The 72,089-nt window shown below is 45.0% G+C and overlaps 1 protein-coding gene across 1 annotated transcript; it reads left to right on the forward strand.

The window, feature by feature from the left end:
• The first annotated feature begins 912 nt into the window (after positions 1-912).
• On the forward strand, positions 913-35,858 carry LOC140588977 (polymeric immunoglobulin receptor-like). Its single transcript, XM_072711634.1, has 5 exons — positions 913-1,156; positions 15,958-16,281; positions 17,348-17,662; positions 25,215-25,535; positions 35,799-35,858. Exons 1-5 carry the CDS (start codon positions 913-915, stop codon positions 35,843-35,845), a joined length of 1,251 nt encoding a protein of 416 aa, XP_072567735.1. The 3' UTR covers positions 35,846-35,858.
• The last annotated feature ends 36,231 nt before the right edge of the window (positions 35,859-72,089 follow it).

The raw sequence follows: 72,089 nt of genomic DNA on the forward strand, positions 1-72,089 counted from the left end.
CTGGCTCTATACCAACCATTGGCCCACTTGGAGAGACCATCAGCAGGACCTGGGATGAGTTTCCCAGCAGCTGGAACTGAGGAGGACGGTGGGGAACCTGGGGCCCTGTGGCCATAGGGGGCTCAGCGCTGTCTGGAGCGCTACCAGGACTTTGTGGGGATACCAGGTTGGGTCACCCTCCCAGAAGGGGGGCAGTGTAGCACTGGGGATTCCTGGCAGGCAGCGCAGTGGCCTGCTGGACCGGTGCCAGCTGTGTAAATAGTGTGAATAATGTAAATAGCTCTGTGTATTTATCATTGTGTTGTTATTGTGCCGTATGTTAATGTCATGTGTAGTGTTAATGGTAATTGTTGGTATTATCGTTGTGTGAGCCACCATGTGTAGTTGGGACGCTCTGCACAGTGGGCAGTGTCTGTGTGTTGTGAGTATTACTGGCATAAATCAGTACCCGTCTGTGACTCTTATCGCTGCGATCACCATGTCTGGTGTCCGTGCCAGAAAATTGTAATATTCTGCTGAATGAAGTACTGTAACCTACAGTTGAAAAATATGCTTCTAGGAGCCTGATATGAACTGAAAAATTAAATAACAATAATCCCACAAAGCAGTTTTTGCACCTAATTTTACTCTGAATAATTAGCAGTTCATTCATTACACTGTTTTGTTTTTGCATATATGATGCTTGTAAATACAACATTTATTCAAAACAAATTTGAATATTCTGCAGAGTAAAGTACTGCAGCCTACAGTAGACTGGCACTGACTTTATGAATATGTGTATAAATGGTGTAAGAGGGAGTGAGAGTTAATCAGCTGGGTAATTTTCATACTGTCCCTGCAGGTGTGTCCACAGTGAGCAGAGTGACTGTACAGAGAGGAGGATCTGTCACCATCCTGTGTTCCTATGACAACATGTATCAACATCAGGAGAAGTACTGGTGCAAAGGGAGTGACTGGAGTTCATGTACTCCCATAGTACACACTAATTCTCCAAAGAAATGCGGTGAAGTGTCAATCAGCGATGATCCCACTAAGCCAGTCTTCACTGTGACCATCAACAATCTGAAAAGTGAGGACTCTGGTTCCTACTGGTGTGGTGTGGAGATCAGCAGAGGTTCAGCTGTTGGAACACCGGTCTCCCTGTCAGTCACTCAGGGTAAGATGTCTGTACTTCAGACTGTAGCCAATGAGATGCACAGTATGTAACATGTAATTCAGGCAGAAAGGAAGGACAAAGGAGAAAATATTTTAGAAAATATTCCATTTCAATATTTTAAAACTTCATTGGGAACTTCCAGGTTGAGCATGAAGTGAGCTGGCATAGTTTTTAATGGTTTGCTTGACCTTTGTTATCTTTGGCCTGGAAATACCCTAAAGGTGGAACAGATGAACACAGAAATTTCAAGGAAAGGAGTCGTCCTCAATTTGATTTGTGTTCATTGAAGTTTTACTTGTATGAGGAATCATATAAGTTTTTCATTATGTAATGATTACGATTTATGTCATTTGGGGAAGAAGATACAGCTTTTGGGGTTAAATGTTTTTTCTTGTTCTTATAAGGAGATGGGAGAATGTTCTGGGTATTACCATGACAGTGTCTCCTTTTCAGTGTTTTGAATGGACCAAACTTATTTTTCATTGCATGTGCTGACATGCAGCTTGTACACTCAGAGTGTTTCGGGTCACAGGCTGCGAATGTATTTTATTATGGCCCCATGGCTGTTGCTATAGGAGGCCATCCTGTGAGGTTTATATCTTGGAAAGTAAAGGGGCTTAATGGACCTGGTACTAGGGATGGGAATTGAGAACCGGTTCCAAATTCTCCAAAGCATCGGATTCGTATGTCTCTGAGCTTATCAATTCCTTTATCAATGCCAGTGTTACACCATATTTTGTGACTGTCATGATGAGTGACTCCAGGGGGCGCTGTTTCACATATTACTGGGAATGAACGTAAAGTTCCTGTTCATGTGCACGAGCCCTTTGTGCAAAATAAATTAACACGTCAAATAAAAAATCGTAAATAAGACAAGAAGATTGAAAAGAATAACTATCATGTCGTTTTAACACATTAATTTATTTGAAATATGCATTTACATACATGAATACAGTCTTATGCAAAACTTTGGGCACCCCTCAATAAATAACATATTTTAGTCATTTTTTCATGGAAAAGATGTAAACACAGTCTCTATAGGAAATGGAAAAAATGCACAATATTTTCACCAAACATTGATCTATAGTTACTTTTTCTGTCATAAATTCAACAAAGAGGAAAACTAAAAACATTTTTGTGGCACTCTACACCCTCTTACACCCTAAGAGTTCCAAAGCCTCAGATTCTTTTTACAAGGTTTCAGACCTTAATCAGCTTGTTAGATCTGATGCATGGCAACAGCTGTCATTAGTAAATGTCAGCTGGTGCCAATTTCAAAGCTTTACAAATACCCTGACTCTTCAATCCTTGTGCACACACTTGTGGACACTCAACAACCATGGGTTCTTCTAGGCAGCGGTCTAAGACTCTGAAAATGAAAGTTATTGATGCCCACAATGGAGGAGAAGGCTACAAGAAGATAGCAAAGCATTGTCAGCTTGCAGTTTCCACAGTGAGAAATGTAATTAAGAGATGGCAGTTCAGGGGAACTGTAGAGGTCAAGATGAGATCTGGAAGACCAAGAAAACTCTGAGAGAACTACTCGTATGCTGGTCAGAAAGACAAATCAAAACCCCAATTTGACTGCAAAAAATCTGCAAGAACATTTAGCAGACTCAGGAGTGGTGGTGCACCGTTCCACAAGACCTTCATGAAAGAGTCAGCAGAAGAAAACCTTACCTGCATTCCCATCATAAAATCCAACGTCAGAAGTATGCAACAGAACATCTACAGAAGCCTGATGCGTTTTTGAAACAAGTGCTGTGGACTGATGAAGTTAAAATAGAACTCTTTGGCCACAATCAGCAAAGGCATGTTTGGAGAAAAAAAGGAGCAGCATTTCATGAAAAGAACACCTTGGCAACTATTAAGCATATGGGGGTGGATCTATCATGCTTTGGGGTTGTGTTGCAGCCAGTGGCACAGGAAACATTGCACGGGTGGAGGGAAGAACGGATTCCACTAAATACCAGCAAATTCTGGAAGCAAACATCACACCATCTGTAAAAAAGCTGAAGCTGAAAAGAGGATGGCTTCTACAACAGGACAATGACCCTAAACATACCTCGAAATCCACCATGGACTACCTCAAGAGACGCAAGCTGAAGGTCTTGGAATGGCCATCACAGTCCCCTGATTTAAACATCATTGAAAATTGTGGGTAGATCTTTAAAGAGCTGTGCATGCAAGACGACCAAAGACTATTACAGAACTAGAAGCCTTTTGCAAGGAAGAATGGGAGAAAATCCCAAGTACAAGAACTGAAAGACTTTTAGCTGGCTATAAAAAGCGTTTGCAAGCTGTGCTATCTGCCAGAGGAGGTGTTACTAAGTACTGATTGTGTAGGGTGCCCAAACTTTTGCAGAGTGCCACAATAATGTTTTTATCTTTTATCTTTGTTCAATTTATGAAATAAACAGTAACTATGCATCAATTTTGTGCATTTTTTCTATTTCCTACAGAGACTGTGTTTACATCTTTTCAATAAAAAAATGACCAAAATATGTTATTTATCGAGGGGTGCCCAAACTTTTGCAAAAGACTGTATATTGTAGCGCTGAAGGTACCGTGGGGCAGAGCGGAATATTTGACTGGCGCCAACCTTGTACATAGTTCTTAGTGATTTCCAGGCATCGTAATGTCTTGTGCTGTACTGTAGTGTCATGTGTAATGTTAAATGTTAAAGTGGTACATAGTACTGTGTGTGTGTGTGTGTGTGTGTGTGTGTGTGTGTGTGTGTGTGTGTGTGTGTGTGTGTGTATGTGTATACGCACCCAACGTGTGGGTTGGGAGTAAGTGGGTGATGGGCATGGTGGGCAGTGTGGGTCTGTTGTTAGAGTGACTGGCACAGGTGAAATAAATGCCACCTAGCGGTTGAATCCCATTGTTTCCAGTTGCTTATTACGGTTTCCACACCATGGCTATACGATACGCTACATTGGTGTCAGAGCTGGGGGTGATAATTGAGGAGCTTGAGAGGGAGCAAGAGGAGCTCCAAGAAGCTGACACCATAAGGGGAGCAGCCAGCTTGAGCAGACCTCCAGGAACTGAGTGTTTTGCCTTCCTGGACCAACCTGATGGCCCCAGCGCCCCCCCACCTGCCCAGGCGACAGTGGTGCAGCACGGGGATACAACCGGTCGCAGTCAAGATCCTCCTCAAGCTGCCCCGCTATGACAGAAAAGGCCCCTTGGAGCCCTACCTGACCCAGGTCCGGCTGGCGGCGCGGCTCAGTGGCCAGTGACCCAGCAAAACTGCGGGTCAACTGGCAATGTCACTGGAGGGGGAGGCGCTGAAGGCTCATCTAAGCCTCTCTCCAGAAGAACAGGAGTACTGTGGGGCACTAATTAACACACTGGTTTGGCCAGTAACAGTCAGAGGGGAAGATGAGGGAGCAGCTGGACAGCCAGTGATGGTACACCAGTGAAAGGTTGGGGCCATTCGCAGCTGAGCTCAAGAGCTGTACCCAGTGGGGCTACCCTCACTTCCCCTGGGTAGCGCAGGATGAGCGTTGGTCCTCTGGGCACAGTGCCCCGCCCACCACATAGTGAAGCCTGCATTGCGGAGAGTTCAGAGGGAACAGAGCTGGTTGGAGATCTGCATGCTGCTGCTGCTGGTCCTGCTCCTGCGCCTCACCAGAAGCCCCACCGCCGCATGATTTTTTTCCGCTGTGGAGAGCTGGGACACATTGCCCACAGCTGGCCTGCATCAGCACCTTGCTGTTGCCCTGAACATCCAGGAAATGTTGGGCGGGTTGCATCTTAAGGGGGGCGTCACCTGCAATGCACACCAGTCTAACCCCTACGCAAGGCTAGACACCTCTATGTCGACTGCCTGTTGGATGGAACTCCTTGCCAAGCCCAGGTGGACACGGGATCCACCATCACTCTGATCTGTCTGGGCAAACTGCCAGGCACCAATGGGGCTGCGCCAGCCGGTTAGGAACCCATGGGCATCCAGCTGGTGTCAGTGACTGTCAGGTTGTTTTTGCTTCAACTATCAACCATTGAATGCAGTGACAAGGAATGACTCCTATTTGCTTCGATGCATCACTTGGTCAACATGATTCTGCTCCTTAGACCTCTGGAGTGTCTACTGGCAGGTCAAACTGTCCCCAGAAACCCACCCCAAGACCACCATCGGTCACAGGCTATGACACTTCTGGTCAATTTCATTCAGCCTGTGTAACAGCCTGGCCACCTTCGAGAGGCTAAGGGAGCATGTCCCAGCTCACCTGGACCTAGTGCATCATCAGTATTGATGATCTGCTGCTCTACACCGCTGATTTTCCCGGGACATTGTGGAACTTAAAGACAGTGTTTGCAGGGATCCTCTGGGCAGGGTTGTGGCTGAACCCCTGGAAGTCCTCCCTCCTCCAATGCATGATGCACTTCCAGGGCCACGTCATCAGGGGGAGGGTGTGGCCACCGACCCGCAGAAGAGGCAGCTGTGTGAGACTGGCCCCCTGCACAGACTGTAGCAGAGCTGCACAGCTTCCTGGGGATAGTGTCATATTACCAACACTCTGTTAAGGACTTTGCCAGCATGACAGACACAATGCACCATCTTACAGAGAAGGGAGGTGGTTTTGCGTGGATGGATGCCTGAGCTGCGGCTTTTAACCAGCTCCGCGCGGCGCTCACCGATGTTCCCATGCTAGAGTACCTGGACCCTGCTTTTCATTCTGGATGCAGAAGCCAGCAACAAGGGGCCGGGTACTGTGCTAGTACAGGCAGGACCCGAAGGGGAGCGTGTAGTAGTATATTTCAGCTAAATGCTAAACAGGCAGGAGTGCAAGTACCACGTCACTTGACAGGAGCTGCTATCTGTGGAGCAGGCTGGCAAGAACTTCCATCCATACCTCTGTAGCCAGTGGTTCGGGTTGTGGAAGGACCACAAATCGCTTGGTTGGCTCATAAGTTTCTGGCACTCAGAAGGACAGCTGGTCCACTGGTTGGAGGTAATGACAGAGTTTGACTTTGTGGTCCAACATCACCCTGGGAAGCTGCATGGAAACGTGGACACTCTGTCTCACCGACCCTGCAGCAGCTCACAGTGCAGGACAACCAGGCCACCACCAAGACTTCATTTGCCAGCAGATCATCACAGAGCAGCACAGCAACCCCATGCTGGCCGCTGGCCAGGGTGAGGGAGTAGCTGGATGAAGGAGGGTGACTGGGTTGGGAGGCGATCTCAGCCTCCTGCCGAGAGACCAAGACCTACCACACCCAGTGGGGCACCCTGGAGGAACACGAGGGTCTGCTGTTAAGCTGCAGGTGATCACTGGATGGCGCTGGGGAGCTGCTGCAGCTGCTGGTGCCCAGGAGCCTGTATAACCCAGTGTCTAGTTCTTTTGTTTTGGTAAATTGTGATTAATCTGGTTTATATAATGTTGGGGAGGATGTGCTGAGCTGACACATATTCCGTATAATTTATGTTTTATGTTCTTTTCTTTGTTTGTGAAATATAATTTAATGAGTTATTCATTTGATATCTGCCAATGAGAGCAATCCCATGAATTCCCGTAACGGGGGAAAGAAACGCAGGAGAAGAGACAAAAGAGAGTTGGACATGGGAGAAGAAAGATGACCAAACGTCTTTTTTCCACACCCTCGGCAAGTTTACTAGCAAAGCTACTAAATTTCAGAGTACATCTGCTAGTAGAGAGAGAGCTATTCGATTCACGGTGGCAAAGGACAGAGTGCCCCGACTGCAGGACAAGTGAGAAAGCGGCAGATCAGGCCTGCTATGATTTTTCTTTGGTTTAATTATTTGCTGGCTTAGGTTTCTGAGTGGGAAATAACAGAGTGGGAGCTATTGTAAATACTGTTTACACTGTATATATGGTGTCTTGTACATATTAGCATTTATGAAGTAAAGTTCTTAAATTTAACTGCGTCATTTTATATTGCATAGATGTTAAATAAGGTGGTGAAAGTATTTAGGGTGGGCATGTTAGCCTGGGTTAGTTTTGAAGGGAACATATAGCCTACAGACAGACGCCATAGTGAACTCAGGGCCCCCGTCTAGTGTTTGTTAACTTGGGCCCAGCAAAGGCCTGAAGGGGGCGCTATACCTGTGCTCTCTCATGCTGAGGTCGGTGCACGGAGCCGTCGGGTCGGGCAGTACGGGGTAGAGAAGATGCTGAGGAAGCTGTGGCAGCGCTTCACCTGGCCGGGCTGCCAGCAGGACACCGATACAGTTGAAACCTGAAGTTTACATACATTTCAGAGAAAGACACAAAAAACGTTTTTTTTCTCACTGTCGAACATTAAATCAGAGTAAACATTTTCTGTTTTAGGTAATTTAGGATCACCAATTTTTAAATTTTTTTTGTTAAATGTCAAAATAAAGAGAGAGAATTTTATTTTTTATTTTAATTATTTTCATCAAAGTCAGAAGTTTACATACACTAAGTTTATTATGTCTTTAAACAACATAGAAAATTCCAGATGATTCCAGTCTGAGCTCCAGAAGCTTCTGATAGGTTAATTGACACCATGTGAGTTAACTGGTGACATTGCTGTGGATGTATTTTAAGGATCACCTCAAACACAGAGCCTCATTCTGTGACATCATGGGAAAATCAAGAGAAACCAACCAACACATCAGGAAAAGAATCGTGGACCTCCACAAGTCTGGCTCATCCTTAGGTACAATTTCCAGATGCCTGAAGGTCCCATGTCCATCCGTTCACACAATAATGCACAAGAATAAAAGCCATGGGAGTATACAGCCATTGTACTGCTCAGGAAGGAGACGGATTCGGAGTCGCAGAGATGAACGTTTTTGGGGTAAAATGTGCAAATCAAACCCAGGACAACAGCAAAAGACCTTGTGAAAATGCTGCCTGAAACTGGTAAGATAGTATCATTATCCACAGTAAAAGGAGTCCTGTACCGAAATGAGCTGGAAGGCCACTCAGCGAGGAGAAGCCATTGCTTCAAAACCACCATAAAAAAGAGAGACAACAGTTTGTGCACAAAGATCTTAATTTTTGGAGACATGTCCTGTGCTCTGATGAAACTAAAATTGAGCTGTTTGGCCATAATGATCAACAGTATATTTGGAGGAAATAGGGGGAAGCTTGCAGGCCTCAGAACAGCATCCCACCTGTGAGGTATGGGGGTGGCAGCATCATGTGGGGCTGCTTTGCTGCAGGGGGGGCTGGTGCACTTCACAAAATAGATGGCGTCATGAGAAAAGAAACTTATGTGGATGTATTGAAGCAACATCTGAAGACATCAGCCAGGAAGTTGAAGCTTGGGTGCAAATGGGTCTTCCAAAGGGTCAATGACCCCAAGCATCCCTCCAAATTAGTTACTAAGTCAATGTATTGGAGTGGCCGTCACACAGCCCTGACCTCAATGCTATAGAAAATTTGTGGGCGGTACTGAAAAGGGGAGTGTGAGCAAGAAGGCCTACAAACCTGATCCAGTTACACCAGTTCTGTCAAGAGGAATGGGCCAAAATTCCAGCAAACTATTGTGAGAAGTTTGAGGAGGAAACCAAAAACATTTGGCCCAAGTGAAAGTGTTTCAAGGCAATGCTACCAAATAGTATGGAAGTATATGTAAACTTCTGCCTTTGATGAAAGTAATAAAAATAAAAAATAAAATTCTCTCTCTATATATTCTGATATTTAACAAATACAAAAAAAAATGGTGATCCTAACTAACTGAAACAGAAAAAGTTTACTCTGATTTAATGTTCAGCAGTGAGAAAAAAAAGTTTTTGTGTTTTTTTCTGAAGTGTATGTAAACTTCTGGTTTCAACTGTATAAGAGGGACCAAATTTAATTTTTGATCAACACCATGAATGAGACTTGGGAGATAAAACAGTTAATGGGCTACTTCAGGGGGTTAGATATGAGAAGTAACATTCTTTGGTTTAGTTTTAAGAGAATTTAAATAAATTCATAAAAGCATAAATATAATGATCAACACCATAAATGAGACCAGGGAGAAGTAACAGTGTCAGTTTTAATGGGCTACTTCAGGGGGTTAAATATGATAATATGTTAATAAATGTCCTTTGGTTTCACTTCATAGGGGTATGAAATATATGTGTATAATATTAATATAACTGGCTCATATTCTTGATTATTTTATTGTAATGTAAATATCACAGTGTTTTTTCCTAATCTGTGTGTTCAGGTTCCCCATGGCTGTCTGTGGACAAACAGGAGATGACAGGTGTGGAAGGAGACAGTGTTAGTGTTCAGTGTCGATATGAATACTATTACAGGGAATTGTCATGGTGTAGAATGGGGGGCTCCTGTATAACAAGGTCTTTGGGTTTGGATGGGAGGCCTGTCCTGATCAGGGTTGACAGAATAAAGAAAGTCATCATTGTGACAATGAGGGGACTGGAGAGGAAGGACACAGGCTGGTATTGGTGTGATAATGGAATCCAGCAGATCCCAGTTCATATTACTGTCAGTCAGAGAACTGCAACCACAACCAGCGCTGAACGTAAGTATTGACCTAAAATCTACTTATCTATCTGCTTAGATAAATACTAAATGAGCCCAACAGTTTTACTCATGAAGGCAGTCTGTGTGTTTTGTGGGATAATTGGGGGGGGGGGGGGGTGTTTTCCAGGGTATTACCAGGGATGATCCAACCGCTGACTAGCACCCAGTCAGCACAAGGCTCTATATTATACAGCTCTGGAAAAAATTAAGATATCACTCTATATTTTTAAACCAATCAGCTTTTTTTAAATCCTGGTTTAATCCGGGTTCTGCTGGCAGAGGCTACACTGCACTGCAGGCTGCTTCCAGGCTCAAAGTTTCTAAGACAGCAGTATACATGAACAAAATAAACCAGGAGACACTGGGAATATCCAGAAACCAGCCATGTAGAGGGCAGAAGCAACATTTTAATGCCAGAGATGACTGTCAATTTATACGGCTGTGCCTCATAAATCAGAGGATGACCTCATCTGACCTTAAAGAACATCAAATGGTGTGAAGTTCTGCTAGGACAGTTCATTACAGGATCCTAGAAGCAGGACTGAAACAAGGAATAAAGGAAGTAAGAGGCCTTTCATTAATGAGAAACAGGGAAGAGCCAGGTTGGAGTTTGCAAAAAATGTATATTATACACAGACACATTCCCATAAACTGAGAAATAAGTCAAACCAAATGTAAAGAGGGGAGAAGGATTTAGATACTGGAGATGCTGATTTATTCTCAGAGATGATCTCAGCAGAGCCCTGATTAGAGCACACAGGTGGATGTTAACCATGTTAACCACACTGACCTTGGTGTTTGAGGATCCATAATTATAACCTCAGTCCCAACATCCAGTTTAGCTGCGTCCATCTGCCACTTCTGCCTGGTCTGGAGGGTTAGTGGATAATCGCTGATGAAGCTCCTCCTGAGCTGGTCAGCCAGCTCCTGGCTATGCATCCATCTCCTTCAGCTTAGTCCCTCTGATGTGGGGTAGATCACCTGAGGAAGGGCTGAATCTGGCTGCCCCATCAGGAGAGTATTGGGTGTGATGGGATCAGGATCAGCTACATCCAAGGACACTTAACCCAGGGGCTTCGAATTTAAAATCCCTTCTACCTCAACCAGCACAGTCCACAGTATGTGGGCCTAGGGTGGTGTACAAGGCTGCCTTCACTTAGCCTGCAGAGCACTAGGTGGATTAAAGCGGGAGGTGATTGGCTGGGCTGCCAGTTGCTCCTTTATAGAGGATCCTAAAGCATTAAGGGCCTCTCAGCTCAGTACCAGCTCACTTAAAATTGGTGCCCTGGCTTCCCTCTCCATGCAGTACAGTTACGTAATGATGAGGAATGAGTCTGTGTCAAGGCTAAGCATGAGCTCTAGGTACAATGCTATTGTAGCGGCACAGTTATAAATGATACCTCAGTGTTTCTCCTGTCTCCTACCGATCTTCACTAAGAAAGGACCAAATCAGTTCACACCTGTGGAGTAAAATGCTGGACAATGCATTGTAATAGTAGAGGGGGGCAAATCCATCTGAGGGATTTACCACGTTATCTGTGACACAACATACATGCAAACTGTTTCTCCAGACTGTTGCCCTTCCCCAGAGAACCAAACAGCACCTACTCTGTGTCTCATACTCTGATCCTTGAAGATGCAGATGCTCATCATAACACTTAATCAGCAAGGAGGTGATCCTTTGGATCGGATCTAGCACCAGGTTATGCTGCATCCTGGGCTATGCCATAGCATGTGCGTAGGTGGCTTCCTACCCTGATTAGGCTTGTCTCAAACTCAGGTGTGAGCTACACCAACCTACTGTACAGGCACAGCTTCAAGACATGCATAGTCTTCAGGGACAGCCCTGTCAGACTGTTGAGCAATTGATTTCACTGGGTCAGTGAAGGATTGTTAAAGACTGATATCTGGAACCTCGCTGTTCAACCCTGCTGACGCTAAACCGCAGAAGGTGACCCTTTATGCTCCTCAGTCATCCACCTGAAACACCGTGGGTCCTGGGAGCCAGTGTGTCTGAGGCCTCTGTAGAAACTCAGGACCTCGGCTCCACTTGCTGATTCCAGCTATCTGAGATAGTGTCAGTCCCCTGGTGATGTCATCAGCTGGCTTGTCGTCAGCGACATATCGCCATGACTGACAATCTGTCAGCTACTTTATCTCCACAATCCTAGTCCCTACAAATACTTTAAAATGACAGGATTGGGACTGATGCCAAGTAAGAACAGTCATAGAGTCCATCCAGTAGCTGACGTCATGGATCTCTACAGTACGCTCCTTCTGTAGTACTGCCACTAACTGGGCTCCAGTCAGAGCTGCACAGAGCTCCAGTCTACAGATTGACTGCTTGGCTTTGATGCAACTCTGGACCTCGGAGCTAAGAAGCCAGTCTCTACTGTTCCATCCACACCTTTACTACGCAGCTATGCTACAGCACCATAGGCCTGCTCTGAGCCATTAGTGAAGATATGAATGCTCCTGGTAGCCAGTGGACACAAACCATCACTATTCAAACATCTGAGTAAATTAATTTGGGGTCACTGGGTAAATTCTCTCTCCTAATTAAACCATTCTTGGATAAGCTCACTAGGTAAGTTGGGGTCATCCCGCTCCCTTTTCTTGGTCTAGAGATTCTAAACCAGGACCTTGTTTCAGGTGGTATATGGGACTATGAACGCGAGTGGGTCATACTGGCTGGCGAGGACTTGGTAAATCCCCCACGTTCTAGGTTCAGCTCTCTCTACCTGGCTGTATTTGCATCCCAAGATAAGCACTGCCAGCGTAACCTGAGGATGTGCTCCTGTGGGTCAGAGCTTGGCTGCATGAGCCAGACCTTAGCTCTCTGCTTTGGACTCTAGATGGAGATTTTGGGTGACCTCTGGGTAGTTGCATGCCCATTGACATTAGCTAAATCCTCCTACAGCTAGAAGGTGTCGCAACTTACTGTAGAGTTCCTTAGCCTCCCCCGGAGTAGTTGTCCACATAAAAACAATATTCAACTGAGGAACGTTTATCTTCTCCTGGCTCACTCTGGTCCATCACATGCTTCTGAAATGTGAAAGTGGCGCAGCAGGTACTGCAGGTGGACCCAAAGCGTAGAACCTGCCACTGATAAACATCAGGTAGGAGTTTTCCTGTTCAGATTGTGCCACAGGAACCTGAGAAAGGTCTGGTCCTCCTTAAGCATTCACGCCTGGTGATGGCCTGGGAAGATATTAATTTAGGCTCATACCCCTGTAGGTGAAAGAGCAATTAAAGACATGTCCGTTCTTGCATTTATGCTGAACTAAGTGGGGTGGGATGAACCACCCAGGACTGCCCTCAGTGGTGTCTGGTGGAACCTTACACACATAGTCAGCTTCAAATAATTTAGTGAATTTCCTACAATAAACTGCAGCTGTATCAGGATCTCTAGCTAGATGCTTCTCAGTTCTTCTAAGATGAGCAAGAGCAGCTTCCATAGGGGCAGCTAAAGGAGGACGACTGGTTTTCCAAGAAGTGGAGCCGCATATCAGTCAACGTCTTTGACTGAAACTTTATAAACTGTACAGTCCTTGAGTCTCTTAACTGCCTCAGTATCCTGTCTGTACTGTGTGATGAGCCTCTCATTGTGATACGGTATGGTGTCAAACTGCCAAAGCCTCTCTACATGGTTAAATAGATCAGAGGCTGGAGGGGCAGCATGTGTCAGGAGACGATGAATAGTCTTGAGACTGGTGGCCAGCAAGTGTGATGGATCCTGTAGGGTCCAGCCTAGGCAGGTCTTTATAGCTGCTGGTCCACCAGGGGCTCCTAGTCTCACTGGCTATATCTGGGTTATCAGATGGAGAGAGTCCAACCCAGATAGCAGGAGTGGATACGGATCCTTAATTGGAGCGAGAGGGAGGTGTTTCAGGTGTTTATGCTTCCTCTGAAGAGCTACCACTGGGTAAGTATGTGGGGCAAGACATACAACAGCTCCTTAGCAATGAAAGTATTGTGTATATGGAAGGTCTAACCAGCATGGCTTCCAGGCGACACCGAGAAAGACACCATGGCCCCCTTGATAGGTCATAGGTCATGCCTAACTGTGTGAAGTGTCAAGTCTTCTGGCCATCCCAGGAGGCCTAGCTTCTGAGCGGCTTCAAGCAGCAAGATCATCCAGCCATAACCAGGAGAGCATACTAGTCTAGGGTATTCTCTCCATGGTGTAGCACAACCTGGCTTACCTACAGTATTAAATTCCTATGTACTGTAGGCCTGTCTACATAAAATGTCTCAGCTATGGAGGTACTGGGACACATCTACTCTGGCATGGTGGAGCTGTTACTACTTGCCTTGCCTTCACCACGAGTGTTAACCTCATGCAGGACGTCAAGGTGCTTTCTCCCACACCTCTTGCACTTAGCCTTCAAGGGACACTGAATATCTTAATGACTGATCCAGGTCTCCTGGCGTGCAGGCTCCCAGCTGGAGCGGTCAGTGTGTGAGCTGCAGTGGTGTGCAGTCTTGGCTTTGTGCTGTGGTTTGTCTCAAGTTATAATTTGGCATGAGAGTAATGTGGGATGAGTGCGGCTCAGCTCTCTTTTCACCACGACAAATCAGAACAACGCCTAACTGCTGATGCCATGCTGATCCGACTGCCAATCTCCTGCTCCATACTTCCCTCACATGTAAACAAGACCCTAAGATACTTGAACTCCTCCACTTGAAGCAGTAACTCATCCACCACCCTGAGGGAGCAGTCCACCTTTATCCGGCTGAGAACCATGACCTCCGACTTAGAGGTTCTGATCCTCATCACAGCTGCTTCATATTTGGCAAACTCCCATGTTCGCTCCAGTATTTTTGTGAGGGTGAAGAGCTGCTTCACTGTTCCATTAGCAAGACAAAATCTGCATCATTCTTCCGAGATCCAAGGTCAAACCCTTGGATGAATCCTCCCCTCCATGAATCGCCTCCTCATCGTGGTGGAGGGGTTTGTGTGCCTCTGTGATCCTAGGATCTATGATGTCATGGGCAGCTACCCCTATTGTAAAATCAAATCTTCTTTTTATTCCATAATCATGAATAAGCTGAACAGAGAGATGTTTATTGAATGATTTAAAAAACAATAATAATGTTGGTCAGGTGGGCTATGGGGCAAAGAGGTGGCTCTGAGGCTGGGGTTCTCTGCCAGTAAATCGAAAGTTGCTGGTTCGAATCCTTTGAATGCCAGGAGTGACCCTGCTCCATTGGGCTGTTGAGCAAGACCCTTAACCTGCAATTGCTTTGTCCTGGTTATGACATTAACCTACATCCAGGCCTGCAAGCAGGTCTCCCAACATTCAGAGAATATCTGTAGGTTGGCGGCAGGATTGGCCCTCCAGCCACTGGGAAAAAAAACTTTACACTGTTCCACTCCATCCAAGCCAGTGTGGTGCTGAGGTAATGCACTGTATCAGCACACACTCCTTACCACTCTCTCTGGTTTCATTACATGCAGAACACTGGATCACCTATTATGGTTTTGTCACTTCCTGTTTGCACTGCAGAGGTTAAATGTAGACTGACTGGATGATTTCAGAACTGACTGCAGTCTTCTTTTTGTTCACTATGTGGCAGTATTATAAAGGAATGGTCTTATTCTGTCTCATGGTTGTTGTGTGTATAAATTCATTTACCCTGATACCACGGAATTCTGCATCCAACTTTGTCTTAGGGATTTAGGTAGGAGTGAATTACATGCAAACAACAGTACTGCCTCAGATCAGCTCCACGCTCCCTGTACTGTACTGACCCTGTACTGGATAAGCATGTAGAAGATGGACGACGGAGCTAAAATACATTTCAGTACTTACTGTATGCCATTCAAAAGACAAAAATGACTGAATTGAATGTGTTTACAAATATAGCCCTAGTGTTAAAGGGGTGTGATCACCACAAAGTGATGAGCCCATTCATTCTCCTCACTGTGCCTTATTACCAGTGACTTAAGGTCCTGGTTTTCCTCTCCAACCCTAGAACAGTGCTGCCCAAATGGCAAACTCTGGACTGAAACACAATTAAATCCAGTCCCCCCCATCCCTGGTCAGTAAATGATGTGGACCTTGGCTCTCTGCCCCTGATGGGAATGATAGCTGAGTGCCCCTCCCCTACAACACACCTGCTTTGTTCTCCTGTGTCTTTCCCTTGTTCTTATGGTAAAATGACAGTCTTGCTGTTTTACCTCCTCACTGTCCTCTTAAACCCATCTCTCTGTGCCATAACCCCTGGTACAAGTGTTACACAAACTGATAATACAGTATATAATATTAACCAGAGATACTGTGATGCTGAAAATGTGAATTCAGTTGGTTGTTTTCCCCACAGGTGCTGACAGTGTGTCCTCAGTGGGATGGGTGTCTGTACTGAGAGGAGGATCTGTCACCATCCCATGTCACTATGATGACAGATATAAACCACATGTGAAATACTGGTGCAGAGGGAGTGACTGTAGTTCATGTACAACCATAGTACGCACTGACTTTCCACGGAAGAAGGATGAAATGTCAATCAGAGATGATCCTGACCAGCGAGTCTTCACTGTGACTATGAACAACTTGCAAACTGCGGTCTCTGATTACTACTGGTGCTGTGTGGAGATCAGCAGAGGTTCAGCTGTGGGAACACGGGTTTACCTGTCAGTCACTGAGGGTAAGATGTCTGTACTGCAGACTGTAGCCAATGAGATGCACAGTATGTAACATGTAATTCAGTCAGAAAGGAAGGACATTAACACAAACACAGGAGAAAATATTTTAATATATATGAGGGACCAAATTTTAGTTTTGATGAGCACCATTAATGAGACCAGGGAGAAGTAACATTAAATGTGCTACTTCAGGGGGTTAGATATGAGAAGCAATATGTCAAAAAATGTCAGTTGGTTTGAATTTTAAGCAGAAATCTTATAGAAAAGGAAAAATACAAATAAACATACTGTAAAAGAATAAAAGTTTGGCTGTCATTTACTGATATTTGTGCTATACAGTATATGTAAATTTAAATAACTATAATGTATGCAAATGAATGTTGCATTTATATAGCGCTTTTCAAGACACCCAAAGCACTTTATGGAAGCAATGGGGAGCCGCTTCAAACACCACCACTGTGTCACCCCCACCTGGGTGATGTAATGGCAGCCATTCTGCTCACCACACAGTAGCTAAGGTGGTGAAGGAACAGGAGAGAATTCACTAATTTGATATAGAGGATGATTAGGAGGCCAGATTTGAAAGGGCCACAGTGGGCAGTTTAGCCAGAGCATCGGGTACCACTCCTACTCTATTGAAAGATGCCCAGGAATCGCTCATGACATCCGAATTACAGGACCTGGGTGTTACATCACATCTGAAAGACGGCACCATCCAGCAGTTACCTACTTTTTAAACTTGGTCTCCTATCCAAGTACTGGCCAGGTCCTAACCTGCTTGGCTCCAGGTGGATTAGCTGGTCTGACCTGCAGGTGCTTTGGCTGCTGACATGAAGAAGCAACTATAAGCCGAAAAAGGAGGTTTTTTTTGCAGGATGATTTTATTTTATCTGATCAGTTTTCATATTTTTGCAAATACAACATTTACTGAAAACAAATTTTAATATTCTGCAGAGTAAAGTACTGCAGCCTACAGTAGACTGGTACTGACTTTATGAATATGTGTATAAATGGTGTAAGAGGGAGTGAGAGTTAATCAGCTGGGTAATTTTCATACTGTCCCTGCAGGTGTGTCCACAGTGAGGTGGGTGACAGTACAGAGTGGAGGATCTGTCACCATCCCATGTTTCTATGACAACATATATCAAAAACATGATAAATACTGGTGCAATGGGAGTGACTGGAGTTCATGTACTCCCATAGTACGCACTGATTCTCCACAGAAGAAGAATGAAGTGTCAATCAGAGATGATCCTGACCAGCGAGTCTTCACTGTCACTATGAACAACTTGCAAACTGGGGTCTCTGATTACTACTGGTGTGGTGTGGAGATCAGCGGAGGTTCACCTGTGGGAACACCGGTTTACCTGTCAGTCACTGAGGGTAAGATGTCTGTACTGCAGACTGTAGCCAATGAGATGCACAGTATGTAACATGTAATTCAGGCAGAAAGGAAGGACAAAGGTGAAAATATTTTAGAAAATTTTCCATTTCACTATTTTAAAACTTCATTGGGAACTTCCAGGTTGAGCATGAAGTGAGCTGGCATAGTTTTTAATGGTTTGCTTGACCTTTGTTATCTTTGGCCTGGAAATACCCTAAAGGTGGAACAGATAAACACAGAAATTTCAAGGAAGGGAGTCGTCCTCAATTTGATTGGTATTCATTGAAGTTTTACTTGTATGAGGAATCATACAAGTTTTTCATTATGTAATAACTACGATTTACGTCAATTGGGGAAGAAAATACAGCTTTTGGGGTTAAATGTTATTTCTTGTTCTTATAAGGAGATGGGGGAATGTTCTGGGTATTACCATGACAGTGTCTCCTTTTCAGTGTTTTGAATGGACCAAACTTATTTTTCATTGCATGTGCTGACATGCAGCTTGTACCCTCAGAGTGTTTCGGGTCACAGGCTGTGAATGTATTTTATTATGGCTAACATGGCTGTTGCTATAGGAGGCCATCCTGTGAGGTTTATATCTTGGAAAGCAGAGGGGCTTAATGGACCTGGTACTAGGGATGGGAATTGAGAACCGGTTCCAAATTTTCCAAAGCATCGGATTCGTATGTCTCTGAGCTTATCAATTCCTTTATCAATGCCAGTGTTACACCATATTTTATGACTGTCATGATGAGTGACTCCAGGGGGCGCTGTTTCACATATTACTGGGAATGAACATAAAGTTCCTGTTCATGTGCACGAGCCCTTTGTGCAAAATAAATTAACACGTCAAATAAAAAATCAGAAATAAGACAAGAAGATTGAAAAGAATAACTATCATGTCATTTTAACACATTAATTTATTTGAAATATGCATTTACATACATGAATACAGTCTTATGCAAAAGTGTGGGGACCCCTCAATAAATAACATATTTTGGTCATTTTTTAATTGAAAAGATGTAAACACAATCTCTATAGGAAATGGAAAAAATGCACAATATTTTCACCAAACATTGATGTATAATGTAATTAAGAGATGGCAGTTCAGTTGAACTGTAGAGGTCAAGATGAGATCTGGAAGACCAAGAAAACTCTGAGAGAACTGCTCGTATGCTGGTCAGAAAGACAAATCGAAAACCCCAATTTGACTGCAAAAAATCTGCAGGAACATTTAGCAGACTCAGGAGTGGTGGTGCACCGTTCCACAAGACCTTCATGAAAGAGTCAGCAGAAGAAAACCTTACCTGCATCCCCATCATGAAATCCAACATCAGAAGTATGCAACAGAACATCTACAGAAGCCTGATGCGTTTTGGAAACAAGTGCTGTGGACTGATGAAGTTAAAATAGAACTCTTTGGCCACAATCAGCAAAGGCATGTTTGGAGAAAAAAAAGGAGCAGCATTTCATGAAAAGAACACCTTGAAACCTATTAAGCATATGGGGGTGGATCTATTATGCTTTGGGGTTGTGTTGCAGCCAGTGGCACAGGAAACATTGCACGGGTGGAGGGAAGAACGGATTCCACTAAATACCAGCAAATTCTGGAAGCAAACATCACACCATCTGTAAAAAAGCTGAAGTTGAAAAGAGGATGGCTTCTACAACAGGACAATGACCCTAAACATACCTCGAAATCCACCATGGACTACCTCAAGAGACACAAGCTGAAGGTCTTGGAATGGCCATCACAGTCCCCTGATTTAAACATCATTGAAAATTTGTGGATAGATCTTTAAAGAGCTGTGCATGCAAGACGACCAAAGAATATTACAGAACTAGAAGCCTTTTGCTAGGAAGAATGGGAGAAAATCCCAAGTACAAGAACTGAAAGACTTTTAGCTGGCTATAAAAAGCGTTTGCAAGCTGTTATATCTGCCAGAGGAGGTGTTACTAAGTACTGATTATGTAGGGTGCCCAAACTTTTGCAGAGTGCCACAATAATGTTTTTATCTTTTATCTTTGTTCAATTTATGAAATAAAAAGTAACTATGCATCAATTTTTGGCAAAAATATTGTGCATTTTTTCCATTTCCTACAGAGACTGTGTTTACATCTTTTCAATTAAAAAATGACCAAAATATGTTATTTATCGAGGGGTGCCCAAACTTTTCAAAAGACTGTATATTATAGCACAGTAGGTGCCATGGGGCAGAGCGGAATATTTGACTGGCGCCAACCTTGTACATAGTTCTTAGTGATTTCCAGGCATCGTAATGTCTTGTGCTGTACTGTAGTGTCATGTGTAATGTTAAATGTTAATAGTGGTACATAGTACTGTGTGTGTGTGTGTGTGCATGTGTATGTGTATACGCGCCCAACGTGTGGGTTGGGAGTAAGTGGGTGACGGGCATGGTGCGCAGTGTGGGTGCGTTGTTAGAGTGACTGGCACAGGTGAAATGAATGCCACCTAGCGGTTGAATCCCATCGCCTCCTGTTGCTTATTACGGTTTCCACACCATGGCTATACGATACGCTACATTGATGTCAGAGCTGGGGGTGATAATTGAGGAGCTTGAGAGGGAGCAAGAGGAGCTCCAAGAAGCTGACACCATAAGGGGAGCAGCCAGCTTGAGCAGACCTCCAGGAACCAAGTGCTTTGCCTTCCTGGACCAACCTGACGGCCCCAGCGCCCCCCACCTGCCCAGGTGACAGTGCTGCAGCACGGGGATACAGCCGGTCGCAATCAAGACCCTCCTCAAGCTGCCCCGCTATGACAGAAAAGGCCCCTTGGAGCCCTACCTGACCCAGGTCCGGCTGGCGGCGCGGCTCAGTGGCCAGTGACCCAGCAAAACTGCGGGTCAACTGGCAATGTCACTGGAGGGGGAGGCGCTGAAGGCTCATCTAAGCCTCTCTCCAGAAGAGCAGGAGGACTGTGGGACACTAATTACCACACTGGTTTGGCAAGTAACAGTCAGAGGGGAGATGAGGGAGCAGCTGGACAGCCAGTGATGGTACACCAGTGAAAGGTTGTGGCCATTCGCAGCTGAGCTCGAGAGCTGTACCCAGTGGGGCTACCCTCACTTCCCCTGGGTAGCGCAGGATGAGCGTTGGTCCTCTGGGCACAGTGCCCCGCCCACCACATAGTGAAGCCTGCATTGCGGAGAGTTCAGAGGGAACATAGCTGGTTGGAGATCTGCATGCTGCTGCTGCTGGTGCTGCTCCTGCGCCTCACCAGAAGGTGTGGAGAGCTGGGACACATTGCCCGCAGCTGGCCTGCATCAGCACCTTGCTGTCGCCCTGAACATCCAGGAAATGTTGGGCGGGTTGCATCTTAAGGGGGGCGTCACCTGCAATGCACACCAGTCTAACCCCTACGCAAGGCTAGACACCTCTATGTCGACTGCCTGTTGGATGGAACTCCTTGCCAAGCCCTGGTGGACACGGGATCCACCATCACTCTGATCTGTCTGGGCAAACTGCCAGGCACCAATAGGGCTGCGCCAGCCGGTTAGGAACCCGTGGGCATCCAGCTGGTGTCAGTGACTGTCATGTTGTTTTTGCTTCAACTAGCAACCATTGAATGCAGTGACAAGGAAGGACTCCTATTTGCTTCCATGCATCACTTGGTCAACATGATTCTGCTCCTTAGACCTCTGGAGTGGCTACTGGCAGGTCAAACTGTCCCCAGAAACCCACCCCAAGACCACCATCGGTCACAGGCTATGACACTTCTGGTCAATTTCATTCAGCCTGTGTAACAGCCTGGCCGCCTTCGAGAGGCTAAGGGAGCATGTCCCAGCTCACCTGGACCTAGTGCATCATCAGTATCGATGATCTGCTGCTCTACACCGCTGATTTTCCCGGGACATTGTGGAACTTAAAGACAGTGTTTGCATGGATCCTCTGGGAGGGATGTGGCTGAACCCCTGGAAGTTCTCCCTCCTCCAATGCATGATGCACTTCCAGGGCCACGTCATCAGGGGGAGGGTGTGGCCACCGACCCGCAGAAGAGGCAGCTGTGTGAGACTGGCCCCCTGCACAGACTGTAGCAGAGCTGCACAGCTTCCTGGGGATAGTGTCATATTACCAACACTCTGTTAAGGACTTAGCCAGCATGACAAACACAATGCACCATCTTACAGAGAAGGGAAGTGGTTTTGCGTGGATGGATGCCTGAGCCATGGCTTTTAACCAGCTCTGCGTGGCGCTCACCGATGTTCCCATGCTAGAGGACCTAGACCCTCCTTTTCATTCTGGATGCAGATGCCAGCAACAAGGGGCTGGGTACTGTGCTAGTACAGGCAGGACCCGAAGGGGAGCGTGTAGTAGTATATTTCAGCTAAATGCTAAACAGGTAGGAGTGCAAGTACCACGTAACTTGACAGGAGCTGCTATCTGTGGAGCAGGCTGGCGAGAACTTCCATCCATACCTCTGTAGCCAGTGGTTTGGGTTGTGGAAGGACCACAAATCGCTTGGGCGGCTCCTGAGTTTCTGGCACTCAGAAGGACAGCTGGTCCACTGGTTGGAGGTAATGGCAGAGTTTGACTTTGAGGTCCAACATCACCCTGGGAAGCTGCATGGAAACGTGGACACTCTGTCTCACCGACCCTGCAGCAGCTCACAGTGCAGGACAACCAGGCCACCACCAAGATCCAGCAGATCGTCACAGAGCAACACAGCAACCCCATGCTGGCCAGGGTGAGGGAGTAGCTGGATGAAGGAGGGTGACTGGGTTGGGAGGCGATCTCAGCCTCCAGCCCAGAGACCAAGACCTACCACACCCAGTGGGGCACCCTGGAGGAACACGAGGGTCTGCTGTTAAGCCGCAGGTGATCACTGGATGGCGCTGGGGAGCTGCTGCAGCTGCTGGTGCCCAGGAGCCTGTACTGTATAACCCAGTGTCTGGTTCTTTTGTTTTGGTAAAGTGTGATTAATCTGATTTGTATAATGTTGGGGAGGATGTGCTGAGCTGACATATGTTCCGTATAATTTATGTTTTATGTTCTTTTCTTTGTTTGTTAAATATAATTTAATGAGTTATTCATTTGATATCTGCCAATGAGAGCAATCCCATGAATTCCCATAACGGGGGAAAGAAACATAGGAGAAGAGACAAAAGAGAGTTGGACATGAGAGAAGAAAGATGACCAAACGTGTTCCTTCCACACGGCAAGCTTACTAGCAAAGCTACTAAATTTCAGAGTCCATCTGCTAGTAGAGAGAGAGCTATTCGATTCACGGTGGCAAAGGACAGAGTGCCCCGACTGCTGGACAAGTGAGAAAGCAGCAGATCAGTCCTGCTATGATTTTTCTTTGGTTTAATTATTTGCTGGCTTAGGTTTCTGAGTGGGAAATAACAGAGTGGGAGCTATTGTAAATACTGTTTACACTGTATATATTGTGTCTTGTACATAATAGCATTTATGTAGTAAAGTTCTTAAATTTAACTGCGTCATTTTATATTGCACAGTTGTTAAATAAGGTGGTGAATGTATTTAGGGTGGGCATGTTAGCCCTGGGTTAGTTTTGAAGGGAGCATATAGCCTACAGACAGACGCCATAGTGAACTCAGGGCCCCCGTCTAGTGTTTGTTAACTTGGGCCCAGCAAAGGCCTGAAGGGGGCGCTATACCTGTGCTCTCTCATGCTGAGGTCGGTGCATGGAGCCGTCGGGTCGGGCAGTACGGGGTAGAGAAGATGCTGAGGAAGCTGTGGCAGCGCTTCACCTGGCCGGGCTGCCAGCAGGACACCGATACAGTTGAAACCTGAAGTTTACATACATTTCAGAGAAAGACACAAAAAACGTTTTTTTTCTCACTGTCGAACATTAAATCAGAGTAAACTTTTTCTGTTTTAGGTCATTTAGGATCACCAATTTTTAAAATTTTTTTGTTAATTGTCAGAATAAAGAGAGAGAGAATTTTATTTTTTATTTTAATTATTTTCATCAAAGTCAGAAGTTTACACAACAAAGAAAATTCCAGATGATTCCAGTCTGAGCTCCAGAAGCTTCTGATAGGTTAATTGACACCATGTGAGTTAACTGGTGGCATAGCTGTGGATGTATTTTAAGGATCACCTTAAACACAGAGCCTCATTCTGTGACATCATGGGAAAATCAAGAGAAATCAACCAACACATCAGGAAAAGAATCGTGGACCTCCACAAGTCTGGCTCATCCTTAGGTACAATTTCCAGATGCCTGAAGGTCCCATGTTCATCCGTTCACACAATAATGCACAAGTATAAAAGCCATGGGAGTATACAGCCATTGTACTGCTCAGGAAGGAGACGGATTCTGAGTCGCAGAGATGAACGTTTTTGGGGCAAAATGTGCAAATCAAACCCAGGATAACAGCAAAAGACCTTGTGAAAATGCTGCCTGAAACTGGTAAGATAGTATCATTATCCACAGTAAAACGAGTCCTGTACCAACATGAGCTGAAAGGCCACTCAGTGAGGAGAAGCCTTTGCTTCAAAACCACCATAAAAAAGAGAGACAACAGTTTGTGCACTAGCATCTTAATTTTTGGAGACATGTCCTGTGCTCTGATGAAACTAAAATTGAGCTGTTTGGCCATAATGATCAACAGTATATTTGGAGGAAAAAGGGGGGCTTGCAGGCCTCAGAACAGCATCCCACCTGTGAGGTATGGGGGTGGCAGCATCATGTGGGGCTGTTTTGCTGCAGGGGGGGCTGGTGCACTTCACAAAATAGATGGCGTCATGGGAAAAGAAACTTATGTGGATGTATTGAAGCAACATCTGAAGACATCAGCCAGGAAGTTGAAGCTTGGGTGCAAATGGGTCTTCCAAAGGGTCAATGACCCCAAGCATCCCTCCAAATTAGTTACTAAGTCAATGTATTGGAGTGGCCGTCACACAGCCCTGACCTCAATGCTATAGAAAATCTGTGGGCGGTACTGAAAAGGGGAGTGTGAGCAAGAAGGCCTACAAACCTGATCCAGTTACACCAGTTCTGTCAAGAGGAATGGGCCAAAATTCCAGCAAACTATTGTGAGAAGTTTCAGGAGGAAACACAAAACGTTTGGCCCAAGTGAAAGAGTTTCAAGGCAATGCTACCAAATAGTATGGAAGTATATGTAAACTTCTGCCTTTGATGAGAGTAATAAAAATAAAAAATAAAATTCTCTCTCTGTATATTCTGACATTTAACAAATACAAAAAAAATGGTGATCCTAACTAACTGAAACAGAAAAAGTTTACTCTGATTTAATGGTCAGCAGTGAGAAAAAAAAGTTTTTGTGTTTTTTTCTGAAGTGTATGTAAACTTCTGGTTTCAACTGTATAAGAGGGACCAAATTTTAGTTTTGATCGACACCATAAATGAGACCTGGGAGAAAAAACAGTTAATGGGGTACTTCAGAGGGGTTAGATATGATAATATGTTAATAAATGTCCTTTGGTTTTGCTTCATAGGGGTATGAAATATATGTGTATAATATTAATATAACTGGCTCATATTCATGACTATTTTATTGTTATGTAAATATCACAGTGTTTTTTCCTAATCTGTGTGTTCAGGTTCCCCAGGGCTGTCTGTGGACAAACAGGAGATGACAGGTGTGGAAGGAGACAGCGTCAGTGTTCAGTGTGAACAGTATGAATACTATTACAGGGAATTGTCATGGTGTAGGATGGGGGGCTCCTGTATAACAAGGTCTTCGGGTTTGGATGGGAGGCCTGTCCTGATCACGGGTAACAAAGTAAAGAAAGTCATCATTGTGACAATGAGGGGACTGCAGAGGAAGGACACAGGCTGGTATTGGTGTGATAATGGAAACCAGCAGATCCCAGTTCATATTACTGTCAATCTGAGAACTACAACCGCAACCAGCACTGAACGTAAGTAATGACATAAAATCTACTTACTGTATCTATCTGCTTAGATAAATACTAAATGAGCCCAACAGTTTTACTCATGAAGGGAGTCTGTGTGTTTTGTGGGATAATTTGGGGGGGGGTTGTGTTTTCCAGGGTATTTTCCAGGGATGATCCAACTGCTGTCTGGCACCCAGTCAGCACAAGGCTCTATATTATACAGCTCTGGAAAAAATTAAGATATCCCTCTATATTTTTAAACCAATCAGCTTTTTTAAAATCCTGGTTCTGCTGGCAGAGGCTACACTGCACTGCAGGCTGCTTCCAGGCTCAAAGTTTCTAAGACAGCAGTATACATGAACAAAATAAAGCAGGAGACACTGGGAATATCCAGAAACCAGCCATGTAGAGGGTAGAAACAACATTTTAATGCCAGAGATAACTGTCAACTTATACGGCTGTGCCTCATAAATCAGAGGATGACCTCATCTGACCTTAAAGAACATGAAATGGTGTGAAGTTCTGCTAGGACAGTTCATTACAGGATCCTAGAAGCAGGACTGAAACAAGGAATAAAGCAAGTAAGAGGCCTTTCATTAATGAGAAACAGGGAAGAGCCAGGCTGGAATTTGCAAAAAATGTATATTATACACAGTAGGGATGGCACGGTTCATGAAAAAAAACCGAACCGTTCGGTTCGCTTGTCTCGGTTCGGAGCATGCATGCGTCGCACGGTTCGACGGTTCATGACATGCGCAATGTAGCCTCGTGCCCCGTATGTGACGTCAGTGTGTTTCCCTTTCGCGCGAAAGAATAGGCTATATTGGTGCGTTCGATTATTTCTCTCCAAGTCGGAACTCGGATGAAAACGTCACGAAAAACGTCACTTCCCGTCGGAAACACGCCCCTTTTATGACGTTGAAGTCGGACAAGATTTTGTTGTCCGAGTTGCCCCTGTGACGTAATTTCAACATGGCGACTTGGTTTGTTTGTAGTTTGTTTACCGATCGAAAAAAGAATTTTTAGCCAACCAATTAAAGCTGAACAAGGAAAAAACAACAATCTCTTCCGTAAAAGACCGATTAGGTAACATTACACATGACCCAGATGAAATAAACAACACCTTTAGAAATTTCTATGAAAATTTATATAAGTCACAGATTGATCCACCACAGGCTGGTATTGATGAATTCCTTAACAATATAAATCTTCCAAAATTACAGGAAGATCAGGTAATGGCACTGGAGGCACCCATTTCAGTGGCAGAACTCCATGATGCCCTTCAGCATATGGCCAACAATAAGGCTCCGGGACCAGATGGTTTTCCAGCAGAATTCTATAAAGAATTTTGGATACGTTAGAGCCCACTTTCCATAGAATGGTATGTCATATTAGAGAAAGCGGCAAATTACCTTTAACTATGAACTCGGCCAATATTAGTTTACTCCTAAAACCAGGTAAGGACCCCACGCTCCCATCTAGTTATCGTCCCATATCACTAATAAACACAGATCTTAAATTAATATGTAAAGCTTTAGCAAAAAAACTGGAGAAAGTCACCCCTTTCATAATACACCCTGATCAAACAGGCTTCATCAAAGGTAGACAGTCGGCAGCCAACACACGCAGGTTAATTAACTTAATGGATTACTCTACCATCAACAAACTAGAAACTACAATTATTTCTTTAGATGCAGAAAAGGCTTTCGACAGGGTAAATTGGAAATTTCTTATAGCAGCACTAAATAAATTTGGGTTTGGATCATCTTTTATTACCTGGATTAAAATTCTATATAGCTCTCCTAATGCATCAGTCAGGACAAACGACCAAACTTCACCAAGCTTTCTTCTCCAGAGGGGTACTAGACAAGGCTGCCCACTCTCTCCCTCTCTCTTCGCTATTTTTATTGAACCTCTAGCAGCCATGATAAGACAAAATAGAGATATTGCAGGTATTCAAATTAAAAATGAGCTTCATAAGATAAGTCTTTATGCAGATGATGTATTAATTTTCCTTCCAAACTCTCAATCCTCCCTATCTCACACAATTTCAGTCATAGAAAGATTTTCATCAATCTCTGAGTATTCCATCAACTGGTCAAAATCCACAGTCCTGCCTATAAACTGCGATTTTCAAAATGCGCCAACTACTACATTACAATCAGGAAATATCAAATATTTAGGTATAAATATTTCCCCCAGGCTGTCAGACCTGCAAAAATTAAACTTTACTCCACTTCTTAAAACAATAGAAGACGATCTTATACGGTGGAAAACCCAGCCCATATCACTCATGGGGAGGGTGGCCTCTATTAAAATGATGGTTCTACCCAAAATTAACTATTTGTTCTCAATGATCCCCTATAAACCCTCTTCTGCCTGGTTCAATTCATTAAATTCACACATTTCCAAATTTCTATGGCGGGATAAACCACCAAGAATTAGTTTAAAAACCTTACAAAAGACTAAACAATGCGGAGGTTTAGATTTGCCAAATTTTTACTACTACTTTCTTGCCAATAGATTACAATATGTTTTGAGATGGATTAATCCAAGCCCGCTAGACAGACTATGGCTAAATGTAGAACAGGAGTTCTGTGATAATTTGGATATCTCCGATTTGCCATTTATCAGCTCTAGTATTAAACACCATAAATGTTTCCTAAGCATTAATATTAGAACATCTCTGACAGCCTGGTGGGACTTTCTTAAATTAAACAAATCCTCGCTAACCCCATGCCAACGAACGCCCATCTGGAACAATCCAGACATCCTACTGAACAAGAAAGTGTTAAATTTCACTGTATGGAGGGATAAAGGCATACGGTATCTAGAGCATATTATCCAAAATGGACAATTTATTTCATTTGAAGAACTTGTTTCACAGTACAATATTCAGAGAAGCAAGTTTCTAGAGTACCACCAACTTAAATATATAATGCGGGTTAAATACGGACATGATGAATTAAATCTACAATTACCTACAAAGGTAACCCAACTACTGAGAATCCATGCGCCTAAAACAATGTCAAAAATATACAGATCAGTGTCAGATTTAAACGACTCAATATCTCTCCCAACCTCAAAATGGGAAATTGATTAGTATAGACCAGAGCATCTGGACACAAATATGTTTAAATACTTTTAGAATGACCAAAAAACCCAATCTGCAACTCATACTGTACAATATAAGACTCTCCATAGAACACACTACACAGGACAAAGGATGTTCAAGATGGGCCTCATAGAATCCGACACCTGCCCTTACTGCACAAATAATGCACCAGACAACTATATGCACGCTATGTGGGAATGCACCAGATGACTATATGCACGCTATGTGGGAATGCACCAGATGACTATATGCACGCTATGTGGGAATGCACAGCTGTTCACCCATTTTGGCAGAGGGTATGCGAAGACTTATCTATGTATTTAGGGTATAATATTCCGGCCTCCCCGAGATTATGCTTGCTAGGCGATGTAAGTAATATGGATCTGGAGGGTAGTGCAACACAAATGGTTCTCACCGCCTTGTGCATCGCCAAGAAAACTATTCTTGTGAATTGGAAATCAAAAAACAATTTGAGTATTAATCAGTACAAAGGTCTCTTGTTGGACCACATTAGTATGGAGCGAATGTCTGCTTCCTCCAAGAATCAATTAGCCAATTTCAACTCTGTCTGGTCCCCAATAATTGACTCCATCACTTAGTAGGTGTGTGGCGTCATGGCTTTGCTGTTCCTTGTGTCCCTTGGATGGTGGGGGGGCTCTGGGGGGTGTGGGTGCCGGTGGCTCCGTGGGGCTGGGGGCCTGCGGTTCCTGGGCTGGGGGTTGTGGGTCGCCCCTGGGCTGGCGGGGTGGGGGGGCTGGGGGCGTCTACCCGGTGGGCGCGGGGGGGCCTGGCGGCCTGGGCGGGGGGCGCCGGCCCTGGCCGGGTGGCTAGGGCCTCGTGGGTGCGGGGTGGAGCTCGGGGTTCCGGGGGGCCCGCTAGTGGGGTGGGGGCCTCGTCAGTGCCGGGGGGGCCGGTCTCCCCCTGGGCGCCCCTTCCCATGTGGGACTGACTAGGGTGTCGCTCTGGGAGCCTCTGGGCATGCTGGCCTCTGGGGGGAGGGCACCGGGGCAGGGTATAGAGGGTGCAGGTCCCAGGTCAGTCTGTCTGGTGAGTGTAGGTGTTTGTGTGAGAGCGGCTCATCAGCGAGGCCTTCGCAGATGAGGCTCCGGATACCCCCCTCGGGTTGGGGCGGGGGTGCTGCGGCGGGGCGGGGGGGTAGCGCCTGCGTGGGTGTTGGTGCCGCGCATCCGGGCGCGTCGTGCTGGATGTCCGCTGCCCTGCTGCATTACCACCTATTCCCCCACAGCCCCCTACATACCACACCCACCTACACAACACTCCATATAGGTACTGGGGGGTGATCAGCTAGTCACCCCCCATCTCTTTTAATTCCACTTTAGACACCACACCCACAACACCACACTGCATCACACAGAGGGAAGGGGGGGGTGACTAGCCACTCACCCCCCTCTGTATTATTTTAATTGCACTTTAGACATACATTCATGTCACACCACTCTTTCACATAGGGCATTGGAGGGTGGGGGGAGCTGTGCAGGTCCTGGGTCGGCTGCTTTGGCAGCCCACAGCTGGACAGCGCGGCTCCCTTCCCCTCTATTTTAACTCCACTTTAGACATTGAGGGTCTGTGGGGGCTGGGGGGGGAGGCCCGCAGCTCTGGCTGGGGTATCCATCCCCCACTTGTGTCCCCCCACATTTTAACTGCACCCTAGCTCCACACACACGCCCATTCCCACTGATCAAGGGGGGTGGTGGGCGGACCGGGGGAGTTGGGGGATGGCGGGGGTGGCGGGTGTTTTTGCTGGACGGGCCCGGGTGCGGGGCGGCGGCGTCCGCGGGGGGCTGCCGGCCTTCGGCGGGGGGCCACTAGCCTGCGACCTGGGGGGTGGGGGAACAGCCTCTGGAGCCGACCACTGGACAATTCCAGGGCATCTGCTGTTGGGCCTCGAGATGAGTGTGTCTGTGCGTGTGGGCGTGCGTGTCTGTGTGTGTGTATCTGGTGAGTGTGGGCGTGCGTGTCTGTGTGTGTATCTGGTGAGTGTGTGCGTGTGGGCGTACGTGTCTGTGTGTGTATCTGGTGAGGGTGTGCGTGTGGGTGTGCGTCTCTGTGGGTGTATCTGGTGAGTGTGTGCATGTGGCTGTGCATGTCTGTGTGTGTATCTGGTGAGTGTGTGCATGTGGCTGTGCATGTCTGTGTGTGTATCTGGTGAGTGTGTGCATGTGCACATTAGACGCCACATCTAGACATCACACCGCACCACACAGAGGGAAGGGGGGGCGATTAGCCACTCATCCCCCCCTCATTATCTTAACTTAACTGCATTTTAGACAATACATCCATGTCACACCACTCCTCCACATAGGGCCTTGGAGGGCGAGGGGAGCTGTGCAGGTCCTGGGTCGTGTGCCACGCCCCCTCGTTAACCCTGTGTGGATTCCCCATGTTTACCAGCTGTTCCTGATTGTTGTCAAATTTGTCATTACTCCATTGTATTTAGTCCGCGTTTCCGTTTCTTTCTCCAGTCCGGTCATTATATTGTAATTCTGCTTTACCGCTCGTCTGTGTTCCTTTTGCTCATTAAACCCCGCATTCCCCCGATCCTAGGTCTCCTCGCCTCTGCTTCCCCGGTCAGCGTTGTAACAGTGAGCCTGCTTCCATGCTGCAATGTGAACATTTGCCATGTTCCTAAAAATTCTGTTTATTGCACAGTGTCTGACCACACAGACCTACAGGCTATTGCCAGATGATCATACTAGACATATCAACTGGACATATTTTGCACTATTACAGATTGATGTCTTGTACATACACAGAAACTGATTTTATCGATTACTCAAGAACATTCAATATAATTAATACCAATTTTTTTCACGTTATATATATATATTAGGGCTGTCAAAATTAACGGGTTAACGCAGATTAATCCATCATCATGATTAATCTGATTAAAATTTTTAATGCAATTAACCCATCTACAGTGCAGAATGACTCAAAATCCCTGAAATGTGTCTGTCACCCCATTTCGGGCAGTTTTGGTGCGTTTCATTTGCCATGGGAACTCGTATTCCAAGTCGGATTCTAAGTTTTGAAGCAGGAAGTGACGGCATGCGCGCTCCCTTTCTCAGAGATCAAAGAAATATCTCGGAGCAGCACAGAGGATCCCGAGTTCAGAATCCAAGATAGCTGCGCCTTTTATCAACAGAAGGGGAAGTTGTAGTTTTATACTGTTTAAGCACTACTTCTCATTTGTGGCTCAATAAATCAGTCGCATACACTATACCATCCAACTTATCTGTGGATAGGGTTGCTATGGAGTTTTATACCTAAAGCACCGCGCGTAATGTGTTATCAACTGATATTGCTAACAATGGCAATTAAACGGGCTAGAATTGGATTTCATGATGAGTTGGATTATTTGTCGGATTTACGGTAGTTCGGGATAATTGTAAGTGATCGAAAATAAAGACTATTTAAACTGAAGTACCTTAAATCCGAAAGTTGTCCGACTAACCAGAAAATCTTGCTTGTTGACATGGGTCCATGGGATATTGCACTTCTGTGGCAGATGGAATGCATCTGACTCGTGTTCAAGATTTTCAATAAACATGTTAAGTGCATATATATTCCCTTTTTTCTTGATTCTGTTTGGTCATGCAAAATTAAATGCAATTAATATAGATTAAAAATGAATGATATTTAATCGTGATTAATCGAAATTAATCCACAGCAACCCTGTGATTAATCTGATTAAAAATTTTAATCGTTTGACAGCACTAATATATATATATATAATGTAACGAACCGAATCAGACTTAATCAAGATAGGTGATCTATCATTTTAACGATCCCCAATTAAATTAACCCCATGGACCGGACAAATACAAAACGAATGATTAAACATTATATGCTTAAAAGAAAAAGAAAAGATTAAAAGAAAAAATAACAAGAACCGTACAGAACCGAAAACCGTGACCGTAAAACCGTGATACAAACTGAACTGTGGGTTTTGTGAACCGTGCCACCCCTAATACACAGACACATTCCCATAAACTGAGAAATAAGTCAAACCAAATGTAAAGAGGGGAGAAAGATTTAGATACTGGAGATGCTGATTTATTCTCAGAGATGATCTCAGCAGAGCCCTGATTAGAGCACACAGGTGGATGTTAACCATGTTAACCACACTGACTTTGGTGTTTGAGGATCCACAATCATAACCTCAGTCCCATTCGCCAGTTTAGCTGTGTCCATCTGCCACCTGAGGAAGGGCTGAATCTGGCCGCCCCATCAGGAGAGTATTGGGTGTGATGGGATCAGGATCAGCTACAGTACATCCAAGGACACTTAACCCAGGGGCTTCCAATTTAAAATCCCTTCTACCTCAACCAGCACAGTCCACAGTATGTGGGCCTAGGGTGGTGTACAAGGCTGCCTTCACTTAGCCTGCAGAGCACTATGCGGATTAAAGCGGGAGGTGATTGGCTGGGCTGCCAGTTGCTCCTTTATAGAGGATCCTAAAGCATTAAGGGCCTCTCAGCTCAGTACCAGCTCCCTTAAAATTGGTGCCCTGGCTTCCCTCTCCATGCAGTACAGTTACGTAATGATGAGGAATGAGTCTGTGTCAAGGCTAAGCATGAGCTCTAGGTACAACGCTATTGTAGCAGCACAGTTATAAATGATACCTCAGTGTTTCTCCTGTCTCCTACCGATCTTCACTAAGAAAGGACCAAGTCAGTTCACACCTGTGGAGTAAAATGCTGGACAATGCATTGTAAAAGTAGAGGGGGGCAAATCCATCTGAGGGATTTACCACGTTATCTGTGACACAACATACATGCAAACTGTTTCTCCAGACTGTTGCCCTTCCCCAGAGAACCCAACAGCACCTACTCTGTGTCTCATACTCTGGTCCTTCGAAGATGCAGCTGCTCATCATAACACTTAATCAGCAAGGAGGTGATACTATGGATCGGATCTAGCACCAGGTTATGCTGCGTCCTGGGCTATGCCATAGCATGTGCGTAGGTGGCTTCCTACCCTGATTAGGCTAATGTCAAACTCGGGTGCGAGCTACACCAACCTACTGTTGACAGGCACAGCTTCAAGACATGCGTAGTCTTCAGGGAAACTTTCAGTCTCCACACGTCAGAGGAGTTTCAGTTCAGCTGCTCTAAAATCATCAGCCATGGGGCTGCAGCCCACGCTGGCTGCCCTGTCAGACTGCTGAGCAACTGATTTCACTGGGTCAGTGAAGGATTGTTAAAGACTGATATCTGGAACCTCGCTGTTCAACCCTGCTGACGCTAAACCGCAGAAGGTGACCCTTTATGCTCCTCAGTCATCCACCTGAGACACCGTGGGTCCTGGGGGCCAGTGTGTCTGAGGCCTCTGTAGAAACTCAGGACCTCGGCTCCACCTGCTGATTCCAGCTATCTGAGATAGTGTCAGTCCCCTGGTGATGTCATCAGCTGGCTTGTCATCAGCGACATATCGCCATGACTGACAATCTGTCAGCTACTGTATCTCCACAATCCTAGTCCCTACAAATACTTTAAAATAACAGGATTCGGACTGATGCCAAGTAAGAACAGTCATAGAGTCCATCCAGTAGCTGACGTCATGGATCTCTACTGTACGCTCCTTCTGTAGTACTGCCACTAACTGGGCTCCAGTCAGAGCTGCACAGAGCTCCAGTCTACAGATTGACTGCTTGGCTTTGATGCAACTCTGGACCTCGGAGCTAAGAAGCCAGTCTCTACTGTTCCATCCACACCTTTACTACGCAGGTATGCTACAGCACCATAGGGCTGCTCTGAGGCATCGGTGAAGATATGAATGCTCCTGGTAGCCAGTGGACACAAACCATCACAATTCAAACACCTGAGTAAATTAATTTGGGGTCACTGGGTAAATTCTCTCCCAATTAAACCATTCTTGGATAAGCTCACTAGGTAAGTTGGGGTCATCCCACTCCCTTTACTTGGTCTAGAGATTCTAAACCAGGACCTTGTTTCAGGTGGTATATGGGACTATGAACGCGAGTGGGTCATACTGGCTGGCGAGGACTTGGTAAATCCCCCACATTCTAGGTTCAGCTCTCTCTACCTGGCTGTATTTGCATCCCAAGATAAGCACTGCCAGCGTAACCTGAGGATGTGCTCCTGTGGGTCAGAGCTTGGCTGCATGAGCCAGACCTTAGCTCTCTGCTTTGGACTCTAGATGGAGATTTTGGGTGACCTCTGGGTAGTTGCATGCCCATTGACATTAGCTAAATCCTCCCACAGCTAGAAGGTGTCGCAACTTACTGTAGTGTTCCTTAGCCTCCCGCGGAGTAGCTAGGCTCTGAAGGCAGTTGTCTACATAAAAACAATATTCAACCGAGGAACGTTTACTGTATCTTCTCCTGGCTCACTCTGGTCCATCACATGCTTCTGAAATGTGAAAGTGGCGCAGCAGGTACTGCAGGTGGACCCAAAGCGTAGAACCTGCCACTGATAAACATCAGGTACTGTAGGAGTTTTCCTGTTCAGATTGTGCCACAGGAACCTGAGAAAGGTCTGGTCCTCCTTAAGCATTCACGCCTGGTGATGGCCTGGGAAGATATTAATTTAGGCTCATACCCCTGTAGGTGAAAGAGCAATTAAAGACATGTCCGTTCTTGCCATTATGCTGAACTAAGTGGGGTGGGATGTACCACCCAGGACTGCCCTCAGTGGTGTCTGGTGGAACCTTGCACACATAGTCAGCTTCAAATAATTTAGTGAATTTACTACAATAAACTGCAGCTGTATCAGGGTCTCTAGCTAGATGCTTCTCAGTTCCTCTAAGATGAACAAGAGTAGCTTCCATAGGGGCAGCTAAAGGAGGACGACTGGTTTTCCAAGAAGTGGAGCCGCATATCAGTCAACGTCTTTGACTGAAACTTTATAAACTGTACAGTCCTTGAGTCTCTTAACTGCCTCAGTATCATGTCTGTACTGTGTGATGAGCCTCTCATTGTGATACGGTAAGGTGTCAAACTGCCAAAGCCTCTCTACATGGTTAAATAGATCAGAGGCTGGAGGGGCAGCATGTGTCAGGAGACGATGAATAGTCTTGAGACTGGTGGCCAGCAAGTGTGATGAACTCTGTAGGGTCCAGCCTAGGTGGGTCTTTATAGCTGCTGGTCCAACAGGGGCTCCTAGTCTCACTGGCTATATCTGGGTTATCAGATGGAGACAGTCCAACCCAGATAGCAGGAGTGGATACGGATCCTTAATTGGAGCGAGAGGGAGGTGTTTCAGGTGTTTATGCTTCCTCTGAAGAACTACCACTGGGTAAGTATGTGGGGCAAGACATACAACAGCTCCTTAGCAGTGAAAGTATTGTGTATATGGAAGGTCTAACCAGCATGGCTCCCAGGCGACACCGAGAAAGACACCAAGGCCCCCTTGATAGGTCATAGGTCATGCCTAATTGTGTGAAGTGTCAAGTCTTCTGGTCTTCCCAGGAGGCCTAGCTTCTGAGCGGCTTCAAGCAGCATGATCATCCAGCCATAACCAGGAGAGCATACTAGTCTAGGGTATTCTCTCCATGGTGTAGCACAACCTGGCTTACCTACAGTATTAAATTCCTATGTACTGTAGGCCTGTCTACATAAAATGTCTCAGCTATGGAGGTACTGGGACACGTCTACTCTGGCATGGTGGAGCTGTTACTACTTGCCTTGCCTTCACCACGAGTTTTAACCTCATGCAGGACGTCAAGGTGCTTTCTCCCTCACCTCTTGCACTTAGCCTTCAAGGGACAATGAATATCTGGATGACTGATCCAGGTCTCCTGGCATGCAGGCTCCCGGTTGGTGCGGTCGGTGGGTGAACTGCAGTGGCGTGCAGACTCCTGGTTAGTGGGTGAGCTGCAGTGGCATGCATGCTCCCAGTTGGAGCGGTCGGTGGGTGAGCTGCTGTGGCATGCATGCTCCCGGGTGGAGCGGTCGGTGGGTGAGCTGCAGTGGTGTGCAGGCTCCCAGGTGGAGCGGTCGGTGGGTGAGCTGCAGTGGCGTGCAGGCTCTCGGGTGGAGCGGTCGGTGGGTGAGCTGCGGTGGCATGCATGCTCCCAGTTGGAGCGGTCAGTGGGTGAGCTGCAGTGGCATGCAGACTCCCTTTTGGAGCGGTCGGTGGGTGAGCTACAGTGGCGTGCAGGCTCCCGGGTGGAGCGGTCAGTGGGTGAGCTGCAGTGGTGTGCAGGCTCCCAGGTGGAGTGGTCGGTGGGTGAGCTGGGGTGGTGTGCAGTCTTTGCTTTGTGCTGTGGTTTGTCTCAAGTTATATTCTGGCATGAGAGTAATGTGGGATGAGTGCGGCTCAGCTATCTTTTCACCACGACAAATCAGAACAACGCCTAACTGCTGATGCCACGCTGATCCGACTGCCAATCTCCTGCTCCATTCTTCCCTCACATGTAAACAAGACCCAAAGATACTTGAACTCCTCCAATTGAAGCAGTAACTCATCCCCCACCCTAAGGGAGCAGTCCACCTTTATCCGGCTGAGAACCATGACCTCCGACTTAGAGGTGCTGATCCTCAACTCGGTTACTTCACATTTGGCAAACTCCCATGTTCGCTCCAGTATTTTTGTGAGGGTAAAGAGCTGCTTCACTGTTCCATTAGCAAGACAAAATCTGTATCATTCATCCAAGATCCAAGGTCAAACCCTTGGATGAATCCTCCCCTCCATGAATCGCCTCCTCATCGTGGTGGAGGGGTTTGTGTGCCTCTGTGATCCTAGGAGCTATGATGTCATGGGCAGTTACCCCTATTGTAAAATCAAATCTTCTTTTTATTCCATAATCATGAATAAGCTGAACAGAGAGATGTTTATTGAATGATTTAAAAAACAATAATAATGTTGGTCAGGTGGGCTATGGGGCAGAGAGGTGGCTCTGAGGATGGGGTTCTCTGCCAGTAAATCGAAAGTTGCTGGTTCGTATCCTTTGAATGCCAGGAGTGATCCTGCTCCATTGGGCTGTTGATCAAGACCCTTAACCTGCAATTACTTTGTCCTGGTTATGACATTAACCTACATCCCGCCCTGCAAGCAGGTCTTTCAACATTCGGCAAATATTTGTAGGTTGGTGGCAGGATTGGCCCTCCAGCCACTGGAAAAAAAAACTTAACACTGTTCCACTCCATCCAAGCCAGTGTGGTGCTGAGGTAATGCACTGTATTAGCACACACTCCTTACCGCTCTCTCTGGTTTCATTACATGCAGAACACTGGATCACCTATTATGCTTTTGTCACTTATCGCTTGCTCTGCAGAGGTTAAATGTAGACTGACTGGATGATTTCAGAACTGACTGCAGTCTTCTTTTTGTTCACTTTGTGGCAGCAGTATAAAGGAATGGTCTTATTCTGTCTCGTGATTGTTGTGTGCATAAATTCATTTACCCTGATACCACGGAATTCTGCATCCAACTTTGTCTTAGGGATTTAGGTAGGAGTGAATTACATGCTAACAACAGTACTGCCTCAGATCAGCTCCACGCTCCCTGTACTGTACTGACCCTGTACTGGATAAGCATGTAGAAGATGGACGACGGAGCTAAAATACATTTCAGTACTTACTGTATGCCATTCAAAAGACAAAAATGACTGAATTGAATGTGTTTACAAATACAGCCTGAGTGTTAAAGGGGTGTGGTCACCACAAAGTGATGAGCCCATTCATTCTCCTCACTGTGCCTTATTACCAGTGACTTATGGTCCTGGTTTTCCTCTCCAACCCTAAAACAGTGCTGCCCAAATGGCAAACTCTGGACTAAATCCAGTCCCCCCCATCCCTGGTCAGTAAATGATGTGGACCTTGACTCTGTGCCCCTGATGGGAATGATAGCTGAGTGCCCCTCCCCTACAACACACCTGCTTTGTTTTCCTGTGTCTTTCCCTTGTTCTTATGGCAAAATGACAGTCTTGCTGCTTTACTTCCTCACTGTCCTCTTAAACCCATCTCTCTGTGCTATGACTCCTGGTACAAGTGTTACACAAACTGATAATATATAATATTAACCAGAGATACTGTGATGCTGTAAAAGTGAATTCAGTTGGTTGTTTTCCCCACAGGTGCTGACAGTGTGTCCTCAGTGGGATCGGTGTCTGTACAGAGAGGAGGATCTGTCACCATCCCATGTTCCTATGAAGACAGTTATAAAACACATGCGAAGTACTGGTGCAGAGAAAATTATTCTTCGGGTCCATGTTCTCCCATAGTACGCACTGACTCTCCACAGACGAACAATGAAGTGTCAATCAGAGATGATCCTGACCAGTCAGTCTTCACTGTGACCATCAACAATCTGACAGCTGGGGACTCTGGTTACTACTGGTGTGGTGTGGAGATCAGTGGAGGTTCAGCTGTTGGAACATGGATTCAGCTGTCAGTCACTGAGGGTAAGATGTCTGTACTGCAGACTGTAGCCAATGAGATGCACAGTATGTAACATGTCATTCAGTCAGAAAGGAAGGACGTTAACGCAAACAAAGGAGAAAATATTTTTTATGTACAAGAGGGACCAAATTTTAGTTTTGATGAGCACCATAAATGAGATCAGGGAGAGGTAACACTAAATGTGCTACTTCAGGGGGTTAGATATGAGAAGCAATATGTTAAAAAATGTCAGTTGGTTTGTATAAAAACATGCAACATAAGTAAACTGGAATGCCTAAATTGACCTTATGTCTGACTGAGTATAAACCAATAGCAATGAAAATCAAATAGTTGGTGTGTCGGTGCTTTTTTGCTTTGAGCTCAAGGACTTTGATTAAAGTCCGACGTGTTATTTTTTTTTTTGAAAAATATAGTTTTCAATTTTATTTCAGTTCACAAATTTTCTTTTATTTAGTGTCTGTTTATGTTTCAATTTTAGTTTACGATAATAACAATGATCAAGCCCAATGCGCTGAAACACACACAGACACCGTCAATCCACGTAGATTAAGCCAAAATTTTAGCCTAAACATTTTTTCAAACACTTATTCAATGGAGATTCTAAGGTAGCAGGCAGACAACTATAATAAGAAAATGACTGTATTTAGCAGCTAGAAGGACAGAAGATATTAAAAAGCTCTCTGTGTTAATGGTAATATATGATAAACATGAACAGACAACACTTTAATTCTCATTAATGCAATTATCTAATCAAACAATCACATGACAGTTGCTTCAATGCATTTAGGGGTGTGATCCTGGTCAAGACATTCTCCTGAACTCCAAACTGAATGTCAGAATGGAAAAGAAAGGTGATTTAAGCAATTTTGAGCGTGGCATGGTTGTTGGTGCCAGACGGGCCGGTCTGAGTATTTCACAATCTGCTCAGTTACTGGGATTTTCACGCACAACCATTTCTAGGGTTTACAAAGAATGGTGTGCAAAGGGAAAAACATCCAGTATGTGGCAGTCCTGTGGGCGAAAATGCCTTGTTGATGCTAGAGGTCAGAGGAGAATGGGCCGACTGATTCAAGCTGATAGAAGAGCAACTTTGACTGAAATAACCACTCGTTACAACCGAGGTATGCAGTAAAGCATTTGTGAAGCCACAACACGCACAACCTTGAGGCGGATGGGCTACAACAGCAGAAGAACCCACCGGGTACCATTCATCTCCACTACAAATAGGAAAAAGAGGCTACAATTTGCACGAGCTCACCAAAATTGGACAGTTGAAGACTGGAAAAATGTTGCCTGGTCTGATGAGTCTCGATTTCTGTTGAGACATTCAAATGGTAGAGTCAGAATTTGGCGTAAACAGAATGAGAACATGGATCCATCATGCCTTGTTACCACTGTGCAGGCTGGTGGTGGTGGTGTAATGGTGTGGGGGATGTTTTCTTGGCACACTTTAGGCCCCTTAGTGCCAATTGGGCATCGTTTAAATGCCACGGCCTACCTGAGCATTGTTTCTGACCATGTCCATCCCTTTATGACCACCATGTACCCATCCTCTGATGGCTACTTCCAGCAGGATAATGCACCATGTCACAAAGCTTGAATCATTTCAAATTGGTTTCTTAAACATGACAATGAGTTCACTGTACTAAAATGGCCCCACAGTCACCAGATCTCAACCCAATAGAGCATCTTTGGGATGTGGTGGAACGGGAGCTTCGTGCCCTGGATGTGCATCCCACAAATCTCCATCAGCTGCAAGATGCTATCCTATCAATATGGGCCAACATTTCTAAAGAATGCTTTCAGCACCTTGTTGAATCAATGCCACGTAGAATTAAGGCAGTTCTGAAGGCAAAAGGGGGTCAAACACCGTATTAGTATGGTGTTCCTAATAATCCTTTAGGTGAGTGTATGTTATAATGGTATTTTCATTTAAATAATTTAAAGAATGATGTGTCGATTTAAAATATTGACGTCGACACATTTTCAGAGTCGACATCATTGATGACGCAGACTAATCGCGGCAGCCCTAATTATATAATCTTAATCAGGCTGGGCATAGCCCAAAGAAATAACAGGGGTCCTCCCTTCTGTGGGCCCACAACCTGCAAGGGGAGCCGTGGGGGTCAGATGCAGTGTAGACTGGGTGGCATTTGAAAGCAGGGGCCTCAGCAGACTGATTGTCGGCGACCAAATCTGGGTCTAGGAACATGGAGTGAATCTCGCTGGTGGGAAAGGAGCCTGAGCTGGAGGCAGAGAGACACCGACTAGATATAGTCAGGTTCATCTCACTGGGCAGGTGTGGTTTTACTTACAGCGAGAGTCTTTACTTACAGCGAGAGTCTCTGAGTGAGAGGCTCAGCTCACTTGGACTTTGAGTTGGGGGACAGGCTCTGACTGTTGTCTTTACACACCAAACACCATTTCCGAGTATCCGGCCTTATTGGAGGCCTTGGAGGGGGTGCTGGAAGGTGTCCCTTATGGGGACTCCATTGTTCTGCTGGGTGACATTAACGTTCACGTGGGTAATGACAGTGAAACATGGAAGGGTGTGATTGAGAGGAATGGCCAGCCTGATCTGAACCTGAGCACTGCTCTGTTATTGGACCTCTGTGCTAATCACTGTTTGTCCGTAACCAACCCCATGTTCAAACATAAGGATATTCAAAAGTGCACCTGGCACCAGAACACCCCTTGCCGTACTTCGATATTCGCTCTTGTAACTGATCCACATTACTACCCTCACCTATGGTCAGGGGTGTTGCTAGAGATTTTGGGCCCCATGAAAGCATATCATATTAGGCCCCCCAGTCAAACCAATCCAGTTATTTTCCTAATTTTTTAGGGCCCCTGTCACTCAGCATTAGAGATTGGGTGAGGAGCTCGGACATTCGGGAGGAGCTCAAAGTAGAGCTGCTGCTCCTCCGCATTGAAGCCATTTGAGGTGCTTTGGGCATCTATCTAGGGTGCCTCCCTGAAGAGGTGTTTCGGGCGTGTCCAACTGGGAGGAGACTCCAAAGCAGACCTAGAGTTTGTATCTACAAAAATCTGGGATTATATCATATGGAGAGATTATATATAAATATATATAACTGATAGTGACAGGCCTACAATTTATGTCAAATCTTGTTTTTCTTTTCCACCCTCAAAATTTTTTATCAATACGTTCTCATCCGCTTCAGTTCTGGGTCCCACTTATAGAAACCGTTTTTCTATTTCAAGTTCGAGAAGTTTATTGTCATATACACGGTAAAAAGAGAACGTTCAGACCATGCAATGTAATTCTTACTTTGCCATCTGCTTTTAAACAATGACAATAAGGAATGTAAAAGTAAAGTGTTCTGTGCATTGCTACAAATAAGGTAACGGCCAATGAAAGTTATGGGTAAGTGAAGCAGTGTTGGATGCAGGGTACATGAGTCTGATGGCCTATTTGTGAGTCTGGTCATCCTTGATTTCACACTCCTGTATCATCTTCCTGACGGCAGAAGTGTGAGGAGCCCATGTTGTGGGTGTGTGCTGTCCTTAATAATGCTGTGGGGCTTCCTGATGACCCTGCTGGTGTAAATGTCCTGGAGTGATGGGAAGACTCCTCCAGAGATGAACTGTGCAGATTTTATCACACACTGGAGAGCCTTCCTGTCCTGAGCAGAGCGGCTCTGGGGTGTGATTTTGCTGGTTATGATCCCCTGGCTCTTCTGCTGATGCCCTGTATGTTAAACCGGGAATCAGCAGTGGTGTAATATCCCTCCACCTTCAGTCTATAACGCCTCTTGGCCTGATTGATTTGTGCAAGTTGTGTCTGGCTGTTTTATAGTCCTCAGCCTCACCGGATACAAACGCAATGCAGCATGTAGCATAGACCACACTCCCCAGTTACTCCAGGGTTTATCACTGGGATAGGAGGTCTTACAGCATTTTGTGGGAATAATGTTCTCAGTGCATGTAAATGGTAAATGGACAGCATTTATATAGCGCTTTTCTACTCTTATGAGTACTCAAAGCGCTTTACAGGTTATGCCTCACATTCACCCATCCACACAAACATCCACATGCCAGTGGCGGAGGCTGCCATGCAAGGCGCCAACCTGCACACCGGGAGCAATTTGGGGTTCAGTGTCTTGCTCAAGGACACTTTGATGGGGTCAGGAAGAACCAGGGCTCGAACCTGCAACCTTCCAGTTGCCGAACGATAGCACTACCTCCTGTGCCACCATCTTCCCCATGCATGTACTAATATAGCCAGTTAGAGCTGCAGTGTACTCCTCTAAGTCAACCGTAGAGTCCCTACTCATACTGTAGCAGCAGTTCTAAACACACCCCAGTTTGTACTGTCAAAGCAGTCTTGAAGTACCAGTTCTGATCCTTCAGTCCACACTTTAATAGTTTTGCTTACTGGGGGAGCTGGCTTGGGGAGTTGTCTGTAGGTTGGGTAGAGGAGCACTGAGATGTGGTCTGACTGACTGAAGTGTGGCTGGGGCACAGCCTTATAGGCGTCCTTCACGTTGCTGTACAATCAGCCAAGAATGTTACTCTCCCCTGCTGGAAAGCAGACGAGTTGTTGGTACATGGGGAGGACATTCCTGAGGTTGCAGTGGTTAAAATCACCTGCCACAATGAACACAGCATCTGGATGTGCAGTCTCCCATATGCTAATGACGTTATGTAATATCCCGAGTGTGGTCATGTGATCCACCTGTGGCAGAATGTAAACAGCCATCAGAAACAGCGGTAAACTCCCTTGGTAGGTAAATGTGTCTGCAGTTTACCATTAACAGTTCAGTGTCTGCTGAACAGCTTTTCCACACCCTGCATATCCCCACACCATCTACTTACATACACGCAGACACCGTGTCCCCTGATGTTCTCCGCGGTGGATGGAGTGAGTATGGAGCAGGAGAGCTGAGTCTGCCACACTCTCCATAAGCCAGGTCCCCCATCTGTATTCACCTCAACCTTTAGACAATGAGGTTTGAATGGCCTTATGTGTATTAAGGATTTATACACCGACTACATCTTTTGATAGTATTGATAACTTGTGTAGAAAATATGGCCTCCCACATAATCATTTCTTTAAATACCTACAGATTTGTCACAAAATTTCTCTCTTTTTCTGATCTCCCACCTGCTATGGTGCTGGAAAAACACTCTTTACTTTGAGGATGTAGGACTGATCTCTGCATTATGTTCTCAACTGATGTTAAAACCTAGGTAATATTAAAACTAGGTGGGAGGATGAACTCGGTATGGATCTGACTGCGGAATACTGCTCTAAAACACTGTAGCATGCTGAGATTGGGGCTCAAACAGTTTAAAGTTTTGCACAGGGTTCAGTTTAGCAAAGTCAGGCTTACTGACATATATCCTGGGAGGGATGCTGGCTGTGACAGGGGCTCCCTTTCTCCAGCTGGTCTAGCACATGCTTTCTGCTCCTGCTTTCTGGTTGGTTGGAGCTGCTATGTGGATCGTCTCTCATTCACCATGCTCTGCCATAACAGGGTAGCAGATGACAACTTTGACTTAAATATAAATCAATCTGCCATCATTGCATTCACGTCGCTTTTGGCCTGTAGGAGAATCTGGCTGCCCTGGGAATCTCCCACTCCTCCATCTGCTGCTGCTTGGCTGGAAGACATAACTCACTTCCTAAAGCTAGAAGAGATTAAATGTAGGCTGAGGGGTTTGTGAAAAAGCTCTACTCCAGATGGGAACCTTTCTTGTCGTACTTTGAGATTCTTAGGGAACAACCCAGGGTCTCTGACTGTAACTGGAGGAGCCCCCCCATCCCCCATTTTTGGACATTAATTTAATTACCTCACAGGACGGTCAGTACATTGTGTGTGAGTGTATTCTGGACCATCTGACATGTTGGGTATATGTGTCTCTGTGCCTTGGAAGAGTGTTGGGGTTTGGCTGTGAAAATGTACATTTGTATTTTTGAACACATCAGCTGCCAAACAGTGGTGGTTCTAAACCATTTTAACAGGGGGGCAGACAGCGGGTTGTTCTGATGGGGGGGACAGATGCATTTGACCTTCATGTCCTCCAAGTATCACGTACATTAGATTCTCAGCATTAAGGACCATAAGACACTTTTGAAAGCCGATCAGCTATTTATGTGATGCTGTGCAGTTACATTTTACACTTGTTACCAGTAATAGTACATTTATTTCTCACCCAAGCAGCATGTGTATTTAGGGGGGGCACAGGGGTGACCATGCATGTTGTGTGCCCCCCCCCCCCAGTACCGCCCCTGCTGTCAAGGTCCATTTGGGTCGGGTGAGGGGACTCTTCTTAATTAAAAATGCTGAAATGGGAATGTAACGCATTATTTTACATGTATCATATCATTCCTTAAAAAATGAAACAAAGTAAAAACTTCATTGATATACGGCAGGGGAAAGTAACAGTGCCTTTTTAAATGGGCTACTTCAGGGCTGAGAAGTAATATCCTTTCATTTAGTTTTAAATACATTTTAAATAAATTCATACATTTCATAGAAAAGCATACATACATAAATAAACATACTGTAAAGGATAATCAGTTTGGCTCTCAGTTACTGATTTTTGACATAAACATGTGAACTTAAATGTGTAAGCTGGCAAAGGAGGTTTCTGCAGGCTAATATTCTGCTAGATAATCAGTTCAGTTAATCATTCATTACACTGTTTTGTTTTTTACCAATGCAGGGATAGTAAATACAACATTAATTCAAAACAAATTTTAATGTTTTGCAGAGTAAAGTACTGCAGCCTACAATAGACTGATACTGACTTTATGAATATGTGTATATATGGTGTAAGAGGGAGTGAGAGTTAATCAGCTGGGTAATTTTCATACTGTCCCTGCAGGTGTGTCCATAGTGAACACGGTGTCTGTACAGAGTGGAGGATCTGTCACCATCCCATGTTTCTATGACAACATATATAAACAACATGAGAAATACTGGTGCAATGGAAGTGACTGGAGTTCATGTACTCCCATAGTACACACTGACTCTCCAAATGTAACTGGTGAAGTGTCAATCAGAGATTATCCTGACCAGCAAGTCTTCAATGTGACCATGAACAAGCAGACAACTGTGAACTCTGGTTACTACTGGTGTGGTGTGGAGATCAGCAGAGGTTCAGCTGTGGGAACATGGATTTACCTGTCAGTCACTGAGGGTAAGATGTCTGTACTGCAGACTGTAGCCAATGAGATGCACAGTATGTAACATGTCATTCAGTCAGAAAGGAAGGACATTAACACAAACACAGGAGAAAATGTTTTCAGTATCAGTATTTTTTAAACTTTATTTACTGTCATTTACTGGTGTTTGATGCTATAATTTCAAGTGTCTGTATGAATGCATAGAAAGAATTAGCATTACCTCTAAGGGAGACATCCCATAATACAGGCCTGATGACCTCATCAGATACAGGTCCTACTCTTTATCAAATACATGAGTGTCTGATTTGCATGTTACACCTGGGAGCTGTACAGAGGCCTCAGGATTAACATATTTCTAGTTTATGGTACATTTGTATAATATGGCAAATATTACAGATCTGACTATTTTCTCAGACACCCAGTCAGATGTCTTTCATAGAACATCACAGACATCAGCTTACTGGAAACAGACATACAGCCATATTCATCTTACAGCCATTTATTATGTGTACAAAGTAAAAAATAAAAAAGTAAAATGTAGATTTTTACTGTCATACATTAAAACTATTTATTTTTCTTCAGATTTCAGACATTTGTAGGGATTAATTGCTACTGAAGGTGTACAGGCTGGGTGATTGCTGCAGTTAGAAACTACCTGCAGACAAAGGCCAGTGTTACAGTTGCACTCTGTAATAACTGATCCAGTTCTGCCTTAAATACATTATGATATATTAATAACATTATTTATCTCACCTGCCCACTATCAGTGCCCTGGGATGTGGACACTTTGGTCACAACCCTAATGTAATATTCTGCATGCAAACAGCTATTTTATTGAATATTCTTGCATATTCTTTTTTATTCTTAGAAATGACCTTTCACAGTCTGTACTGACTGACAGAACAGGGCAGCGGTGCCGTAAAACGGGAGGGGGGGGGGGGCATAAGGATGATTCCAAGTGACAGGGCCCTAAGAAATTAGGAACTTAATCGGATTGGTCTGGGCTGGGGGCCCAATCTGATTTGCTTTCATGGGGCCCAAAATCCTCCTCCTTGGATTGCCACCTTATCGTGGTGGAGGGGTTTGCATGCCTCCGTGAACCTGGGGGCTAGGTTGTCGGGGGCAATAGCCCCTGGTAGGGTCTCCCAAGGCAAAAAGGTCCCAGGGGAGGGGCCAGACAAAGAGCAATCCAAAAGAACCCTATGAAAAAGTTATACAGCAAAGTCCCGTTTCCCTCGCCCGGACTAGGGTCACCGGGGCCCCACCCTGGAGCCAGGCCTGGGGGAGGGGCCCGTTGGCGAGCGCCTGGTGGCCGGGCCTTGGCCCGTGGGGCCCGGCCGGGCACAGCCCGAAAGAGGCACGCGGGACTGTCCCCAGGTGGGCCCACCACCCGCAAGGGGAATGTCAGGGGTTCGGTGCATTGTGGATTGGGTAGCGGCCAAGGGAGGCCCTGGCGGTCCGATCCCCGGCTGACAAAACTGGCTTTCGGGACATGGAATGTCACCTCTCTGGTGGGGAAGGAGCCTGAGCTTGTGCGTGAGGTTGAGAGGTATCGACTAGATATAGTCGGGCTCACCTCAACACATAGCTTGGGTTCTGGAACCAATCTCCTGGAGAGGGGCTGGACGCTCTTTTACTCTGGAGTTGCGGCGGGTGAGCGACGCCGGGCTGGGGTAGGGCTATTGGTGGCCCCACAGCTCGGTGCATTAACATCGGAGTTTACCCCAGTGAACGAGAGGGCTGTTTCCCTGCGCCTTCGGGTCGGGGATAGGTCTCTGACTGTCATCTGCGCTTATGCGCCGAATGTCAGTTCGGAGTACCCGGCCTTCTTGGATTCCCTTAGCGGTATGCTATTTGGTGTACCGCGGGGGGATTCCATCGTTTTGCTGGGGGACTTCAACGCTCACGTGGGCAATGACAGTGTGACCTGGAAGGGGGTGATTGGGAGGAACGGCCTCCCTGATCTGAATCCGAGTGGTGTTCAGTTATTGGACTTCTGTGCAATGCATGGTTTGTCCATAACGAACACCATGTTCGAGCATAAGGGTGTCCATAAGTGGACATGGTACGAACATGCCCGGGGCTACAGGTCGATGATCGATTTTATAATCGTATCAACTGATCTGCGGCCCTCTGTCTTGGACACTCGGGTAAAGAGAGGGGCAGAGCTGTCAACTGATCACCACCTGGTGATGAGTTGGCTCAGGTGGCGGGGGAGGAAGCCGGTCAGACCTGGTAGGCCCAAGCGTATAGTGAGGGTCTGCTGGGAACGTCTGGCAGAGGCTCCTGTTTGCTGGAGCTTTAACTCGTGCCTCCGGCAGAATTCCGACTGCATGCCGAGGGAGGTAGGGGACATTGATTCCGAATGGACACTGTTCCGGACCTCCATTGTGGAAGCGGCCGTACGGAGCTGTGGCTGCAGGGTGGTCGGTGCCTGTCGTGGCGGTAACCCCCGTACCCGATGGTGGACACCAGAGGTGAGGGGGGCCGTGAAGCTGAAGAAGGAGGCTTACCGGGAATTATTAGCCCGGGGGTCTCCGGAGGCAGCTGACGGGTACCGGCGGGCCAGGCGGAACGTGGCTCGGGCGGTCACAGAAGCAAAAACCCGGGTGTGGGAGGAGTTCGGTGAGGCCATGGAAAGTGACTTTCGGTCGGCCTCAAAAAGGTTCTGGCAAACCATACGGAGTATCAGGAGGGGGAAGCAGCTCCTGGTTCCTACTATTTATAGTGGGGGGGGGGGGCTGTTGACCTCATCTGGGGACATCATCCGGAGGTGGAAGGAATACTTTGAGGACCTCCTCAACCCTGCCTCCGATACATCTACGCATACTGCCTTTGAGACATCTGAGGGCGTAGAGCCCGAGGGTGCTGGGGGGGGCTTGCCCATCACTGAGGCTGAGGTGGCCGCGGCAGTTAAACAACTCCGTGGTGGCCGGGCCCCGGGGGTGGACGAGATCCGCCCGGAGTACCTGAAGGCTCTAGATGTTGTGGGGCTGTCGTGGCTGACACGCCTTCTCAACAGTGCGTGGAGGTCAGGGACAGTGCCGCTGGATTGGCAGACCGGGGTGGTGGTCCCCTTATTTAAGAAAGGGGACCGGAGGGTGTTTTCCAACTACAGGGGGATCACACTTCTCAGCCTCCCTGGGAAGGTCTATTCCAGGGTACTGGAGAGGAGGGTGAGATCGATAGTCGAATCTCGGATTCAGGAGGAACAATGCGGTTTTCGTCCTGGTCGTGGAACACTGGACCAGCTTTATACCCTTGCAGGGGTACTGGAGGGGGCCTGGGAGTTTGCCTATCCAGTCTACATGTGTTTTGTGGATTTGGAAAAGGCTTACGACCGGGTTCCCCGAGGTGCTCTGTGGGGGGTGCTTCAGGAGTATGGGGTCCGGGGTCCACTGTTGTGGGCGATCCGGTCCCTGTACGAACGGAGCAGAAGCTTGGTCCGCATTGCCGGCCATAAGTCGGACGTGTTCCAGGTGCGTGTTGGGCTCCGCCAGGGCTGCCCTTTGTCATCGGTCCTGTTTATCATATTTATGGACAGGATTTCTAGGCGCAGCCAAGGCGTCGAGGGTGTCCAGTTTGGTGACCTCAGGATTGCCTCGCTGCTTTTTGCAGATGATGTCGTCCTGTTGGCTTCATCTGCTGGGGATCTCCAGCAGGCACTGGGGCGGTTCGCAGCCGAGTGCGAAGCGGCAGGGATGAGGATTAGCACCTCCAAGTCCGAGACCATGGTTCTCAGCCGGAAACGGGTGGTTTGCCCTCTTCGGGTTGGGGAAGACGTACTGCCTCAAGTGGAGGAGTTTAAGTATCTCGGGGTCTTGTTCACGAGTGAGGGTAGGCGGGATCGGGAATTGGATAGACGGATCGGAGCGGCGTCTGCAGTTCTGCAGGCGCTTAACCGATCCGTCGTGGCTAAGAAAGAACTGAGCCAAAAAGCCAAACTCTCGATCTATTGGTCCATCTTTGTCCCTACCCTCACCTATGGTCATGAGCTATGGGTAATGACCGAAAGAACGAGATCGCGAATACAAGCGGCCGAAATGAGGTTTCTCCGCAGGGTGTCTGGGCTCTCCCTTAGGGATAGGGTGAGAAGTTCGGATATCCGGGAGGGCCTCGGAGTAGAACCGCTGCTTCTTCACGTCGAAAGGAGCCAGTTGAGGTGGTTTGGACATCTGGTGCGGATGCCTCCTGGGCGGCTACCCGGAGAGGTTTTCCGTGCCTGTCCTACAGGGAGGAGGCCCCGAGGCAGGCCCAGGACTCGCTGGAGGGATTATATCTCTCGGCTGGCCTGGGAACGCCTCGGTGTCCCCCCCGAGGAGCTGGTGGGGTTAGCTGGGGAGAGGGAGGCCTGGGTGCCTCTGCTGAAGCTGCTACCCCCGCGACCCGAACCCCGGACAAGCGGAAGATGATGGATGGATGGATGGATGGATGGGGCCCAAAATCTCTAGTGGCCCCCAGGAACAGGGTTGTTTATTTTTAATTTAACAATCCTTTCTCTTGTTTCCACTGCTGTCCATTTTTGGCAGATGATGAAGGAGGGAATAATGAAAAACAGAGGTAAGCATTCAGCAGCACTTACAGCAGTGTGGTGTCCAGCTATGAGCGTCTACCTGATCACACAGTGATGGGAAACTTCTGTTATTTTATGGGAACATTGTTTTTCTTTTTTTCATTAATTATAATATCTCTGTGATGGCATCACATCCAGGGTGAGCCCCTGCTTTGTGCCCTCTGCTGCTGGGGAAAGGCTGCAGGCCAGTTTGGAAGATGGATGGATGGATGGACGGATGGATATAAGATGTTGTTTAATAACCATAGTAAAACTGGCAGTTAAAATTCTCTAGCTATTTTATATTCTTTGTTAATGTCTCCTGTAAGTTAATTTAGTTATACAGTGGTACTGTACCTCAGTTCTCAAACTCATTAGAACTCGAATTTCTTATACTGTAAGTCGAACCAAACAGTTCGAAAAAAAAAATTAGCTAGAACTCGATCTGAATCTCAGAAGTCAAACCATGAACGCCGACCTAAGATAACTTGTACGCGCAGGGAAATGAGTCACGCGGCACGTCTCTCAGCGGAAACAAAGGGTAAAGCTTCAGTCTCAGCCTCGCATTCGCTGTGATAGCATTGTGCATGTTTACACTAGCTGAATACATATATTTAGACAGTAAAAATACATTTAGACAATGATAGACAGTAACAGTAATTATTATTATATAATAAAATTAGGGCTGTCAAAATTAACGGGTTAACGCAGATTAATCCATCATCATGATTAATCTGATTAAAATTTTTAATGCAATTAACCCATCTACAGTGCAGAATGACTCAAAATCCCTGAAATGTGTCTGTCACCCCATTTCGGGCAGTTTTGGTGCGTTTCATTTGCCATGGGAACTCGTATTCCAAGTCGGATTCTAAGTTTTGAAGCAGGAAGTGACGGCATGCGCGCTCCCTTTCTCAGAGATCAAAGAAATATCTCGGAGCAGCACAGAGGATCCCGAGTTCAGAATCCAAGATAGCTGCGCCTTTTATCAACAGAAGGGGAAGTTGTAGTTTTATACTGTTTAAGCACTACTTCTCATTTGTGGCTCAATAAATCAATCGCATACACTATACCATCCAACTTATCTGTGGATAGGGTTGCTACGGAGTTTTATACCTAAAGCACCGCGCGTAATGTGTTATCAACTGATATTGCTAACAATGGCAATTAAACGGGCTAGAATTGGATTTCATGATGAGTTGGATTATTTGTCGGATTTACGGTAGTTCGGGATAATTGTAAGTGATCGAAAATAAAGACTATTTAAACTGAAGTACCTTAAATCCGAAAGTTGTCCGACTAACCAGAAAATCTTGCTTGTTGACATGGGTCCATGGGATATTGCACTTCTGTGGCAGATGGAATGCATCTGACTCGTGTTCAAGATTTTCAATAAACATGTTAAGTGCATATATATTCCCTTTTTTCTTGATTCTGTTTGGTCATGCAAAATTAAATGCAATTAATATAGATTAAAAATGAATGATATTTAATCGAAATTAATCCACAGCAACCCTGTGATTAATCTGATTAAAAATTTTAATCGTTTGACAGCACTAAATAAAATACATTTAAAAATAAAGATTTCTTATTAATTAATTTACTATTAATAATAAACCATTAATACATTTAATTATAATAATATTGTCGTGCGGAGCGGGGACAGAATGGAGATAAAGGCGCAGACGTCAGGGTATCGGGGAATACGGGGTTACAGGTAAGGCAGGCAAAACGCAGAGGGACAATACAATGACCGGACTGGGGAAACAAACTGAAAAGCGGACGAAATACAGAGGATTAATGACAACAAGCAGAAACAGCTGATCACACTGGGATTCCACACGGGGTTTACGAGGGGGCGTGGCACACGGAAGGAGCGGACGATCGTGGCAGGACACATTATTGGTTTTTTTTAACTTTACACATTGTTTGGATACATTTATTTTCTTACTTTACAAATTACTGTTTTGATAAATGTGCTTAGATGTGTTTAGTATAGTATATGATCTTGTTTTATCCAGTTCATTTTGTGTTTAAATGCTAAAAAAAACATATTTAGTTGTAATTTTTTGGGGCTGGGAACCAATTAATTGGTTTTCCATTAAATTCGATGACAAGTCGAACTTTTTAGGATTCGATCCGAAGTTCTGAACTGATTAAATTCGAGTTCTGAGGTACCACTGTATTTAGTTGTTACTTAGCCTAGTTTGCAACCTGGTATTTGTTACACCGATATTGCGTGCGTCCATGAAAACCGTAAGTTGTTGTACTGTAGTATGTGAGTGATGTGGAGTTTATGCATTAAGTGAATGTAATTATAGTAAGTTCGCCTGTTACGGTGGAGACTCTAGATGTAAGATGGCATATGTTATCCTTCCAGATATTAATGGTTGTAGCCCTCAGTTTATCTTTATGTTAGAGAGCTATATATATGCATTGGTTAAATCTGTGTTCGCTGCATAAGAGCAGCGCATACTGTAATGTTTCCAGGATAATTTGCATTATCGGTACTAATTCATGTTATTCTGGATAGTGTCACCCGCCATTGTAATCGCTGTGCTAAATCTATATCATATTGTGTTGTTTATATTGTAAAGTTCCCGCTATGGGAATAAGGAGGCAAGTGGCCGAAAACTAACTTTATTTGCCTGTTGTGGGCCACAGCCACACCATACACACTTTATATTCCTAAAAGAAACAGTCGCAGAACAGTCCTGCACTACACCCTCTCTACTTATTCTAGATCGTTCTTCTTTCTTCCCGCCAGTCTCTCAGCCCTCCCGCCTCCTCTGGCTCCTCTCACACTCTCCCCTGGATGGGTGCATGCCCACAGAAAATATCCCTCCCAGCAACCTCTGTAACACGCTACAATATTTACAGACCACACATACCTATACATACCATATATTCCTCTATTCTCGGCATACTACCCTATGGTAGAATTACAGTACAATCAGATAAAGGCGTCTTTTATCAGAGAAGTACTGGTGACCCGGATCCTGCTTGCACTTACATCAGAGTTCTAACCGGACTCCCCGCAGTGGTTTGAATATTCCTCCCCAGCGCATGTGCTCTCCTCCCCCACTCCCTTTAAATGTTGCTATAAAGCATGTGAGACTTTACTGTTCAAATCCACCCTCTTATTCAGCTCCTTGGTCCAGCTTGTTTCTGTATGTAGGACTGGGCTTATTGGTGCTGCTGTTGATCATCATCATCATCACATGGAAAGTGTGGGACAAACACAGTGAGTATCTGCTAATGCAGACGGTGTATAAGTGACCTGACTGTCTGAGCAGTGATGCATGTCCCTCTGCACTCCTGTAAGCTGCAGCTACAACTTCATGCTTTTATCCTTTTCCAAAGACGGCTGGACAGAGACACAGACAGCAGCATTCAGACACACAGGTTATACAGTAACATTAAAACACAGAACATGGTCACAGTCCCTTTGGGAACACAGACTAAAAACAGTGCAGAGCTAAAAACCACTGTGGGGCAAACAGGACATCAGAGCACAGCAGCCCTGAAGGATCCTTCCTCCATGATCCTGCAGACTTTCCTCTGACCGTCTGAGTCTGTGTCTATCCAGCTGAGCTTATAAAACCCTAAACAAGTTAGTTATTCCAACCAGGGCCAGCTGGGCATCATTAACTGGGTTACCTGTAAGTGTAGGTTGCTAATCAGATTTCACCTGAGATGCCAATGGCTCATATACATTTGTGTAGTTTTATACAGTTATTAGACTGGGTAACATTTTCACACGTATGTGCATGATAATCAAGAGGAAATGACCATGTGTTTGTTGTACAACAAATTAACAGTATCAGTTGAAAGTGAGTGATGTGATCAGAATAAATTCCTTTGGCTTTATTTCTCATTTCTTTCCATGTAGAGAAAAACATGGCCATGAACCAAAATCCAGGATATACAGAATTAACAGTGAGTTCATGTTTAATATGGGGGGAAAACTCTAGGAAATTCTGCAAGGTTTTGTCTTTTATAAAAGAACAAAAACTGAAACCAAACTCTGTTAAGAGCCTGTAACTGATTAAGAAGTTTATTTCTGTAAATAAAGCTCATGTGAGGCGTGATTGTGTTGAATGCTGAGTTCTGACTTTTCTCAAGTTGAACCCAGACCATGAATACGACGTCATAGACAGAACTGGCATCATCAAGGGAGACCCGGCAGAGCAGGTAAAGCACAGAAATAACATACATATGATGGTATTTATGAGTGTAGCCCCTGTCTCTAAACATGTAATGTTATTAGTGTGTGAAGAAACTGCATTTTGTGGGGCACATTTTCATAAGCCAGTTTAGTTTATTTGCAGTTAAAATATTTTCTAAATGGCAATTAAAAAGAATTAATATTGGACAAAATTTGTAAAAGTACAAATTATTAACTGGTATGTCAGAATATCACCAAATTCTCAATGACATTTGATGGCTGTCAGTTAAAGAATGGACAGGTGGTTCTGTAGAGATACATGGTCATAATGTGATCCTCTCTCAGGCCTCTGTGGAACCTGGTGCTGATGTCACCTACAGCTCCATTCTCCTGAAAAAAACAAAGGTAAGATGGTTTTATGTAAATCAGTATCCAGCATGAGTGTTTGGACAATCTGCTCTAATATGAACTGTGATAAATTTATTCTGTGATGCTTCATATGTGTCGTATGTTTCCTTTGACACCATATACAGCCATTATTACAACATGATTCAAGATGATTATTTGGCTTTAATATTTAAGTGATGAAAATGAAATGAAAAGAGAACTAAAGAGGGTTTCCAAATTAATCTATCAGTCTGATTTCCTGTAGCAGTAACATTAACACACCACACTGCCTGAAATGCTAAGGAAGGTGTTGGTGCCTCAGAAGCTGAAATGATGAATCCAGTAGCAGATGTTAATGCTTATCTGTTCCTTTTCCAGTAGGGGGCAGCAACACGGAGATGCTCCTCTACATGTGGAGAGCTGCTGCTCAGGATGAGAGCTGTGAGGGACACACAGATACTGCAGTGATGGGGAGGGATAATCACCAGAGAGGAGCATCTTACAGTGATGTCAGCTGTATTTAAACGGCATGCAGCTCTCTCACATTACAGTGTGTATTTCAGCCATGATCACTGTGCTGTTTATCTCACTTGTACGTTGCTTTGGACAAGATGGAATAAATGTAAATGTATTATCTTGCCGGTCTGTGAACTGCCACTTTTCATTCATATAAATGGAAAAAAATATCATTAGCTATCCTGCTTGATTAGTATAAAATAAAACGTTTGATATTTCAATATGCATCATTTTCAGGGTATTTGCCAATGTCTGTCTCTTGTGTATGTAATATTGAGCATTTACTGAGGTCTATGGGCTCTGGCTTTAATTTTACTCTCTTCTTACTCACTTCACTGCCCCCTGCTGGATCAGCTTCACTGTTTCACTGCCTCCCTGCTCTCCTCTGACTGTGGGATTAAAAGCTGCCCTGTTACCATCACATCACATTTCAGGATAAAAGCTTTACTTTTAGGTTTCCACAGAATGTTAGGCTTTTGTTTATTGATAAATGGAGTATTATTGAAAATGCAGACTCATCATACATAATGTTAATAAAGATGCTTTTCATTAAGCCTGCAGGCTGCAGTGGTGTCTCATGGATGCCTCATGTAACATGGATGCCTCATACTTTCAGGGCTTTGGGTTTGAATTCTTCCCCTGGCTCTTCATCTGGCATTTGTAGGTTTTCTGGTTTCCTCTGCGCTGGAAAATCAGCCAAATACATGGTATGAAGGCAGCAAAGTTTTATTATTAGGTTATTTGATGGATCAAATAAGCCGAGACACTATGTCTGCATACAAGTGTCCACAATTCTTTTCTTACTTCAGTCTCATGTTTATCATTCGAAGGGATAAGAACGAAGGTTCGCAGTTACTGTCTTCTCTGTGTCCAACCAAACAGAACCGGTCCGAACCAGCTCTGTAATTACCGGTGTGACCTTCCTCCTGGTCGGCTGCTAAGTGGCCCTCGCCTTTCACACAGACAGACGGTACTTTGTGATCATAGCAAATATTCTCTAAGTAAAAATGTCCAATATGTCTAAATGTATAATTTCCACTACACCTCCCACATACATACTAGCTGAAATATATGTCTGGTTATATTTAACTTATAATATATTGTATATATTTCACTGGCAAGGTTTGTACTGTAAACATGCTCAACTACTGTATTAAAGGGCAAATCACTCGAAATGAAAACGTCTTATGAAGAAGGTCACATTTTAGTGTTAATGTAAAAAGCAAGTTGCATAAAAAATAATTTCTTGCAAACCAAATAAATTACACTGGAAAGCGGTTGTAGTGAAACTACCTCATGACTATAGTCTGGGCCCGGTGCCCATGGAGGGTAATGATGAGTAAGGCTCAGAGTGGTACGGAAAGGGGAAATTAGCCACGTGTCACACACTGTGCTGCTCTGTCTACATACTGGCCCTGTTGCACAAAGGCCTCTCTGCAGTCATACAAGAACGCCCAAAAGTCTCTGCAGCCACCCAGCCATGTAATTATGCTTCCCTGCTAATATTCACTGAAATCATACATAATAAACACAAACTGGGAGGAAGATTATGGTTTTTATAGACCTGTGACACGAATGGGCAGTAAAATGAACAGTCTGGCATAATAATCGATTGGTAGTTAATATTACGTAAAAATGCTCATGTAAGATTTACTATTGCACTTGGAAGTTGCAAGTTTTATAGTTTTAGTCACTCAAGTCTGTATTGATTACATGGTAGGACTGAGCATGCATAGCAGGATGTAAAACACTGCTGACATTGCGGAAGAGACCTTTGCTAATCTGGTTCACTTGCCCCTGGTTCCCCGTGTAGATGTTTCTTGATTTGTTCTGTTGTTTTTAAGCCCCAGTAACTCAAATCCCGACACCGTCCTGAGACCCATGCTTCTGTGTTCTGTCGTTTCCCAGACTCACATGTCCCTGCTTATTCTGGCCATACCTGCTGAAAGCATATTTATTTTTCACTTTTACTTTGTGTTGTTTTGTCTCTGTCCCTGCTTGATCCCCATTTCCCCAAAAAAGAAAAATCCATTCTCCCAGTACACCTGTAACCAGCTGCCCAATTCCCACACCACAATATTTGCAGATATCCCGTCCACTGACGTTTTCACAACCAGCATGTCTCCACACAGATACACAGAGGATTTTGACTCCCCTAAACATCTTGTTCATGCTGCATGTTAATTTTCTCTTGTCTATACATGTTACGTGGACAGAGGTGTCTTTTTAGGAATCTTTTTAGAGCACACGTAAAATGAGCATATTTGTTTCAACTGCAAAAAAAACCCCTGACCGTAAATGGCAAGGCGACAGCTATTTTCCCCCGCAGTGAATATCTACCAAATTTAGATGCTGTAATGAAAGGTCCAGTGACGCCCATTTGTTGAATTATACACTTTAAAATGTTACTTTAGTAAGGTTTGAGTGGACAGCGCCTCAGGACCATGGACACCAACTGAAGAAATTCAGGAATTAACACTAGGGGGTGCTAGATGGTCCATGCGAAACAAAAAAACAAAAAATATATGACTTAGGAAATATAACCAAACACACCATCCATCCATCTTTGAACCACTTTTTTTTTTTTTTTGGGCTGAAGCCTGTTACAGGCAGTATATTCCAACATTATTAAAGCACTAATACACTTTAGTTGTTACTTATTTTCTTCAACACAGAAAAGTTTAGCATTCAAGGGGAAATATGCAGACATAATTAAAGCCCGGGGTACAAAAAGAAATGCAAATTAGGAATAGGGACTTTTATTATATGGATAGAAGTATCCCTCAAAGTATCCTGCACACTTCAAAACCACCTTTTGGGAATGTATCTAATCAGCTTTCATTTCCATTGTCGTCACTTCAGAGTTTTTATGGGACTTGAAAAAAAGGTTAGTTGGCAGTTAGGGCGGGGCTTAAAGCCCCCCACCCTCGTCTATGACGTCATCACCAATGATTGACAGGTCCAGCTGCATGCCCCCACCCCAACGATGATTGACAGGTCCAGCTGCATACCCCCAACCCAACGATGATTGACAGGGCCAGCCGCATATGCCCCCCCCGTTCCCCCACAACCTAGCTAAAATTTTTAGTATTTTAAAGCTTGTATAAAAACAATGGTTGCATTTATTAATTACGTTTTAAAGAATAATAAAGCGTATAGTAGACTGAATGTAAGCTAGCGCATATACGTTGTATTTTAAAAGAAAATGCACGTAAGCTCATTATATTTAACTGAAATGTTTAAAGAATTTAACTTTTAAACAAGTATAGACATGGCCCGAGCGAAAAAAAGAGCAAACACCGTATTTTAAGCACAAAACGACACAAGTCCCAAACTTTTAACTCTTAAACAAGTAGAGACATGCCCGAGCGAAACACCATATTTTAAGCACAAACGGCACAAGACCCGACGAGGCAGAAGTTCGCTACTTATTCGCAGCTACTTATTCGGATTTTTCCGGTCCACCTTAAATGCTTCTATTTTTTTCAGCTATTTTTACAGGCCCCTGCTCTTTCATTTCAAAACGTCCCAAAAATCTGCCATTATCATCTTATAGTAAGTATAACAGAGTGTAAGCAGACTTATTTTGGTGAATTTTTACTGCAGCATTTTTCAATATTCACCACCTAAATGTGGCACCAACACTCCATTCTCTATGGGTCTCAATGCACTTCTGAGCAATTACATCCCAGCTGTCTTTATATGCCTTTAGTGACTTGAGGCTCTGGCACTAAGGGTCACCCCATGGAACCTGAAGCTGAAGACTCTCTCCTCAGCATCTCTTCCAATGTGTGCAATGCATGGTTTGTCCATAACGAACACTGTTGTTTGAGCATAAGGGTGTCCATAAGTGGACATGGTACGAACATGCCCGGGGCTACAGGTCGATGATCGATTTCATAATCGTATCTGATCTGTGGCCTTCTGTCATGGACATTCGGGTAAAGAGAGGGGCAGAGCTGTCAATTGATCACCACCTGGTGGTGAGTTGGCTCAGGTGGCAGGGAAGCCGGTCAGACCTGGTAGGCCCAAGCGCATAGTGAGGGTCTGCTGGGAACGTCTGGTAGAGGCTTCTGTTCGCCTGAGCTTTAACTCGCACCTCCAGCAGAATTCCAACTGTATACCAGGGGAGGTTGGGGACATTGAGTCTGAATGGACTCTGTTCTGGACCTCCATTGTGGAAGCGGCCGTACGGAGCTGTGGCTGCAGGGTGGTCGGTGCCAGTCATGGCAGTAACCCTCGTACCCGATGGTGGACACCAGAGGTGAGGGGGGCTGTCAAGCTGAAGAAGGAAGCCGACCAGGAATTATTTGCTTGGAGATCTCCGGAGACTGCTGACGGTTCCCGGTAGGCCAGGCGGAACGCGGCTCAGGCAGTTACAGAAGCAAAAACCCGGGCGAGAGAGGAGCAGCGGGGATGAGGATTAGCGCATCCAAGTCCAAGGTTCTCAGCCAGAAATGGGTGGATTACCCTCTTCAGGTCAGAGAAGAGGTACTGCCTCAAGTGGAGAAGTTCAAGTATCTCGGGGTCTTGTTCACGAGTGAGGGTAGGTGAGATAGGGAGGTGGACACACGAATCGGAGCGACATCTACAGTTTTGCAGCCGGAAAGCAAAGCTCTCAAGCTATTGGTCCATCTTCGTCCCTACCCTCACCTATGGTCATGAGCTATGGGTAATGACCAAAAGAATGAGATCGCGAATACAGACGGCCGAAATGAGGTTCCTCCGCTGGGTGTCTGGGCTCTCCCTTAGAGATAAGGTGAGAAGTTCGGATATCCGGGAGAGTATCAGAGTAGAACCGCTGCTGATAGAGAGCTGGTAGAGGTAGCTGGGGAGAGGGAGGTCTGGGTATCTCTCCTGAATCTGCTACCCCCACGACCCGAACCCCAGACAAGCGGTACTTAATGGATGGATGGATGGATGGATGGATGTAGAATAAGTGCCTGTCTTAAAATAATTTCTGCATCATGCTAATGATTTAGCTGTTTTCTGTTCATGCATGAGTGAAAAACAAGGAAATCAGACAGTTAAGAAATAAATCTGACAAACTTTCTTCAGTTGCATGTATTTTATTCTCTGAGCTGTAATGACCAACTGTCAAATCTGTTACTTTGAAGGTATTTTTGTAAAATGATAATCCTGGGATATGGACCCTCCTGGGCCTGTTCACCGGCCTGTATGGTCCGCAAGACCTGAGGGCCTCGGAAAGTTAGTGAGGCCAGAGGGTGCAGAGAGATCCACAGGCCGGACCAGGAGGGGGCCGTGGGTCTTCTACTCTCAGCCGCAGCAGGAGTGTCTTCAGGCCATACAACGTTGAGCAGATAAGAGTCTGGGGGCCTGCCTCTGACAGTGTGTCCCCCATCTCCCTCTGTTGGAGACGGAGACTCAGCCAGCCCCTCTTCTGGGCCCCAGCCGATACCGCTGACTGCTCCAGGACTAGGATAGAGTCAGTGTGAATGTTAGGCTGAGGCGGGAGCCCTCAGATCGGGACTTAGGGTCCAGAAGGTCCCAACTCAAGTCCTCTGGCTGCGCATCATCAGGGTCGACCCAACCTGGCCTGGCGGGAACTGAGGAGTCAATGGGCTGACCAGCTTCATGTGGCAGAGAGGCGGTGGACTGAGCGGCTTCAGGCAGCAGGAAAGTGGCAAATCAGCCCACCTTGGAGACGTGGAGCTCTGGAGGGTCAATGCAGGCATGTCCTCTTTGTACTGGAGCTGAGCCCAGTATGATCTCCACATGGATGGGTTGACCCACACTCCGAGAGACTCCTCAGGGACCTTGAGGTCGCTCTCGCTCAGTGGGTCGATGAGGGGATTGTCCACGAACCATCGTTGCAAGTGAGGCTCAGACACCAGAAGGAAGTCAGACGCAGGGGAAAGTGTGCAGGTGGAGATGGGAAGCAAAAGAGGCTCCCAGAGATACCTGTTTCTTGCTCATTTGATTTCCTCTACCCTTTTCATTCTGGTTCCTCAAAAGGTTTGGTCACTGGGGGCTTTGGGCAGGGATAATGCAAAGCACCTTGAGACACTGTAATGCGAAGATGTGATATGCAATTAGAATAGAATAGAATAGTCCAGTCCAGTGCAGACATTCTGTCACAACATACGGGACAAAATGCCTTGAGGGCAGGCATTTGGTGGGACACCAAGGGGGTTGTATTAAACTAAACAAACAGGGACTGGAAATTAACAGGACTGGAGGGATCAGAATGAGAAGGCTTGGACAAAGAGGGACACGGGCTGACAGGAGAAGTGATGTTAATCACCAGACTAGCAATGACGAGACAAACAAGTACTTGTATACTGTAAATAGATTAACGAGCATCAGCTGTGGCCCATCATGGCCACGTGAGGGAGGAGACAGGAGGGTCAGGCAGACATGGCAGGCAGGAGGTGACATCACTGTATTCTACCTCGCAGTTCATTTCATTTTACTTGTGAAACCACAGAAAATAGCTGTGAGTCACATGTTTAACACAGGAAAGTAGGCAAGCTGAAGATTTTTATTCTTAGGCTGCAATTGCAACTAAGAGCAACTGGACTGCAGCACTGAACTGGTGGATTTTGAGGCCTTACTGTCAAGAGCCCATGTCCTCTCTTGGTCTTGCTGTGGTTCCTCAAAGACCCTCTGTGACTTTAGTTTATCATGATAGTAGATATCTGACAAATACACCTGCTATCTCAGCACTCCTGACTGTTGGCTTTGAATGTGACCATGACTGTGTCTGTGTTCAGTTTGCAGGCTTTCTCTGATCACATGGCATTTCTCCAGGTTCCAGTGCCCTGCAATGGACTGACGTGCAGTTGATGGTTTACCTCACTTTACTCTGTGTGCTTCCAGCATTAGGACCTAGATAATTATATTACTAATAAATAACTATGATAAAACAGAGATAAATCTTTGAGGCAACAGGGAGATCCAGCTAAATCGTAGGTCTTATTAGAACATTATATAAATACACAGTAACTCTAATTCATGAAGTCTTCTTTATTCATGCAGAATTTTTTTGTTAATGAAGGAGTCTATGCATTGATAGTTTATTTTATTCTCTACAGACTAATAATAATGGTCTGACTTTCTGAAGTGCTAAACATTCAGCCTTGAGGTTTTGTCACGTCCTGTTTAAAGTGTCCACTCCCCCTTCACTCTGCCTGCTGTGTGTAAGAATAGAAACGACAGAGACAGTGAAGGTACAGAGAATGAGGAAGTGAGTGTCACTCTCCACAGATCTGGGCTCCGTGACACACACACGTATGGATCCTCTGATGCTCCTGTTTCTTCTCATTGCTGGGCTCACAGGTGAGTGTCACTCATTACAGTGGAACTGAGTAGAGATCTCTCTCCTGCTCCTCCACACACTGTCAGGTACTGTACAGTTTGGATATCAGGATGGAGATCTGGTCAGGAGAAATCGCAAAATGTCAGTTGTGAAAATATTTAGCTGCTTTGCGTAACGTCTCAGAAATTGTGAATACTTTTTGGATGCTTATGGTTATTTGTGTGGGCGTTGTTAGGTCAGATCATTTGGGGCTGTAACCCCGAGTATTTCACCCCCGATGCCAATCTTCCTTCAAAAAAAAAAAAAAAAAACTCAAGCCCCTGGTAAACTGCACTTAGTCCCTGATCTTTTCAATAGCTAGAAACTCCCCTGGGTGTTTGTATCAAGATATTTGTAATTGATATGTTAATATTTTAAATATCAATGCAACCATGTAACAGGTTATTGATAATATAGATTTAATATCTATATATTCAGGCTACTACTGTCATGTCTTTCTTTAGTGATCAAACAGTGCAAAGAGTGTTAGTGCAGATAAAATGCCCTTGTCTCTTGCATCCTTTGATCTTCTGTGAGGCCTACAATTGCCCAGTTCATACTTCCCTTTTCCATGTGCGCTTTCAGGCTGCAGACAGTCATGTGCGCAGCAGCTTGTGTTCATGCTACATTTATCGGTGGATGCAGATGGATGCAGTCGGTGCCTATGGCAGTGATATTCCAGCAGACCAGGAGAGAGCAGACATGTTGCAACAAACAAATACAAGTAGGGTAGTGAAATGGGTAAACCTTTTACAAATAGTTCTACAGTAAAGTTGTTAGCAGAGGCTTGGGCAGAATAGTGTTATTTTTGAAAATACCATATACCGCGGTATAATGTCTGAACAGTATAAATTCTCTGGATAGTAAAAATAGACATGGGGCTACCTCCTCACCTCTTACAACAATACTACTCTGCTATTCCTTGGTTGACCTCTGCTCTCTGAAAGTCATTGCTGCTCCCTGCTGGTAACACCTAGTCAATTATCCTACACAAGCACAGTCGATGTGCATCGATATGCATGATCTCTGACAAACAAAAAACCTGTGTTACATGTGCACCATTCACAGCCATCTGGCGTAAACTCTTGATGAAATTTATATCACCTCACCCTGTGTGTTACTGAAAGTGCATGGAGAAAAGTATGAATTGGCTTTCAGGGGTTGAGATTAAACCTGCTTGTATTTCACTCTGCAGCAGGTTTGGAGAGCTAGTTAACCTCTAGTTGGTAGAGACTGGGGGCAGCGTGGGGGCCTCACACCTCCAGGCTTGTGGTTTCAGTATCTGGCCCAGCTCTCTGTGGGGAGTTTGCATGTTCTTCCTGTATCTATACTGGTTTCCTATGAGCTCTCTGGTTTCACATCCAAAGATACATGGTTCAAGTGAATTGGTGCCTCTAAAAGTGCCCATAGTGACTGTGTGTGAGTGTTTGCCCTGTGACAGACTGGCATCCTTTTTTTTTTTTTTTTTCTTTTTTTTTTCTTTTTTACCCAAGAGCCACCAAAGCCCCATCCAGGCCAGGACCGCAGTCCCAGCGCCGAACCCAAGAAACCCCCCCCCCAGGGAACCCCCAGACACCCCAAGCCCATAGGCCCCCCCCCACACCAACAACAAAGACCGAAGCGGGACAAACCTGCGACCCTCCACCGCCACTAGGTGATGGAGCTGATCAAAGGAGCCCAGAGAGATTGGTCTAATGTGGTGGCAGAAGCTGTATCAAGACTAATATGGTCCAGCAAACTCTCTCTATATTGGTTGATATTAAGGTTATTTTTATTTTTCCAGTTCATGAGGACAGTCTTCTTAGCAATGCATAAAGCGGTGAAAGCCATGTGGGTTGTGTTAATCTCGGTAGTGACACCATCTAAGTCACCCAACAAGCAGACTGAAGGAGAGGCTGGAATGGTACATTTCAGACACTTTGATAAGTCCTCACAAATCCTGCGCCAAAACATCTGAACAGGTGGACAGAACCAAAGAGCATGGATGTAATTGTCAGGTGTATCCCCTTGACAGTGTGAGCAGTTGTTAGAAGATGTAAAACCCATCCTGAACATCCGATGCCCTGTATAGTGCACTCTATGCAGGATTTTGTATTGTATTAATTGTAAATTGGGACTTCTAATCAGTTCAAAGGTTTTTAAGCATGTCTTAGACCAGAAATTGTGGTTCCAGCTGATTGATAAATCTGCCTCCCATTTTGCAATAGGAAGGGATATTGAATCATCCATTTTAGAAAGTGTCCTGTATATTTTAGACAGTAATTTGGGGGGTTTGAGATTAAGGAATTCTGCCACCCTTGGTGGTATTTGTAATTTGATTTGATTAGACTTGAATTTCCTTTTTACTATAGATTTAACTTGTTGATATTCTAAAAATCTATTCTTGTTAATCCCATGTCTTTTAACTAATAAGTCAAAGGGGATAAAGTCTATTTCTTCAAATATATGTTCCAAGTATTTAATACCTTTACAACTCCAATCCGGGAAATTTATCATATTATTGTTTAGTAGTATGTCAGGGTTGTTCCAGATGGGAGTATGTTTGCTTGGGATTAATGAAGACTCAGTCATTTTAAGAAACTCCCACCATGCTGTCAGAGAAGAGCTGATACTGATGCTTTTGAAGCATTCATGTCGTTTAATGTTTGAGCTAATGAATGGTAGATCCGAAATGTCTATGTTATTGCATAGAGCCTGTTCTACGTCTAGCCAAGGTTCATCTAAGAAGGTATGTTTTAGCCATCCTGAGATGTTTTGAAGCCTGTTGGCTAAGAAGTAGTGGTGAAAGTTAGGCAGATCTAGTCCTCCATTGTCCTTGGTCCTTTGCAGCGTTTTTAAGCTAATACGCGGTGGTTTATCTTTCCAAAGGAATTTAGAGATGGCGGAGTCCAGAGATCTAAACCAGTCAGGTGATGGTTTACTTGGAATCATTGCAAATAAATAATTAATTCTTGGTAACACCATCATTTTTATTGATGCAACCCTTCCCATGAGTGATATGGGCAGGGACTTCCATCTAACCAGCTCATCCTCTACCTTCTTTAAAAGTGGGATGTGGTTTAATTTAGTTAAGTCTGCCAGCCTAGGTGAAACATTAATACCTAAATATTTAATATCCCCAGATTGCAGTGGAGTGGAGGAAGAGTTCTGAAAGGAGCAGTTAATTGGAAGAACTGTAGATTTTAACCAGTTTATTGAATAATCTGAGACTCTTGAGAAAGAGTTTATTAATGTAATTACCTCAGAGAGAGTGGTTTGTGAATGCTGGAGAAAAAGTAACACATCATCCGCATAAAGACTGACCTTGTGTTCCACATTCTTGCATTTGATGCCTTTAATCACTATAGCCTGTCTAATTGCTGCTGCTAGTGGTTCAATAAAAATTGCAAACAGTGAGGGGGAGAGAGGGCATCCCTGCCTGGTGCCCCTCTTGAGACAGAAGCTAGAGGATGTTTGGTCATTCGTCCTAACACATGCTGTTGGGGAACTATATAATATTTTTAACCAGTTTATAAAAGAGGTTCCAAAACCAAATTTGTGTAATGTTGCAAATAAAAAACTCCAACTAACTCTATCGAATGCTTTTTCTGCATCTAGAGACAATATTATGATTTGAAGGTTTTTATTGCACGAATAGTCTATCAGATTGAGTAATCTACGTGTGTTTGTTGATGAGTGCCTCCCTTTTATGAAACCAGTTTGGTCAGGATGAATTATGTGAGGGGTTATCTTCTCTATTCTTTTTGAGAGAGCTTTGCAGATTATTTTAAGGTCAACATTAATAAGTGATATTGGACGATAGCTGGTAGGCAATATAGGGTCTTTGCCTGGTTTTAGCAAGAGACTAATCTTGGCAGAATTCATATTTGGTGGTAGTCTACCATTTTCCTTGGTTTCCTGCAACATTCTGTAGAATGTTGGTGACAGAATTGTCCAGAATTCTTTATAGAATTCTACTGGAAATCCATCTGGGCCTGGAGCCTTATTATTGGGCATACTGTTCAAAGGTTCCTGGAGTTCACCTGGTGTCAGCAGAGAATCCAGTGCCATCGTTTGATTATCTGATAATTTCGGAAGGGTTATACTATCAAGAAACTGATCAATTTCGTCTTTAGATGGGTTTATCTGTGGTAAGTATAAAGATTTGTAAAAGTTCCTGAAAGTGTTGTTTATTCTTTCAGGGTCATATACTGTATCCCCAGTTGAGTCTTTAACAGCACATATAGTTGTTTTTTCTTTATTTATTTTTAACTGGTTAGCTAAAAATCTACCTGATTTATTACCATATTCATAATTTTGCCAGCGAAGTCTTTGTGCTAAGAATTGTGTTTTTTTATGAATAATTTCATTTAATTCTAATTTTGCTTTACGTATTTTATTCAGCATTTCCTGTTCCTGGGATGATACATACTGTAAGCTTCTTCTAAGGATTTGATGTTTTCTTCTAATTCCTGAATATACTTGTTTTCTCTTTTCTTTTTATGTGATGAGAATGAGATTATTTTACCTCTCATCACAGCTTTGCCTGCTTCCCAGAGAACAGATGCTGATGTTCCAGGCAGGTCATTATAGTCTAAATATAAAGCCCATATATAATATAAAGTCTTTTTTGAAATAGTTAATAAAATCTCCATCTTTAAGCAATGATGTATTAAATCTCCAGTTTCTAATTGGTGGAATGGCTTTCTTATTTATTAGGGTTAAAGATACAGGAGCATGATCGCTGACAGCTATAGGGTGTATCTCAGTGTCTGAAATGTCACTCAGCAGTGAGCTACTGATTAGGATATAATCCAGACGAGAGTAAGAGTGATGGACGTGTGAGAAGAAAGTATATTCCCTACGGTTGGGGTGAAGAGAACGCCATGCATCGCGAAGACCATAGTCACTCATGTACTGCTTAACTATATTTATGGATTCCCAATTGCGCTGAGCAGCTGTACTGAGCCTGTCCATTTCTTTATTTAGTGCGAAATTGAGATCGCCCCCAAGAACGAGTGCGCTATCTAGGTGTTCAGAGAGTGCGGTAAAGAAAACGTGGAAGAATGAAGGGTTATCAACATTTGGACCATATATACTAACAATACATAACTTCTTGTTAAGTATAGACAATTTAATGATTATAAATCTACCTTCTGGATCTATAATTGTGTTGAGTAATGTGAAATTAACATTTTTATGTATTAAAATTGCTACTCCCCTTTGCCTAGAGTTATAACAGGCTGAGAACACATTAGGAAACTCAGGTGTTTTAAGTTCATCTGTAGCTGTGGCAGGTCTATGAGTCTCTTGTAATAAAACAACGTCTGCCTGTAGTTTTTTAAGCTGGCTAAATATTTTTAACCTCTTCTCTCTGGAGCCAGCTCCATGCACATTCCATGAGACAAACCTTAGTGTGCCCATAGACATGTGTGTGTAGCTAATATTGCACGTGCAAATGAGTCAGATACGAACAAGCGTGTGAGCGCTTGTGTGCGTGTGTATCCTATACTGTATGTCTGTGTGCACTATAAGGTCGGAGTGGTTGTGGTGAAGCTAAGTACATATGTACATTATCATGTCGTGCAGATGTGTAAAAATCGAGGGTGTTGTGTGTGATTGAGTAGAAATTTAAAGCAGGTGATCGGTGCAGGGAAAGCAGGGAGAAGTGAAAAAGACATACAAAGGGGCACGCGAGTAAGGGTATTAGTGAGAAACATAGAAACATAAACATTGTTAGCACTGTAGCGCCGCGGAGACTGACGGTAGTGTATTTGTTATGACCTAACATTAAATTAGCGAATTAACATGTATAAGCTAGATTAAACAGAAGAGGATTTGGGAAAAGAAGAAAAATATAACAGGTTCTTATCTGGAGTGGCGTTAATATAACCAGGGAGTGATGTTAGGGTCGCGGTAGAGCTGTCCATCCACGTAGAGCCGATCCACGGCGATGACAGCTCGGGAGCCCTTCTGGATGGAGCTGCGTCGGATTGGGAACAGAACTTTGCGTCGCTCCAGAATCTCTTTGGGGAACTGGTCGTTTACGCCGAAGTCCGTTCCTTTCAGCTCCCTGCCGCGGCTCTTCACCTGCTGCTTCTGTTTGAAATTCCCGAATTTGGCCACAATAGGACGCGGTCTCAGGGCACCAGGCCTCTTAGCTCCCAGCCGATGGACTCTGTCAAAGCAGATGCTTTCCACAGTGTCCTCTGGAAGCTTCAGGTGGGTCTTGATAAATGTTTTAACCGTAATTTCTGCGTCCTCTTCAGCAGATTCCGGGATGCCTGAAAACACCAGGTTATCTCTCATACTACGGGCTTGGAGATCGATGACAGTCTCTTTTATTTTTTTATTTTCTTCTTTTAGATTGGTCACATTCTCAGTTAGAGACTTGACCGAGCCCCGTAGTGAGGCGTTTTCAGCAGCGAGTGTTTCCACCTGTTGCTGGCTGAATTCCAAAGACTCCCTCAGGGATGTGAACTCCTGATGCAAAATCTCGACCAGAGACAACCTCGCGTCGAAGCTGGACAATCGCTTGTCGATTGACTCCAGTATGTTGGCGAAGTCTTTACTAGTCGGCGAAGTTGCTCCGGGGGAGTCTGCCGGGCGACTTCTTTTGGATGACGCCGTCTCGCTTTTTCCCGGGGAAGATGTATTGAGGTTCTTCTTCATGACTGTAGTGTCGAAGTACCAGTCAATGTATTCTTCGAGTGATTCCAACTTCCCCTCGCTGTCCTCGCTCAGCTCGCTGTTCATTCAGATTTTCCGCCAAGTCTCCGGCGTCTGACGTCACTTACAGCATTTCCGGTCTACAATTCGCTAAACAGACTGGCATCCTGTCCTGGCTGTTCCCCTGCCTTGTGCACTGTGACAGACTGGCATCATGTCCTGGTTGTTCCCCTGCTTTGTGCCCTGTGACAGACTGGCATCCTGTCCTGGTTGTTCCCCTGCCTTGTGCCCTGTGCTGCATCAGATCAGCTCCATGCTCCCTGTACTGTACTGACTCTGTACTGAATAAACTTCTGGAAGAAAGGACCTGGTTTCCTCTCTGACCCTAAAACAGTGCTGCACAAATGGCAAACTCTAGACTGAAACACAATTCAATCCAGCCCCCCCCCCCCATCCCTGGTCAGTAAATGATGTGGACCTTGGCTCTGTGCCCCTGATGGGAATGATAGCTGAGTGCCCCTCCCCTACAACACACCTGCTTTGTTTTCCTGTGTCTTTCCCTTGTTCTTATGGCAAAACGACAGTCTTGCTGTTTTACCTCCTCACTGTCCTCTTAAACCCATCTCTCTGTGCCATGACTCCGGGTAAAAGTGTTACACAAACTGATAATATATAATATTAACCAGAGATACTGTGATGCTGTAAAAGTGAATTCAGTTGGTTGTTTTCCCCACAGGTGCTGACAGTGTGTCCTCAGTGGGAGAGGTGTCTGTACAGAGAGGAGGATCTGTCACCATCCCATGTTCCTATGAAGACAGTTATAAAACACATGTGAAATACTGGTGCAGAGGGAGTGACTGGAGTTCATGTACTCCCATAGTACGCAGTGAATCTCTACAGATGAAGGGTGAAGTGTCAATCAACGATGATCCTGACCAGCGAGTCTTCACTGTGACCATGAACAATCTGACAGCTGGGGACTCTGGTTCCTACTGGTGTGGTGTGGAGATCAGCGGAGGTTCACCTGTGGGAACACGGGTTTACCTGTCAGTCACTGAGGGTAGGATGTCTGTACTGCAGACTGTAGCCAATGAGATGCACAGTATGTAACATGTCATTCAGACAGAAAGGAAGGACATTAACACAAACACAGGAGAAAATATTTTTATATAATGTGTAAGAGGGACAAAATTTTACTTTTGATCAACACCATAAATAACACCTGGGAGAAATAGCAGTTAATAGTCAGAGGGTTAGATATGAGAAGGAACATTCTTTGGTTTAGTTTTAAGAGAATTTAAATAAATTCATAAAAGTATAAAAATAATGATCAACACCATAAATGAGACCTGGGAGAAGTAACAGTGTCAGTTTTAATGGGCCACTGCAGGGGGTTAAATATGATAATATGTTAATAAATGTCCTTTGTTTTCGCTTCATAGGGGTATGAAATATATGTGTATAATATTAATATAACTGGCTCATATTCATGACTATTTTATTGTTATGTAAATATCACAGTGTTTTTTCCTAATCTGTGTGTTCAGGTTCCCCATGGCTGTCTGTGGACAAACAGGAGATGACAGGTGTGGAAGGAGACAGCGTCAGTGTTCAGTGTCACTCTGAATACTATTACAGTCTGTCATGGTGTAGAATGGGGGGCTCCTGTATAACAAGGTCTTCGGGTTTGGATGGGAGGCCTGTCCTGATCAGGGTTGACAGAGTAAAGAAAGTCATCATTGTGACAATGAAGGGACTGGAGAGGAAGAACACTGGCTGGTATTGGTGTGACTATAATGGATACCAGCAGATCCCAGTTCATATTACTGTCAATCTGAGAACTACAACCGCAACCAGCACTGAACGTAAGTAATGACATAAAATCTACTTACTGTATCTATCTGCTTAGATAAATACTAAATGAGCCCAACAGTTTTACTCATGAAGGGAGTCTGTGTGTTTTGTGGGATAATTTGGGGGGGCGGGGTGTTGTGTTTTCCAGGGTATTTTCCAGGGATGATGCAACTGCTGTCTGGCACCCAGCCAGCACAAGGCTCTATATTATACAGCTCTGGAAAAAATTAAGATATCACTCTATATTTTTAAACCAATCAGCTTTTTTTAAATCCTGGTTTAATCCTGGTTCTGCTGGCAGAGGCTACACTGCACTGCAGGCTGCTTCCAGGCTCAAAGTTTCTAAGACAGCAGTATACAAGAACAAAATAAAGTAGGAGACACTGGGAATATCCAGAAACCAGCCATGTAGAGGGCAGAAGCAACATTTTAATGCCAGAGATGACTGTCAACTTATACGGCTGTGTCTCATAAATCAGAGGA

The sequence above is a fragment of the Paramormyrops kingsleyae genome, chromosome 4 (genome assembly GCF_048594095.1).
Source record: "Paramormyrops kingsleyae isolate MSU_618 chromosome 4, PKINGS_0.4, whole genome shotgun sequence".
Classification (NCBI taxonomy): domain Eukaryota; kingdom Metazoa; phylum Chordata; class Actinopteri; order Osteoglossiformes; family Mormyridae; genus Paramormyrops; species Paramormyrops kingsleyae.

Coding starts and splice junctions, on each gene's coding strand:
- LOC140588977 (XM_072711634.1), top strand. CDS start 913: ATGTATCAACATCAGGAGAAGTACTGGTGCAAAGGGAGTGACTGGAGT. Junction 1,157..15,957: donor CTCCCTGTCAGTCACTCAGG/GTAAGATGTCTG, acceptor TTTTCCCCACAG/GTGCTGACAGTGTGTCCTCA. Junction 25,536..35,798: donor AACCGCAACCAGCACTGAAC/GTAAGTAATGAC, acceptor CTGGGTTATCAG/ATGGAGACAGTCCAACCCAG.